This window comes from Narcine bancroftii, chromosome 5, assembly GCF_036971445.1.
Source record: "Narcine bancroftii isolate sNarBan1 chromosome 5, sNarBan1.hap1, whole genome shotgun sequence".
Taxonomy (NCBI): Eukaryota; Metazoa; Chordata; class Chondrichthyes; order Torpediniformes; family Narcinidae; genus Narcine; species Narcine bancroftii.
This window is the reverse complement of record NC_091473.1, coordinates 73,347,502-73,419,590: the sequence shown is the minus strand read 5'-3', so window position 1 is coordinate 73,419,590 and position 72,089 is coordinate 73,347,502. Positions and strand designations below refer to the sequence as shown.

Below are 72,089 nucleotides of genomic sequence, written 5' to 3'. Positions count from 1 at the left end.
CTTCCGACGCTCTGGACGCCCCCATGTGCAGATGCTGGGTAGTGCCATTACTCCGCTAGCCACTTCCATCTGCAATGACAATGACACTTCCGGCCCTGCTGAACCACCACGCTGCCACCATGTGAGCACCATGTCCGTCTTTCATCATCTAACTTTTGCCTGCACCAATGACATCACTTACACCAACACCGATGACATCACTTCTAAAGTCATTTACGGTCAAGTCGCCCGACCAAGCCAACGATCATGTGCATCTCCTGGGTACTGCCATCATAGGTCAGCCAACATCCCGACTACCCCAACTCATCGTCCGGACAACTTGGTCAACACGCGCGCATGCAAAACCATGCACTCACTGCACCTCACTCTCCGAAAGGCACCCATTGCTGCTACTTGCCACAATTGTCAGGGAGCAATGACTCGGATCCCAGGGCGGTCCTCGCATTCACCACACTAATGGAAGACATTCCCCATGGACTCAGGTGCTGGATGATGGACATTGCTGTCAACAGGAAGGTAATAAAATGCCTGTTTAATAGCAAAAGTACTGAGAACTTTGTGCACCCAAATGTGGCCCATACGTTGAAACTGAAAGTATACTTAACTAACTTTCCTACTGCCTTTGCAGCCCAGGACCAATCCATCACAGCACTAGGGTGCTGCTTGGTGAACTTGACAATGGGGAGGGGAAACATACCAAGGGTTCAGGCTCCTGGTCATGCCCAAGCTCTATGCCCCAGTTATCCAGGGACTAGACACATCACATCCACAGCCTTACCCTTACCTTCAGAGGCTCACTCCCCCAGCTCACCCTCCACAGCACAAAGTCCAGCAACCACCCTCAGTCCACCTGTGGGCTCTCCACCCTATGGGTTCCCTCTCCATCCCTCTTCATCTACCTGACGCCAGACTGTAAGCCTATAGCTGCCAAGAGCAGATGTTACTGTGTGGCCAACAGGATATTTATTAAGGCAGAGGTGAAACGGCTTCTGCCAGAAGGTATCATAGAGCCCAGCATCAGCCCCTGGAGAGCCCAGGTCCTTGTCGTAAAAGAGGGGCAGCAAACCAAGGATAGTCATCGATTATTACCAGACCATTAACTGGTTCACCCAGCTGGATGTCTACCCTCTGCCCTGCATCACCAACATGGTCAATAAGGTCATCCAGTACAGGGTTTTCTCCACAATTGATCTGGAGTCGGCTTAACATCAGCTTCCCATCCATGCCCAGGATAAATCTTATACCGCCATTGAGGCAGACAAGAACCTCTACCAGTTCCACCGGGTTCTGTTTGGGGTCACAAATGGAATCTCTGTGTTTCAGTGGGAGATGGACCACATGGTAGACTGGCACAATCTAAGTATGAACTTCCCCCACCTATACAATGACACCATCAGCACCCATGACCAGCAGGACCATGATGCCAACCTGGAGAGTTTTCTCAGGATGGCAGAGGCACTGAACCTCATTTATAACAGGGAGAAGTGCATGTTCAGCACCACCCGCCTTGGCATCCTGGGGTGGAACACGGTGTCATTGGTCCTGACCCCGAGTGCATGCTCCCCCTAATGGAACTACCCCTACCCCACTTGCTCAAGACCCACCGTAGATGCCTAGGATTCTTCTCTTACTACTCCCAATGAGTCCCCTGCTTCTCAGACAAGGTCCACCCATTGGCCCAAGTTACCACTTTTCCCCTCCATGCAAGGCGCAAGCAGCCTTCACCCGCATAAGACAGGACTTCACCAATGCCACGATGTATGCCGTGGACGAGACCACCCCTTTCCAGGTTGAGTGGAATGTCTCTGATGTTGCCCTCACTTCCAGCCTCAATCAAGGGGGAAGACACGTGGCCTTTATCGCCAGGACCCTCCACGGTTGAGAGCTCGGACACTCTGCCATCGTAAAGGAGGCCCAGGCGATTGTGGAAGCAGTCCACTACTGGCCCACCATCTGGCTGGCAGAAGGTTCACCCTTCTCACTGACCAACACGCGTTGACTTTCATGTTCAGCACCATCCACAGAGGCAAGATCTAAAATGACAAGATCTTGCACTGGACAGTCAAACAGCCCACTTTCAGCTAGACATCCAGTATAGGCTGGGGAAGCTCAATAACTCCCCCAATGCCCTGTCCCCGACCTTCACTAGTGTGCAGTCCAAACAGCTCCAGGTGCTTCACGATACCCTTTGCCACCCGGATGTCACATACTTGTACCATTTTATTAAGTCCCGGAAATTCCCCTTCTCCGTTCAAGAAGTCCAGACCATAACTGAGTCCTGCAGGGTCTTTCGCCCACCACAGGCCCACATTGTGAAATCCACTCATCCCTTCAAGTGACTCAGCATCAACTTCAAGGGACCACTGCCTTCCACAAAAAGAACGTCAATTTCCTCTTGGTCATAGACGAATACTTCTGTTTTCCCTTCACTGTCCCTTGCCCTGACACCTCCACTGCCTCCGTTATTAAGGCACTGGTACAGATCTTCACCATGTTCTGATATCCAGCATTTATCCACAGCAACTGGGGGTCCAGCTTCATGAGTGAGGAGCTGCACCAATACCTGACAGATGTGAGGCATCATGGCTAGTCGCACAACTAGCTACAACCTCAGATACAACAGGCAGAAGGAGCGTGAAAATGGGGTAATCTGGAAGGCAATCCTCCTGGCCTGAGATCAAAAGGCTGGTCCATCGACTATTGGCAAGAGGCCCCCTCCAAGGCACTCCATGCCCTACGGTCGCTCTTGTGCACACCTACCAATCCAGACCACTCACAAACGCCTTTTCTCCTTTCCTAAGAAATCGGCAACTGATATCTGCATGACCCACAAATCCGACCCCTTGGTCGAGCAGGTGCACCTCCTCCATTCAAACCCAAATAACACCTACATCAGGTAACCCAATGGACATGAGGACTCTGTCTCGACCACAGACATGGCACCAGCAAGGGTCCAGCCCTCTCATCCTGGGCATCCCAGGCCGCTCCAGGATCCCCCTGGAACCAACACTCTCTCTCCGCCTCTCCAGAGGTCCCCACTTCCCGCGGACCAGCTCCACACCTACACCCCCTCTCTGCCAGACACCATCCTGCCCACATCACCAGCCACCCCAGACCCAGCTGACTCTCAGGCATCCCTGCAACCACCAACTATTGACTAGGAGCCTGTCCTGCGACGGTCCCAGAGGCACAGATGTCCGCCAGACTGCTTGAACTTGTAAATGCAACCCGGTACTGAGGACACCCCCCCCCCTCCCCCCCCTTCCCCCCCCCCCCCCCGAGGACTCTTTTTAAGAAGGGGGTGAATGTGGTGATACAACCACTACACTGGCTGCACTCCTACCTGCCTACTGCAGGGGCAACCACTGAACCTGCAGATAGGCAACCTGGGAGGCTGGCCCCACCTGCAGTCTGTCAATCACCGGCCCATATAAAGACTCAAGCCGGCCCCTTTGGGGGACGGTCAGACATGTGGTGCCAGCAGAGATGTGAAGACTGGTGTGCACAAAGTTTAAACTAATTACAGCCTATTGTACAGTCTGTGGACTTTGCATCAGAATCATTTGCATAGCAGAGCTCATATTACCCTTATTTTAGTTATCTTTCTATCAAAAACAGTGTGCTAAAAGGATTCTTCTATTTCTTCAATTTGGTGCCATTGAGGAAGCTTATTATCTACTGGAAAAACTGTGCATTATTTGTTGGTGCTGATATCTATAGCAACATTTCAAGCTGATGAAGAGGCAGAAAAACAGGGCAAGTTCTTTTCATGAAAGGGTTAGAACAAAGATTGGATTTGCCCTGTCCTAACATTGACATGATGCCTTAAAAGGTTAATTTTTAGTGCTCATTTTTGATAAAAATTGCTGATTCCCACTACACTGAAAAAGATGCTTGCCTGCCCTGGGCCATTGTGTTTGTTCCCAAATGAACCCCTGCACTTCTGACAGTGAAGCCCCCAAACGTAGAGGTACCACCTGGCTCATGGATAGTTAAGGGTACTGAATGTCTTCAGATGCAAACACTAGGCAAACTTATGACATGTAAATTAAAATAATATGGTGGTCCCTCTCAGCCCCCTTGGGATCCCTCACAAAATGAGGGACAAATACAACAATCCAGCAGGCTGCACGAGGCCTGCAGTGCTGCCCTCCAATTGGCCACAATTAAAGGAGCCTAACTGACCTATCAAGGAAAGCGGATTGCAAATGCACCAATCAGCGCTGAGTGGGCTTTGACCACGCCCCTCACCTTGTGAAGAAAAGCTCAGTGTTAATTACACTCAACTGGGCTAACCTGCATACAGCTATAACCTTTCCTGCGCTATAGGCTCCGCAGAGCCATAGCTACAATAAATATGCTTAAGATTATTGTTTTAAATATACACTTAATATAAATAAAAAAAGTCTTACACACACTAAACAGCAATTACAATAAATAATTATGTCAGCCAAGGCAGGGGAATGCTCCTCTTGAAGGATGTAGGTTGTCAAAAAGCCAGCAGAATCCCTAATGACTTCATCTGTGAGAAGTGCATCCAGCTGCAACTCCTGAAAATCCTAGTTCAGGAATTGGAGCCGGCGTTGGATAAACTCCAGATCATTCAGGAGGCAGAGGGTGTGATTGACAGGAGATACAGGGACACTATCACATCTAGAAGACAGGAGGAGGGTAGATGGGTGTCAGACAGGAGGAGGGTAGATGGGTGTCAGACAGGAGAGGGAAAGGGAACAGGCAGGCAGTGCAGAGCACACCTGTGGCTGTCTCATTGAATACCAAGTACCAGTATACCATTTTGATACTGTTGTGGGAGGGATGACCTACAAGGCACAAGGAATGGTGATCAGGACTCTGGCACGATATCTGGTCCTGTGGTTAGGAAGGGAAGGGAGGAGAAGAGTCAAGCTGTAGTGATAGGAACTTTGTTATAATGCAATGGTTTGGGTCAAAACAAATCACATCATGAAATTGCAGAGTTGCGTTAAATCGGGGTTTCAATGACATTATAGTTACATTTGAAATTAAAGCAAATTAATTTTTAGTAAACTGACCATCCCCGCTGCTCGTGGCAGCCTCAGCTCCCCACTGCTCACAGCAGCCCAAGGCCTCATGGCAGCCTCTAGTCCCCACTGCTCACAGCAGCCCAAGGCCTCATGGCTTGCAGCAGCCCAAAGTCCCTGCGAGCCCCAAGCACGTGTACTCACTCCTGCTGACAGCCTGAAGCCCAAGACCAATGACTCATCGCATTATACCCAAATTCACATTCATTTGTGAAAAATAAGGAAAGGGAAGAAGGATTATAAAGGTAAATTAGCACAAAGTATAAAAACAGATAGCAAAATATTTTATAAATATATAAAATTGAAGAGGGTGACTATAGTCAACATAGGTCCTTTGGAAGATGAGAATAGGAGATTGATATTGAGTAATGAAGAAATGGCCGAGGCATTGAACAGATATTTTGTGTCAGTCTTCACAGCGGAAGACATGTCCAGCATGCCAAAGAGTGGTGTTAGTGATGTGGAGGTGAGGGCCTCAAGAAAATAATTGTTACAAAAGACATAGCGATGAGCAAACTAATGGGACTGAAGGAGAACAAATCCCCTGGTCCTGATGGGATGCATCCCAGGGTACTGAAGGAAATGGCAGGAGTTATAGTCAATGCATTGGTAGTAATTTACCAAAATTCTCTGGATTCTGGGCGGGTCCCGGCAGATTGGAAGACAGCAAATGTCACGCCATATTTTAAAAAGGGATGTAGTCAGAAGATGGATTACTATCGGCCAGTAAGGTTTACGTCTGGAGTCGGGAAAATGCTTGAAGTTGTCATTACGGATGAAATAGCAAGGCATTTAGAATGAAGGGGCTCCATCAGGCAGATGCAGCATAGGTTCAGAAAGGGCAGGTCTTGTTTGACAAACTTGCTGGAGTTCTTTGAGGATATAATAGGTGTGGTAAATAGAGGGGAACAGGTTGATGATGTATATTTGGATTTCCAGAAGGCATTTGATAAGGTGCCGCACAAGAGACATCAATAAGATACAGATGAATGGAGGCAGGGAAGAATATTGGCATGGATTGAGGACTGGTTAACTGACAGAAGCCAGAGAGTCGGGATAAATGGGTGTTTTTCTGACTGGCAGTCAGTGGTAATTGGGATGCAGCAGGGGTCGGTGCTGGGCCTGCAGCTGTTCACCATTTATATTGATGATTTGGAAGAGGGGACAGAGTTTAGTGTAACCAAGTTTGCAGATGATACTAAATTGAGTGGAAAAGCAAATTGCACAGAGGATGTGGTGAGGCTGCAGAAGGATATAGTTAAATTAGGTGAATGGAGAAAGGTCTGGCAGATGGAATCCACTTTGGTAGGAAAAATAAAAGAGCAGATTATTATTTAAATGGTGAAAAACTGCAGCATGCTGATGTACAGAAGGTCTTGGGAGTACCTGTGCACGAATTGCAAAAAGTTGGGTTGCAGGTACAACAGGTTATTAAGAGGGTAAATGGAATATTGGCCTTCATCACTAGAGGAAATGAATTCAAGAATAAGGAGGTCATGCTACAACTGTACAAGGCACTGGTGAGGCCGCACCTGGAGTATTGTGTGTAGTTTTGTCTCCATACTTGAGGAAGGATTTACTGGCCTTGGAGACAGTCCAGAGGAGGTTCACCAGGTTGATTCAGGAGATGTGGGGGTTGATCTATGGGGAGAGACTAAATCGTCTGGGATTATACTAACTCAATGAGAGGAAATCTTATAGAAACATATAAAATTATGAGAGGAATAGATAAGATAGAGGCAGGAAAATAGTTTTCACTGGTAGGTGAGACCAGAACTAGGGGACACAGCCTCAAGATTCAGAGGAGAAGATTTAAGACAGAGATGAGGACAAACTGATTTTTCCCAGAGAGCAGTGAATCTGTGGAATTCTCTACCCAGGGAAGCAGTTGAAGCTACTTCATTAAACATATTTAAGAATCAATTAAATATATTTTTACATAAGAAAGGAATTAAGGGATATGGGGAAAAGGCAGGTAGGTGAAGTTGAGTCAATGGTCAGATCAGCCATGATTTTACTGAAAGGAGTAGCAGCCTTGACGGGCCGGATGGCCTACTCCTGCTCCTATTTCTTATGTTCTTATGTAAATTGGGTCGTGTTAAATTGGGGTTCCACTGAATATTAAAAATTCCCTTAGCCACAGTTGACCTGCCAGAGGATGGGAAGGCAACTCATGTTGTCCCGTTCTTTAAAAGGCCTCCAAAAATAAACCAGGAAATTATAGTCCAGTGAGCCTGACATCAGTAGTGCATAAATTATTGGAAGGAATTCTAAAAAACATGATATATAGGTGTTTGGACAGTCATGGGCTGATTAAGGATAGTCAACATGGTTTTGTGCGTGGTAGGTGGTGTTTAACAAATCTTGTCGAGTTTTTTGAGGTGGTTACCAAGAAGGTAGATGAGGGAAGGGCTGTGGATGTTGTCTCCATGGACTTTAGTAAAGCCTTTGACAAGGTCCCACATGGGAAGTTAGTTCAGAAGGTTAAGGCACTAGGTATTCAAGGAGAGGTTGTAAACTGGTTTCAAAATTGGCTGTGTGGAAGAAAATAGAGAGTGGTAGTGGATGGTCGCTTCTCAGATTGGAGGTCGGTGACTAGTGGAGTGCCTCAGGGATTGATGCTGGCACCATTGTTATTTGATGTATATATCAGTGATCTGCATTGGTGATGTGGTGAATTGGATCAGGAAGTTTTCTGATAACACAAAGATAAGAGGCATTTGAACAGAAGGGAAGATTTTCAAATCTTTCAGGGGGGTATGGACCAAAAAATGGGAGAATGGGCCAAAAAATGGCAGATGGATTTTAATGCAAACAAGTGTGAGGTGATTCATTTTGGAAGGGCAAATGATGATAAATGATAAGACACTGAGGAATGCAGAGGAGCAGAGAGATCTAGGATAACAAATACATTATTCTCTGAATGTGGCATCGAATGTGGACAGCGTTGTAAAGAAAGCTTTTGGCATAATTGGCCTTCATAAATCAAAATACTGAGTACAGGAGTTAGGATGCTACATTAAAGTTATATAAGACAATGGTGAGACAAATTTTGGAGTATTGCATGTAACTACAGGAAAGATAGCAATAAGAAAGAAAGAGTGCAGAGAAAATTTACTAGGATGTGCCCAGACTTCAGGAACTATGCTACAGGGAAAGGTTAAACAGAGCATGGTGGGAGTGTGGAACGAGCTGCCAGCTGAAGTGGTAAATGTGGGCTCAATTTTAATATTCAAGAGGAATTTGGACAGGTACATAGATGGGAATGGTATGGATGGCTATGGGCATGGTGCAGTTCAGTGGAACCAGGAAAAAAATGGTTTGGCACAGAGTAGAGGGACCGAGGTGGCCTGTTTCTGTGCTGTAGTTGTTCTATGGTTCTAAATAAACCAGCTGTCTACCATTCACTTGAATAGGGACTGCTGGGCTCTTAGTAAAGGTTCAGGAAAAGAGCTCCCAAACTGAGCGCACAGAAGAAGCCACATAAAATGGAACCACTCTTGGGGCTGAAGATCTGCCCCAAATATTAAGAAAAAGGGCCACCTGACTCCTAACCTCAAGCATAGGCTCTGGAAGATATAGTAAAGTTGGGAGGGACCACTCAAATTCTTGTCTGAGGCACACGGAGGCCACACACACAAAACGAATGACGATTTGTACTCTTCCAAAAGAGAAGGACATGACTTGCCCTCTTGTCCCTCTCTCCTACTCCAGTCCAACTCATACCTTTCACTCACAACTCTTGCAGTTCACATGCAAGTATTTACTTCTCCTGTCAACTCATTTAACATGTTTGATAAAACAGACCTCCTACATCTTTGTTCCACTTAGTAGGTCTTCAGATAATCTGCCCAGAAAATAATGCAATCACTTCTAGTTAATCACTTCAAATCCTCAACAATCACTTGTTCATCCCCATTCACTTTTAGGAATGTATATTCACTGAATTAGCAGATAATTTTAGTGTCAAACAGTTCTTTTTTTTTTACTGCTGATTTTTCCCCTTCTTTTTGCGTATTAACTAAATGAACTAACTTCAAAGAAAAGCAGGAGTTGTAATCCAAAGCTCCCACCACATTCCTATGGATGGGTATCCAATTTAGCAGCCCATTGACTTGAAAGAATTCTAGTGCACCTCCTGGTAAATAGTGCCACGGGACCAAGTGTAATGTCAGAAACATTTACCAAGAATAAATCAATGAGAGTAAAAGGAAGAATTTATAACTTTCTGCAGCTCATTAATGGAAAGAACTTCTTTAAAATTAGGGCAATTCAAAGGAAATATCCTGATGTCTATGTTACCCAATAAACATAATACAGAATAATTAAGGAGTGATCCAACCCGAAAGGGAGATAAAACTTTGCCCAATTTACATAAAATACGTCTGCCTGGATTTTGCTGAGTGGAAGGGGTGCTGCTCTAAGAACTATCGTTTTTCCGCCTTGCTCACCAACTGGTTGAAAATACACTGGACTAGATTGGTGCGGGACTGTGATACATCAAGTCATCACACGATATCAGAAGTAAAACACCAAAGTCTGCAGAATCTGTGGTTGAAATAAAAACAAAATGCTGGAGAATCTCAACAGGTCAAATGGTGTCCTTTATATAGCAAAGAGAGCCAACATTTCAGGCTTGAGCCTTGCATAAAAATGTCAGCATAAAAAGGTAAGGTGGGTGGCATGGTCACAAAGGCAGGAGGTAATAGGTGGAGAAGGAAGGAAGGGGACAACAGCAAGCAAGGGTAGGAAGGATGCCTGGGTGAATAGAGGAGAGGGGAGGGGTGGCAAGCTGAGGGAAAGAAATCAAGGGGAAGGGAAGGGAGGGGGAAAGGAAAGCAGGTTAGTAGAAATTGGAAAAGTCAATGTTAATGCCATCTGGATGGAGAATGCCCAGATGGAAAATTGGGAGTTGTTCCTCCAATTTACAGGTGGTCTTGGTGGGATAGTACATGAGGCATGGACAGACGTGAGTATGGGTGTGTGGCACAGAATTGAAATGGTTGGCCACTGTGAGGCCCTGTCGCTGCTGTGGACAGAGCGAAGGTGCCCAGTGAAGTGATCTCCCAGTCTGTGCCCAATCTCTCCGACATAGAGAGGGCTAAAAAGGGAGCACCAGATTCAGTAAACAATTCTGCTGATACACCAGTGAAATGTTGCTTCACATGAAAGGCCTGTTTGGGGCCCCAGACTGTGGTGAGGAAGGAGGTTTGGGCAAAAGTGTGGCACCTCCTGCGGACCCAGAGGAAGATGTTAGGATGGGGGTGGGGTGGGGAATTGGTAGCGAGAGATGAGTACATGAAAGTGTCACAGAGGAAGCAGTCCCTACAGAAGGCAGAGAGGGAAGGAGAGGGGAAGATTGCCTGGTGATGGGATCCTGTTTTAAGTGCTGGAAATTTCAGAGAATAATTTGTTGGATGCAGAGGCTGGGAGGTGGCAGGTAAGGACAAGGCAGCCCCGATAAAGTCATTAATATAACGGAGGAAGAGTTGAGGGGTTTTTCTGTGTAGGCTTGTAGCATGGATTGCTCCGCACAGCTCACATACAGGCAGGTGTAGCTGGGACCCATGGTATCTGATTTGGTTTGGAGGAAGTGAGATGAGTTAAAGCAGATGTTATTTAGAGTGAGGACAAGCAGAGGAGGGTGGTGGTAGAGGGTGACTGGTCAGGTCTCTGGTCCAGAACAAAGTAAAGTGCTTTCAACCCTTCAGATATCACCAGCCTACAAAAGCAGATCAAACAATCCCCACACATTAACTTGCTGTATCAACATTTGACAGAGAGCCAAACCTCAGCCTTGTTGTCTGTCATTGCTGTGAAATATTTTCAGTGACTATTAAAAAGATTAAATAATCAATCAAATATAAAGTAAAGTAACATTCAGAAAGTGATAAAATCTCTCAAAAAAAAAACCATATTCTTACCTTTTTCTTCATCTCACCAATGAAACCAAGGAACTTTGCAGATTCTGAATCAGATGTAAAGACAAAGGTCCAGGAACAGCATCCCCAACATTAGGGCTAGGGAAAGACATGAAGGTCTTATTCTAATACTGGACTACATTAGGGAAGTCCTGGAGAATGTCCAATATGCTAAATGGATAGTAAGAAGACCGCAGAGCCCACCTCACTGACAAAAGGCAAAGGAGGAAAAACCCAACACCCAACCCCAACCAACCAATTTTCCCCTGCAACCGCTGCAATCGTGTCTGCCTGTCCTGCATCGGACTTGTCAGCCACAAACGAGCCTGCAGCTGTCATGGACTTTTTACCCCCTCCATAAATCTTCGTCCGCGAAGCCAAGCCAAAGAATCTGTCCACCACTTCTCCAACACCTGTCCAAGTTGAAGTAAATTCTTCATTCAGATGATCTTGAATTCTTTTCATGAGGAGAGCCCATAGCAGTTTCCTCATGGAATTTGGGAGAATTCTCGTACACATTCTGAGCTGCTTTTGATCTTTGGGGTTAATATGTTGAACAAAATCATTAGTCTAATTCTCATGTTTGAAATTAATCAAGGGACATTCTCTAAAGTAAATCCACATCTGAATCAAAACTTTTTGGAGAACATTAATTCAAAACGAACAGTTGGTGTTTTATTGATTTATTTTTAGTTTCATGTTGCTGTTCGATCTGTCAGCACATCCATATTTTAGAGTCAGAGCTTCAAATTTGGCTTCACTTCAAATGATTTTCATTGATCTCAATCCAATACAGAACTTGTAAAACTTTGATTTTTTTTTCTCATCCCAACTTCTCCAATCTGCTTCATTTCTTTGTTGATTGTTTTAGTGGATCCTACATCAATTGAAAAAACATTGCAAGTTCTTTGCATTTCTAAGACGCTCATCATCCTCACATTGTTGGATACTCTCTTCATCAGTTATGGAAGCATATTTCATTGCAACTAAAGTTCTAATATCTAAACATAATTTCCCTTGAGTGGATGGTACCCAAAGGTCAGGAATTTATATCTCACTGTGGCAAACTCTGATACTAATCTCAACTGTTTCTGTTTATTTAATGGGCTAATATCAAAAAATATCTACTGCAATATTGTGAAAATCCAATTACTGCATTAAAGCCCTTTATGGAATGGAACCTGCCACACTTAATTTATCTTGCATCCTTGTTACTTTCGTCTCACACTACATTGTTGACTTTAACATTTTCCGAGAAACTAGAGATGGGCCATGAATTCTCACTGTTGATATCACCAAAATACCCAAAATTAAGTTCTGCAAAAGCATGCTTACAGTGACTTATGCATGGCATATTTTTATTAGTTCCAGACTAAGTAAATCAGCATCTTGAGCCCCAGTCAAAATCCAACATAATGTATCACTCCTAGTCTATTCCCAATGAAGGGCTCAGGCTTGAAAAGTTGACAACCTTTTATTTGCTATAGATGCTGCTTGGCCTGCTGAGTTGTTTCCATCACTTTAATGTACTGCACTAAACTCCAGAATCTGCAAATATTCTTGTTTTACTCTAAGGTGTCACATCTTTGGACATCTGGTCACCAATCATTATGTTCAATATCGGCCTTCCTCCCTGTGACCCTCCCTCCTTCTCTCCATGTACGTTATTGCACGTTAAGATTAGCCTTCACATGCTGTATAAATTTAATAAAATGGTAAAATTATCGAGGAAACCGTTCTCTGTTCCCACTTGATAGATTTTACTGAACAGAATAGATACCAATTCCCTCCTTCCTTAAATATTTCCTAAAACACACATTAAATAATTCCTATTAACATTGGAATAAATGATCAAATGCATACTCCAGGCTGGAATCTGAGTCACAGAATCATGCAATCTAGAAATAGGTTCTTCCTAGGTTGTACTAATCCATTTTCCTGTATTGATTCTATATCCTCTCTGCTCTACTCATTTAAGTAAATGTCAAGATGTCTTTTATATGTTATTACCATAGCTCCACCACCTCCTCTGATAGCTCACCCCAGATACAAACAATTCTTTGCATGAAAAATTTACCCCTTTAAAACTCATACTGTTCAAATTATTTATTTTACATATATATTTATGTTATATAATATTGTTATGGATATATTCAAATCTGTTCTTTTTTGTGTGTTTATGTATGTGAACCTCAGTCTAGAGAAGTTTTGCTTCGTCTGGATGTTTATGTCTTCTTTGGCTTGGCTTCGCGGACGAAGATTTATGGAGGGGGTAAAAAGTCCACGTCAGCTTTGTGGCTGACCAGTCCGATGCGGGACAGGCAGACACGATTGCAGCGGTTGCAAGGGAAAATTGGTTGGTTGGGGTTGGGTGTTGGGTTTTTCCTCCTTTGCCTTTTGTCAGTGAGGTGGGCTCTGCGGTCTTCTTCAAAGGAGGCTGCTGCCCGCCAAACTGTGAGGCGCCAAGATGCACGGTTTGAGGCGTTATCAGCCCACTGGCGGTGGTCAATGTGGCAGGCACCAAGAGATTTCTTTAGGCAGTCCTTGTACCTTTTCTTTGGTGCACCTCTGTCACGGTGGCCAGTGGAGAGCTCGCCATATAATACGATCTTGAGAAGGTGATGGTCCTCCATTCTGGAGACGTGACCCATCCAGCGCAGCTGGATCTTCAGCAGCGTGGACTCAATGCTGTCGACCTCTGCCATCTCGAGTACCTCGACGTTAGGGGTGTGAGCGCTCCAATGGATGTTGAGGATGGAGCGGAGACAACGCTGGTGGAAGCGTTCTAGGAGCCGTAGGTGGTGCCGGTAGAGGACCCATGATTCGGAGCCGAACAGGAGTGTGGGTATGACAACGGCTCTGTATACGCTTATCTTTGTGAGGTTTTTCAGTTGGTTGTTTTTCCAGACTCTTTTGTGTAGTCTTCCAAAGGCGCTATTTGCCTTGGCGAGTCTGTTGTCTATCTCATTGTCGATCCTTGCATCTGATGAAATGGTGCAGCCGAGATAGGTAAACTGGTTGACCGTTTTGAGTTTTGTGTGCCCGATGGAGATGTGGGGGGGCTGGTAGTCATGGTGGGGAGCTGGCTGATGGAGGACCTCAGTTTTCTTCAGGCTGACTTCCAGGCCAAACATTTTGGCAGTTTCCGCAAAGCAGGACGTCAAGCGCTGAAGAGCTGGCTCTGAATGGGCAACTAAAGCGGCATCATCTGCAAAGAGTAGTTCACGGACAAGTTTCTCTTGTGTCTTGGTTTGAGCTTGCAGGCGCCTCAGATTGAAGAGACTGCCATCCGTGCGGTACCGGATGTAAACAGCGTCTTCATTGTTGGGGTCTTTCATGGCTTGGTTCAGCATCATGCTGAAGAAGATTGAAAAGAGGGTTGGTGCGAGAACACAGCCTTGCTTCACGCCATTGTTAATGGAGAAGGGTTCAGAGAGCTCATTGCTGTATCTGACCCGACCTTGTTGGTTTTCGTGCAGTTGGATAATCATGTTGAGGAACTTTGGGGGACATCCGATGCGCTCTAGTATTTGCCAAAGCCCTTTCCTGCTCACGGTGTCGAAGGCTTTGGTGAGGTCAACAAAGGTGATGTAGAGTCCTTTGTTTTGTTCTCTACACTTTTCTTGGAGCTGTCTGAGGGCAAAGACCATGTCAGTGGTTCCTCTGTTAGCGCGAAAGCCGCACTGTGATTCTGGGAGAATATTCTCAGCGACACTAGGTATTATTCTATTTAGTAGAATCCTAGCGAAGATTTTGCCTGCAATGGAGAGCAACGTGATTCCCCTGTAGTTTGAGCAGTCTGATTTCTCGCCTTTGTTTTTGTACAGGGTGATGATGGTGGCATCACGAAGATCCTGAGGCAGTTTACCTTGGTCCCAACAAAGCTTGAAAAACTCATGCAGTTTGGCATGCAGAGTTTTGCCGCCAGCCTTCCAAACTTCTGGGGGGATTCCATCCATACCTGCTGCTTTGCCACTTTTCAGTTGTTCGATTGCCTTATATGTCTCATCCAGGGTGGGAACCTCATCCAGCTCTAGCCTTAGGGGCTGTTGAGGGAGCTGGAGCAGGGCGGAATCTTGGACTGAGCGGTTGGTACTGAAAAGAGATTGGAAGTGTTCTGACCATCGGTTGAGGATGGAGATCTTGTCGCTGAGGAGGACTTTGCCGTCTGAGCTGCGCAGCGGGCTTTGGACTTGGGGTGAGGGGCCGTACACAGCCTTTAGAGCCTCGTAGAAACCCCTGAAGTCGCCAATGTCCGCGCTGAGCTGTGTTCGTTTGGCGAGGCTAGTCCACCACTCATTTTGGATCTCCCGGAGTTTGCGCTGAAGATGGCTGCATGCGCGACGGAAGGCTTGTTTCTTCATGATAAACTTGAACTTTTCCTTCATTCATTTTAATCCGAGCATGTAATTACTGTTAGGCATATCCAGCAGGTGGGATTTCCTTTGCTTGTAAGTATTCTTAGATATTGTGTTCAGTGTATTTCCTCAAGTGTCCACCAATTATCTCTGGAGACTACAGAGGATCCATCCTTTTCTTCCTCTTTTCCTGATGTCGTCCACAGACATGGATTCAGTTTTTATATGAACATTAATGACATCCTGCACTCAAACGCCTTTAATCGCACACCTTTTGTTAATATTTCCTCTTTGTTGAGACGCATTTCCCCCAGCCAAGCTATGAGAAGGTCAAAGCCTTAATATACCACAGACTTGATGAATTTTTCACCAATTCCAATTACCTTCATGACCACTGAACCAAAATTCTGCACCCTACTTGATACCAAGATGCACTTCTGACCCCACATTCACTCCATCATATGATTATTTCTTTGTGATCAAATATTGAAATGACATTTAATATATGAATGAAAAATAAGTTTGTGTATTGTCCAAATAACACTGGACAATGAATTATGGATTCTGGGCTGCTAGTCATGAAAATCACCTGAAAATGTTCCTATCACCTAACATTTTTTAAAAGATATAACCTATTTTAGTGATTTAGGTCATATTTTAAGTCTATTTAAAGCAGACAAAACCATGAAGGCAACATGCCATTGAAATTAATTTTCTGCATTCACACTTGGACTTCTTCCTTACTGAGCTTGGTGGAGTCAGTGGCGAACACGGTGAAAGGTTTCACCTGGACATTGTGACCATACAAAAGCAGTATCAGGGCAATGGGAATCCATCAATGATGGCTGACTATTGTTGGGACCTCACATGAGAGGCATTAGATGCTGAGTACAAATGAAAATCAGCGGCAAAACAATTTTAGGTCAGTTCTGACACAATGTGTCAGAATTATTATGCGATTATACGTGCTAAATTCAATAAAAATTAATTTAATGTTTCCCCAATGTGATAGAGCAAAGCTGAAATTATCTTTGTATTCTGCTTTAAGTTGTTTATCAGGAAGCAAACCTTTTGAAAAAATGTGTTGTCCCATGTAATTCTTTCACCATTGCATATGTTGGTAGGGTACAGATTAGATTCAGCAGGATGTTGCTAGTTATAGAGGAGAGATTACATATGCTGGATCTTTAGTCCCTAGTATGTAGGAGGCTGAGGGATGACCTTATAGAGGTTTTTGAAATCATGAGGGGAATGGATAAAGTGAATGCTCACAGTCTTTCTCCAACTTTCAAAAATAATTTGGACAGATACATGATGGGAGAGGTATAGTGTGCAGGTCAGCGGGACTAGGCAGAAAAATAGTTCAACATCAACTGAAAGGGCCAAAAGGGCCTGTTTCTGTGTTGTAATGTTCTATGGTTCTTTGGCTCAAAGGGTAGATGATTGTCAAACTAAAGGACATAAGTTTAAGATGAGAAATTACCAGCAAAAGGTATGTTTCAGGACTTTTGGCAAATTCAAAGAATTCACCCTCAGGTCAACTTCCATTTACTCCTTCGAATATATTCCCACCAAAATGCACTTACACAATCATGAATAAAGAAATCTACCAAATACAAATGTTATGATGCTCTGTGTACACAACTTGACATTTAATAATCGAAAAGCAGACTGGCAATAAACTAAAGCAGAAACAACTCAGCAAAGGTCAGTGGCTAAATAGCTATCAAAGCAATCACATTCAAAAATAATCAAAAAGTAGACTGAAAATTTGTATTAAGACCTTTGAATGCTCATCGAACATGGAGTTACAACTCAAACTGTATTTAACTTTCCCTCAGCACTTTTCCTAAGCACTTTTACACTGCTTTCCTGTGCTGTGGTGTTTGTTGGAGGGTAAACATTGTATTCATTAGATCAGTTTCTTACAGAGTGCTGCGGTCAATTTAGACTGAAGCCACTCTGTAAAAATGTGTAGGGGTCTTGGTGGAAAAATTACGGAGTGGAATTTAGCAAACAAGTTCCGTCATGACATTTTTACACTGCCAACAGAACAGAAAATTTGTGCAAATTTTCTGTTTCTTAGCGGCAGTTGTAATGATTATAAAAACAGTGTAGATATGCTAATGCCTGAATGGAACTGATAGTGGGACAAAAAGCAACATTAGTAGTCTTTCAGCTACATTTCCTTGACATTTAGTTGTCACATTGCAATTGTCCTGCAGTGATGTTTTCAGGTGCAAAATCATTTGATTAGACACTTATGTCTTTAATTAGTTTTCTGTTTGTCTTTATCAAAAACCATCCCTGGACATCAGCATGGTGGAGTGTGTAACCAACCTGCACAAGAGCATGCTTAATTTAAGAGGAGGAGAGTTCATTGTCATGAAGTACAATGTACGGATGCAATTTTCTGTCAAGCAAAGCACACCTACAATAATTTCAGTATAAATAACCCATAAGACACCACAAAGAGAAAAAGAAGATAATAAATACATAAATAAAAGAAAATAAATCATAAATATTCACAGTCGGCCAGTGGTGCAAAAATTGTCCTGTTTCAGTAGCGCAGACAGATTTTTTTTAGTTTTGTCGTAGTGTTATGTTTCAAATGACATGGGAGGTTGAAGAACATAGAACATTGCAGCATAGTACAGGACCTTTGCTCCTTGATGTTGTGCCAGTCTGCATAAACTGACTCCACAACAATCTAATCCTTCCCCACATCCCATCCATAACCCTCTATTTTTTTAACATCCAACTAAGTCTTTTGAATATCATGATTATACCAGCCACCACCACCACATCAAGCAATGCATTCCAGGCACCCACCACTCTCTGTGTAAATAACTTACCAATGACATCTCTCTTTAGCATTTTCACCTCTCACTTTCAACAGACGTCATCTGGTACTTGCTATTGACATCCCTGAAAAAAGGTGCTGGTTGTCCACCCTATTTAGGCCTGTCAATATCAAAATCAGAATTTATTGTCATGAACATGTTACAAAATTCATTGTTTTGTGACAGCATTAAAGTTGTAAATATTGCTATAAATTATATATTTAAAACAGAAGAGAAAAGTGAGATAGTGTCTATGGTTCATTGTCCATTTAGAAATATAATGGCAGAGGGGAAGAAGAAATTTTTGTCCTGTTGGGTGTTCATCTTTAGGCTCCTGTGCCTCCTTCCTGATGGTAGGGCCTGAATAGTGAGGGTCCTTGAGGAGAGAAGCTGCTTTCTTGAGAAACCACCTCTTATGGAGTGAAGACTGATGCCCATGTTGGCTCTGGCCAAGTTCACAACTTTCTGTATTCTTTTCCTGTTCTGTGGATTGGCACCTGCATACCAGACAGTGATGCAACCAGTCAGAATGCTCTCCACAATATACCTGAAGAAATTTGAACGAGTCTTTGGTGACATACCACATCTCCTCATCCTTCTCACAAAGTAAAGCCTCTGCTGAGCCTTCATGATTGCATTGACATGAAGGACCCAGGATACATCTTCAGAGATATTGACACCCAAGAATTTGAAGTTTGTAACCCTTTCCGCTGCTGATCCCTCGATGAAGACTGGTTTGTGTTCTCCTGGTACCCCTCCTGAAGTCCACAATCAGTTCTTTAGTTTTGATAAAGTTGAGTGAAAGGTTGTTGTTGTGGCACTACTGAACAGCTGATTAATGGATAATATTCTTTTGTAAAAACGTGCATGACTTGAATCAGGAAGATTCCTCAAAATTCTTTAAATCAATCACAGCATTCAACTTCAAAACCATTCATTTGTACAATTTACTAATTAGATATAGCAGCCTGTGAGGTGGGCTCTCACGGAGCCCACCTCACTGACAAAAGACAAAGGAGGAAAACCCCAACACCCAACCCCAACCAACCAATTTTCCCTTGCAACCACTGCAACCGTGTCTGCCTGTCCCGCATCGGACTTGTCAGCCACAAACGAGCCTGCAGCTGACGTGGACATTACCCCTCCATAAATCTTTGACCGCGAAGCCAAGCCAAAGAAATAGCAGCCTTATTGAGGGTTCCTTGTACCCTGTCAATGTCTTCAGAAAGTTAAAAAAAAATCCCTGATAATTGAATTAGAGAATGCCTAATGAGAGGAAAAGAAAAGCACATCTTCGAAGTACATTTTATACATAATTTTTGAATCTTCCACTTTTGAAGTGTGCTCACTAAAATAATGTGGGAAACACAGTAGCTCATTTACCAGAAGTAATCTCCACAAACACAACGTGGTAATCAGCATACAATAATTTGTCAGGCTTTATAACAAAACAAATGCTGTGTATTTGTATTTGGTTATTTCTGGGACCTATTCCTGCAATTTTACACCTATCTACTCTGAGGAAATATCTTTTCACAAGGACTGGACCGAATAGAGTCAAAAACTACCACATCCAACTCGACGACAACTGGAAGTGATCAACTGGATGCAAAACTTGTGTAGGACGTTGTTGTGTGGGAAGGAAAAAGTTCAGTGGGTTCAAAGGTATATGGATGAGGGGAGAAAGGAGGGTTATGGGCAAGATGCAGGGGCAGGTGGGACTAGAGGAGAGTACTTGGTTCAGTGCAGACTAGAAGGGCTGTAATTTGCCACCGAGACAGAGGTGCACCAAAGAAGAGGTACAAGGACTGCTTAAAGAAATCTCTTGGTGCCTGCCACATTGACCACCGCCAGTGGGCTGATATCGCCTCAAACCATGCATCTTGGCACCTCACAGTTCGGTGGGCAGCAACCTCCTTTGAAGAAGACCGCAGAGCCCACCTCTCTGACAAAAGACAAAGGAGGAAAAACCCAACACCCAACCCCAACCAACCAATTTTCCCTTGCATCCGCTGCAACCGTGTCTGCCTGTCTCGCATCGGACTTGTCAGCCACAAACGAGCCTGCAGCTGAGGTGGACATTACCCTTCCATAAATCTTCGTCCGCGAAGTCAAGCCAAAGAAAAAAAAGAAAAAATATGTTTAACGTATAGTCGGTGTGGACATAGGGTGAATGCAGAAATATTCTTTATTGAAACAAATGTAAAGGGATTGCAATGGCGACAACACATACAAATATTCTAAATCACACAACACAGTGCAGCAAGTTACATTCGAATTAATACTACTGATATTAGCAACTGCTTACACTCTTACAAGCACAGTACAATCCAGTCACGTCGGACTTAATACTACTGATACAAGCGACTGTAAATGCAGGCTTATTGCAACCAAGGACTACAATATACTACCCTTCATTCCTTGTCTAATGTGCGCATGACTCAGATGCTATCTACAACTACAGCAATATACAATGGCCCCAAACCCTCTGCAGTGAACACCTTACCAACAACTCCTCCAGCATTGTCCACAGCAGGGTTCATCTCAGGGCCAAAGAGCAAAAGATGAAGAGCTACTCCACGTGGTGGATTGTATTGTACAATAAGCTGGATATCACAAGTAGATCGGGTCATAAACAAAGTATTGGGCACATTGGCCTTCATAAATCAGAGAAATGTGTACAGGAGATGGGATGTTATGGTAAAGTTATATAAAACATTGGTGAGGTCAATTTTAGTGTATTATGTGCAGTTTTGGTCACAACTACAGGAAAGCTATCAATAAAATTGTAAGAATACAGAGAAAATTTACTCATAAGCTGCTGAGATGAGGAAGTGAGTTGCAGGGGAAGGTTAAAAAAGTTAGGACTTTATTTCCTGGAGCATAGAAGAATAAGGAAAGTTTGGATAAAGGATATAAATGGAAGCAGGCTTTTTCTACTGAGGTTAGGTGAGACAAGAACTAGAGACCATGGGTTGAGAGTGAAAGGTAAGATTTTGGGGGAGGGGGGAACTTTTACACATAGAGAGTGGTGAGCAGGGTTGGTGTCAGAACAAGCCTTAGGAAATTGTGTGGGGGGGGGGTTCCACAATCTGACGATCTAAAACTCGCTCAGCGGGGTGCAGGGGTGGTGGTGCTTATCTGCGTACCATGAACCTCCTCTGTGTGCTGCCACCACCCCTCCCTCTGACATAACAGACAAACCTGCTGCATGGAGACTAGTGACACTACAAGCTAGTGACACTAGACTAGTGACACCCACGCATGCTAGGGACACTAGTGCTGCAGGTGAAGATTACCATAACTTATTTGGGGTGGCGATGCCACGTGCGGGTGGGGGGGGCGTCACAATACATTGTTTGGGGGCAATGCCCACGGATGCCCCCCACCCGGTGGTGAGAATGTAGAAGGAATTGAATAATGGCTCTGCATGGACTAAGATGGGCTGAAACACCTGCTTCTACGCTGCAGGGTTTGATGTTTAATAGTTCTATGGATAAATCAACATTCCTGCTTTCTTTGAAAATACTATCATGAAATAATTAATGTTCACATCCAAAAGCATATTTTAATACATAAAATGATAGCTATTTTTCAATACTCCATTTAAATCACAGACTAGTTTTTTTTTTATTTTAAGTCTCTCGTATGACTCTTGATCACACAACCTAACTCAGAGGCAAGAACATTACTAGTGGATTCATTGTTGTTTATCTGATACAAGGGTTAAAATTTTGAGATTAAGATACAGTCTTTAATCTATGATGAATCAGAAGAAATCTGCTGGGGCAATAGTTTATAACCAAGAATTACCATCATCATGGCCGCTGGACATAGAACACTACAGCACAGTACAGGCTCTTCGGCCCTCGATGTCGAGCTGACCCATATATTCCTTAAAAATAAGTACTAAACCCACCCTACCCTGTAACCCTCTATTTTTCTTCAATTTGTGTGCCTGTCTTCAAGCCTCTTAAATGCCCCTAATGTTTCAGCCTCCAGGCATTCCAGGCACCCTCAACTCTCTACATAAAAGACTTACCCATGATGTCTCCTGTAAACTTCCCTCCCTTCACTTTTTGTATACTGTATGTCCTCTGGTGCTTGCTGATCCTGCCCTGGGAAACAGGTGCTGGCTGTCCACCCTATCTATGCATCTGATAATCTTGTAGACTTCTATCAAGTCTCCTCTCTTCTTTCTACCCTCCAAATAGAAAATTCCCATTTCTATGCCTCATAGAACTCAAACGATGCCTTATGAGACTTCCCTCATAAGACTTGTTTTCCAATCCTGGTAAATCTCCTCTGCACTCCCTCTATAGCTTCCACATCCTTCCAATGATGAGGTGACCAGAACTGAACACAATACTATAAGTGTGGTCTTACCAGAGATTTGTAAGAATTGTAATATGACCTTTCTACTCCTGAACTCAATCTCCTTATTAATGAAGCCTAACATCCCATAGGTCTTCTTAAATATCCTATCAACCTGTGTGGTGACCCTGAGGGATATATGGATTTGAACCCCAAGGACTCTCTATTCATCCATACTATTAAGTAACTGACCATTAACCCTGTACTCAACTTTCTGGTTTGTCCTTCCAAAATGCATCACCTCACACTTATCTGAATTGAACTCCATCTGCCACTTTTGCACCAAACTTTGCACCCTGTCTATATCCTCTTGTAACCTTCAGCTCCATCCACAACTCCTCCAACTTTCGTGTCATCCGCAAACTTGCTGACCCATCACAAGGAGCAGGGGTCCCAGAACAGATCTTTGTGGCACTCCACTAGTCACCAACCTCCAAGCAGAATACTTCCACTACCATTCTCTGCTTTCTTTCTGCAAGTCAATTTTTTATCCACACAGCCAAGGTTCCACCTATCCTATGCCTCATGACTCTCTGGATGAGTTTATCATGGGGGACCTTATCAAATACCTTTCTAAAATCCTTGTAGACCACATCTGCCTCCTACTCTCATCAATTTCTTTTGTTACTTCCTCAAAAAACTCAATTAGGCTTGTAAGGCATAACCTTCCCTTCACAAAACCATTTTGACTATCCTTGAGAAGACTATACTTCTCCAAATGCCCATAGATCTTCTCCTTAAGAATCCTCTCCAATAATTTGCACTCCACTGACATAGACTCGCTGGACTATAATTCCTAAGATTCTCTCTATTATCTTTTTTAAACAACGGGACTTCATTTTCCTTTCTCCAATCCTCCGGCACCTTCCCTGCAGCCAAAGAGGATTCAAAGATTATAGCTACTGCCCCAGCTAACTCTTCTTGCAATTCCCATAGCAACCTGAGATATATCACATCCGGCCCCAGTGATTTGTCAATCTTGATGCTTTTAAGAAGATCCAACATTTCCCCTTATTTAATTTCCACATTATCCAGCATACAAGCCTGTTCTATTTCAACCTCACCCTGATCAAGGTCCTTTTCTCTTGTAAATTCTGAAGCAAAGTATTCAATTAGGACCTCCCTAACCTCCTTCATCTCCAGATGCATGTTGTCTTCTTTATCCTTTAGCAGCCACACCTTAATTCTCATCATTCTTCTGTTCTTTACATATGCATAGAACACCTTGAGGTTCTCCTTAAGCCTACATGCCAAGGCCTTTTCACACCCTCTTCGAGCTTTCCTCTCCTTTCTTAAGCTCCTTCCCAGCTAAAATGTATTTCTCATGAGTCCTTCCTGTTTCCTGCTTCCTCTATCTAACATATGCTTCTTTCTTCCTCTTGACTAATTGCCTCACCTGTTTCATCAGCCACAGTTCCCTTTTCCTACCATCCTTTCCTTGTCCCAGTGGGACAAACCTATCCTGAACCCAGCACAGATAGTCCGTAAACCTCTTGCACATTACTTCTGTGATTTCACCTTTGAACATCTGTTTCCAATTTATCTCATTAGTTCCTGCCTCATCCCTTCATAATTAGACCTTTCCCAGTTAAGCACTTTTCCCAGTTTGACTGCTTATATCCTTCTCTATGGCTATGTTGAAGCTAAGGGAGTTATTCTTACCAAAATGCTCCCCCAATGAGAGGTCCGCACCTGACCAGGTTCAATCCCCAGAACCAGATCCAGTGTGACCTTTCCTCTCATTGGCTGGTCCACACACTGTGTCAGGAATCCTTCAGTCCCATCTATCCCTCTTGCAGTCATGAGGTGCCAGTTAATATTAGGGATGTTGAAGTCACCCATAAAAGAAGCGGGATAAAACAATCAATGATGGTATGGACCTAGTAAACTTCTATTGCAACAGTTTTATAGTGCATCTAGATTAACTTTGAATCTTTCCACAGTAAGTGGCTTGCTTGCTATCTCATGAATATTCTGTGAGTGTGAATGTTCCTGTGCATTAATCTGATGAAGGCAAAACACAAACTAAAATTAACCATGAAGGATGAGAGTGAGAATTAACACAACTATTTGAAAATTCTTAATTCAGTTATTTGGCATCATGGCCTCATACAGTATTTATTTTCCATCTCTGATTGCCCGAGAACTAAGGGGGTCATCGTGGCTATTTCTGAGGGAAGTGCTGTGACTCTGCAGTCATAAACAGGTCAGGCTAAATAAAGATGGTAGATGAAGTTCATGAATGAATCAAATGGGTTTGTGAAAATCTGACAGTTTTTGACATTTTATTAAAATTAAATTCCCCAACTTCTATAGTGAAATATGAGTTGAGTCACCAGTTCAATACAACAGACCCAATACTTAATGGCACTGCTATGTATCTCTATGGCTAGGGAAATGACAATGAAATAATTAGGCAATATTTTCAATGTAAAACAGAGAACAAATTTATTTTAACATAATAGGATGGCACATTTAGCAAGGTGATTAGTGTGAGACTATTAAGCGCCAGCAACTTGGGTTCAAATCTGACAGTATCTGCAAGGAGTTTATACATTCCCCCATAATCTGCAGAGATTTTCTTCAGGTGCTGTGGTATCTGCCCACCAACCCTCTTTACTATCTTCTTCAGCATGATGCTGAAACAAGCCATGAAAGACCTCAACAATGAAGACGGTGTTTACATCTGGTAACGCAAGGATGGCAGTCTCTTCAATCTGAGGCACCTGCAAGCTCACACCAAGACACAAGAGCAACTTGTCCGTGAACTACTCTTTGCAGATGATGCCGCTTTAGTTGCCCATTCAGAGCCAGCTCTCCAGCGCATGACGTCCTGTTTTGCGGAATCTGCCAAAATGTTTGGACTGGAAGTCAGCCTGAAGAAAACTGAGGTCCTCCATCAGCCAGCTCCCCACCATGATCACCAGCCCCCCCACATCTCCATCGAGCACACAAAACTCAAAACGGTCAACCAGTTTACCTACCTCGGCTGCACCATTTCATCTGATGCAAGGATCGACAACGAGATAGACAACAGACTCGCCAAGGCAAATAGCGCCTTTGGAAGACTACATAGAAGAGTCTGGAAAAACAACCACCTGAAGAAACGCACAAACATCAGCGTGTACAGAGCCATTGTCATACCCACGCTCCTGTTCAGCTCCGAATCATGGGTCCTCTACCGGCATCACCTACAGCTCCTAGAACGCTTCCATCAGCGCTGTCTCCGCTCCATCCTCAACATTTATTGGAATGACTTCATTACCAACATCGAAGTACTCGAGCTGGCAGAGTCCGCAAGCATCGAATCCATGCTGCTGAAGACCAAACTGTGCTGGGTGGGTCACGTCTCCAGAATGGAGGACCATCGCCTTTCCAAGATCGTGTTCTATGGCGAGCTCTCCACTGGCCACCGAGACAGAGGTGCACCAAAGAAGAGGTACAAGGACTGCTTAAAGAAATCTCTTGGTACCTGCCATATTAACCACTGCCAGTGGGCTGATCTCACCTCCAACCGTGTATCTTGGCACCTCACAGTTCGGCGGTCAGCAACCTCCATTGAAGAAGACCACAGAGCCCACCTCACTGACAAAAGACAAAGGAGGAAAAGCCCAACACCCAACCCCAACCCACCGATTTTCCATTGCAACCGCTGCAACCGTGCCTGCCTGTCCCGCATCGGACTTGTCAGTCACCAACGAGCCTGCAGCAGATGTGGACATACCCCTCCATAAATCTTCGTTCACGAAGCCAAACCAAAGAAGAATGAATTGGGTTATGTTAATTGGATGTAATTGGGGAGCACAGGCTTCAAAGGCTGAAATCAACGTCCAACATGTGGTAAATAATTAAAAAAAATATATAGATCTTTCAAGGTTCTCCACATTCAAAAGCATTTTACAGCCAAGAAAATGCATTCTGCCAGCATAGATGCATGCAAATATTCATGGCCACATTTTGACAACACCCACATACAAACTGAGGAAAAGATAGGGGAAGAATCAAGAGAAAGAGTGAAGAGTGTGAAATGTCAGGAGGTGAGCGAAAGAGGAAAGAGACAATTTGTTCTCCAGTTTCTCCCATCCTTAATTGAAGAAATGTTTAAGCTCATCAATAACTTTTAATCAAGTAATCAGTCCAACAACATGGTCATGCTGATGCAGTGTGGTAAGTGAGAAAGAGGCAGCAAAGTAATTCAGGAATTTACAGGTTGGACCTCTGGTTGCCTTGCTTAATCAATCTATCAGAACTAGACTTGGAATGGTGGAAAGGCTTTGGGCAGTTACAGAAAGTGGTGCTTTCAGAAATAATAAGCTTGGGAAGGCAATGAGCAGTATATGGCATTCAAGGAATAAACAGCAGTGAGAGCTGAAGGAGACTCACAAGCATTCAACTTGATTTCACTTCTCAATATACCTACTAACTGTAGGCTTCAATGAGTTGAAATGTTTGAGGTGTCACAAAGGTGGAGTGTAGCAGTATGGCAGGTTAAAAGACAGGTTAAGAATAACCTAGGAAGAGATAGCATCAGCCACAACAGTAGACAAAGATGGAAACATAGTTTTGTGGAATTTAAATTGTATTTTTGCTACACCTTTTAGGTCATCAATAATGACAGAGATTATTCAAATATCAGAGTATAATTAGCTTCCTGGAGTTATCAGTGGATATGGAGTTGACATGTGACATAGTTTAGTCTTGGGAGCTTCCAAAAAAAAATAATAATTTGACTTGAATAATTTAGTAATCAGCTGATAATGGAATTTAAGATTTAATCCATCATCTGTCTCATTTGGTTCAATTACTTGACTTTGTGTTGCAATTTGAAACCGAGTAATTCACTAGTCATTTTAAAAATAGTAAAGACACTCAGTAATCACATAATAATTAAGATGCACCCTAATATTGCAAATAATGAAATTTAAAAGAATTCCATTTATATTGTGCTTTTCATACCTCTTTCATAGTTTCCCAAGATGCATTTCAGCCAATGAAGGGCAGACTCTTCCAACTTTGAAAAAATGGTCTTCAGTTTGTGCACAGCATTTCTTTCAGACAGCAATGTGATCATATTATTCCTTCCAGAAATGTTAATTTAGTTTTAAAGATAACCTGGAACACCACAGAAAACCAGTTAAGTCCTGAGTTTAACAGAAAGATACTATTCTTCATCAATCACCTCTCTCAGTACTCCACCGCAGTGTCAGTATAGGTTTTTGTTCTCAAATCTCAAAAATGAGATTCAAATTTACTAATTCAAAGCAAGAAAAGCTACCGATTTATCAAGGTAAATTGTTTGGTTGTGGACATCTGCACATTGATTATGTATAATTATGAACAGTTATATATTATTAAAAGCCAATTCATTTAAGTATAGTGATATTTTACCAGTAAAAATCCACTAATCCATGCAGTTCAAGTTGTCAAGTTTATTGTCAGCTGATTGTACAAGTACAATCCAACAAAACAGCATTCTCTGGACTTTGGAGCAAAAAAAGCAGACACACCACCAGGTGTAATACACATACAGACAAAAAGTACATTTGTAGGACAAATATTTCATCTATACATTAAATAAATAAATATTTTTACACGAATAGGAGAGTCTCAGATGGTTAGTGTGAGCAGTTCCCTTGGTCATTCAACATTCTCGCTGGCTCTGACACTCCTGTATCTCTTCACCGATTACTGCAGCTGGAAAATGATGCGTACGGGGTGGAACAGCTCTGCAATGATTTTGCGCCCCCCTCTTCAGACAACAATTCTGGGGCATGGGTGGGAGGGAGGGAGACTCATATGACCCTCCCTTCCACTCTTATGGTCCTGTGGAAATCAAGTGGATCAGTCGTTTTTCAACTCACAAATGTAGAAACAGTGACTGCAGAAAAACAAATCAAATCATTGTTGATGCACATAAAATATTCTTATTGAAAATGATCATTAAATGATGTCTGATACGAATAATCATGTAATTGCAATTATATTCCAAGCTGTCCCTTGTGCTGATCATTTGCCTTGGTGAAAGTCTGCAGTTTAATTTTTTTTAGTAGAAATTAGAATATTTATTCAGATATCACAATTATGTTTCCAGTTTCCTTTACCCATAAAAATGATTCTATAGAAAACTTGCTCTATAATTATGGCATTGAATTTACTGCACAAAAAACATATTCAGTACATCTGAATTACAGACACAATGTAGTCCTCAACTAAATAGGAAGGTCTGAAGATTGTTTGAAATTGGCTGAATCTAAGATGTGTTGTAGGGATTCTGCACATCCACAGGTAAATAGTGGTCCACAAAAAAAAAAATTCTGAGAGATAGAGAAGATGCTGAGATAGAGTAGAATATTGTTGGGGAAAGGTGGAAGTCATCCTTGATGCAGTTTTGGCTTGCACACTGAGGAATTGCCATTAAATGTCCATAATGAACTTTGAGATGTCATATCACATTTTCAATTGCAATACACCAGTAAACATTTCACAGCTATCTCATTGCTTCAAATTTCTTCAAAGCCAATCAAAAATTTATTTCACCACTATTTTCTATATGTTTAATCGTGCCCCACATCTCACCATTTTCAGCCAGAATTTTGGACACACAGTGTAACAGTGCAAACTAGTTGATAACAAGTAAAATTATATTTCTACCCTCAGTGCCAAGGTTATCAATCCCTCCACCAAATGATATTAGGAGCACTTTAATTGACAAACTTCTCTAACTCAATCCTTTCTTAGTTGTGCATAGGCAGTGCTGTATTTTCCACATTTTTTTGCTTCATTAATTATAATAAATAATTTAAAACAGCCATCTAACTCACATTCATTCGGTCATCACACCATAGTGGCAAAAGAAACTTCATAAATATTACATTATAATCAAGGAAAATTATTATATTCTACCAGAAATTCTCCATACAAAATCTAAGGATTGTTGGTGGAACAGAGATGAAAAAAAAATCCAATTAAGTATAAGCATTTAAATATCCGGACATTAGTGATTGCAAGACCAAAACATTTAAGATAAAGGTTAGCTAATAAAAGGGCAAAAGTAATAAACTATAAAAGAAAAGTTGATTTTGAACTGTTGGGATTAAACCTAATCTAAATGAACTTGGAAATGTTACTGACAGCAGTCGAAAACTGAAGGGAAATATTTAACACAAAGATAACAGATTAAGCAGAAACATCCCACTGAAAAGCACAGTCAAAAAAAGTCTGCAATAATCCATCATTGATGAATAAAATCAAAGTTTGAATTCAAAGAAAATGTAAAAATAAAGGGGCGGGGTTGATGCTGAAAGAGAATGAGGTGGAAAGATGTAAAAGTGAACAATTAGGGAGACAAAGAAAAGGAACAATCATCAGGACATTAAAAAAAATATGATTTCAAGTTTATCGAAAGAAAATCAGGATAAGAACAGGGTCGATAATAATAATCTCAAAGGAAAATAAAGTGACATAGTTATTAAATAATTGCCTTAACATTTTCCATGGAGAATATAGGACAGGTAATTTTACCTGACTATGTAATTTACAGCAATCTAGAACTGAATTAACACCAGTTCCTCAAGAGTTCAAACTAGTAACTCATTCATTTACTTAAACCCCAGAATTCTTTATTCTGTGACAAAATGTGTTTTTTTGAGATTGCAAGATGATAGTAAGACCTGATACCAGGATAACTTCTCCCTCTACTCTGTGTTATGAGCTGAGACCAGTGTAACTGTGATAATATCAGGGGTGGGGGCATGTCACAATCTGAAGAGGCAAACTTTGACCAACCGGCAAGAATACGGCAGAAAAGTCTTGTTTTTTTACGTTAAAGTCTGCTGACTGCTATCAACTTCAATGGTAGCCCTCCCTGGCTTTTCACATTTCTCTTCTGATGGCAAACGGGAATTCAATGCTGATTTACCCCCATTCTACTCTGTACCTTTTCCTTAGTTTGATGTCAATGTCAGCTCCTTTTTTTAATTTTTTTTTATTTTTCACATTATGAACCATATTAACCAAAATACACACAAATGTTTCCCTCTTGAATATACACAGTGTCATTTTCTCCCCTTTCCCCCCTCCATTCCTTCCCTCCTTCCCACCCCCTTCCAACCCATTAAACGTTCAACATATACAATACAATAAACCCATTAAAACAAAGTCATCACACAATGAAAATAAACAAGAAAACTGTGTCATCCACTCTCACACACTGGGTCAGTTCATTTCGTCTTCTTCTCATTCTGTCATTTTAGGTGGTGGAGGTCCGTGATAGGCCCTCTCTGTTGTGTTCCATGTATGTTCCCAAATTTGTTCGAATACTGTGATGTTATTTCTTAAATTATATGTTATTTTTTCCAATGGAATACATTTATTCATTTCTATGTACCATTGCTGTACTCTCAGGCTCTCTTCAGATTTCCAGGTTGACATTATACACTTTTTTGCTACAGCTAAGGCTATCATAATAAATCTTTTTTGTGCTTCATCCAAATTGAGGCCTAGTTCGTTACTTCTTATATTACTTAGAAGAAAGATCTCTGGATTTTTTGGTATGTTGCTTTTTGTGATTTTATTTAATATCTGATTTAGATCTTCCCAAAATTTTTCCTCTTTCTCACAGGCCCAAACTGTTGTTCCCATTTCCTTCTTACAGCGAAAAGATCTATCTGATACTGTTGGGTCCCATTTAATTAACTTTTGGGGCGTGGTATATAGCCTGTGTAACCAATTATATTGTATCATGCGTAACCTCATGTTTATTGTATTTCTCATAGTTACGGAGCTTAGCTTTTCCCATTTTTCATCTCTTATCTTTATGTTTAGATCTTGTTCCCACTTTTGATTTGGTTTACAGCTTATTTCATCATTCTCTTTCTCTTGCAGCTTGATGTACATGTTTGTTATAACTTTTTAAATTATCATTGTGTCTGTAATCACATATTCAAAGCTGCTTCCTTCTGGTAACCTCATCCTGCTTCCCAATTTGTCCTTCAAGTAGGTTTTCAGTTGGTGGTATGCAAACATTGTACTGTGAGTTATACCATATGTGTACTTCATTTGTTCAAAAGATAATAAAGTATTTCCCAAAAAACAATTTTCTATTCTTTTGATCCCTTTTCTCACCCATTCTCTAAACGAAAGGTTACCTATTGTGAAAGGGATTAGTTGATTTTGCGTCAATAATAATTTTGGTAGTTGGTAATTTGTTTTTTTTCCCTTCTACGTGAATCTTCTTCCAAATGTTGAACAGATGGTGCAGTACTGGTGAACTTCTATGTTGCACCAGCTTTTCATCCCACTTAAAAAGTATATGTTCTGGTACCTTTTCCCCTATTTTATCTAGCTCTAATCTGGTCCAATCTGGTTTTTCCCTTGTTTGATAAAAATCTGATAGGGATCTTAATTGTGCTGCTCTATAATAATTCTTAAAGTTTGGTAGCTGTAGGCCCCCCTTGTTTGTACCATTCTGTTAATTTATCAAGCGCTATCCTCGGTTTCCTCCCTTTCCATAAGAATTTCCTTATTATTTTCTTCAGCTCATTGAAGAATTTCTCTGTTAAGGGAATTGGTAATGATTGAAATAGGTATTGTATCCTTGGGAAGATATTCCTTTCAATGCAATTTACCCTTCCTATCAGTGTTAGTGGTAAATCTTTCCAATGTTCTAAGTCATCTTGTAATTTCTTCATTAATGGCTGATAATTTAATTTATACAGATAGCCTAGATTATTATCTAGTCAAATACTTAGGTATTGGATTGCTAGTGTTTGCCATTTAAATGGTGATTCTTTCTTAAACTTTGTGAAATCTGCATTATTAATTTGCATCGCTTCACTTTTATTTGCATTGATCTTGTACCCTGATACTTCTCCATATTCCTTCAATTTCTTATGTAATTCTTTTATTGATAATTCTGGTTCTGTTAAGTATACTATGATGTCATCTGCAAATAGACTGATTTTATATTCCTTCTCTTTTATTTTTTTCCCTTTTATTTTATTTTCTGTTCTTATCAGTTCTGCCAAGGGTTCTAGAGCTAAAGTGAACAGTGAAGGAGATAGTGGACATCCCTGCCTAGTTGACCTGCTTAATTTAAATTGGATCAATATATATCCATTTACTGTCACCTTTGCCAACAGTCCCTTATATAATGCTTTAATCCAATTAATATATTTCTCTGGTAGGTTGAACCTCTGTAGTACTTTGAATAAATAATTCCATTCCACCCTGTCAAAGGTTTTCTCTGCAACTAAAGGAACCGCCACTCTTGGTGTCTTATTTCCTTGTACTGCATGGATTAAGTTAATGAACTTACAGATATTGTCCGTCTTTTCTTAATAAATCCAGTTTGATCTAGTTTTACTATTTTTGGTACACAGTCGGGCAATCTGTTTGCTAGTAGTTTTGCTTTTATCTTATAATCTGAGTTGTAGAAATATTGGTCTATATGATGCTGGTGTTAGTGGATCTTTCCCCATCTTTGGTATTACTGTAATTATTGCTGTTTTACATGAATCTGGCATGTTTTGTGTTTCTTCAATCTGGTTCATTACTTCCAGGAAAGGAGGAATTAATGAGTCTTTAAATTTTTTAATAGAATTCTATTGAGAATTTATTGTTCGGTAGCTTTTTTAATATATCAAGTATTTCCTCTCTTTCCAATGGTTTTATCAATTTGTTTTGCTCCTCTTCTTGCAATTTTGGTAGTTCAATTTTAGCTAGAAACTCATCTATTTTGTCTTCTTTCCCTTCGTTCTCAGTTTGCTATAATTGCTCATAGAATTCCTTGAAGTTTTCATTGATCTCTGTTGGGTTTTATGTAATTTGTTTGTGCTTTTTCATTGATGCCAATACAGTTCTTTTATTTTGTTCTGTTTTAAGTGACAAGCTAGTATTTTGTGTATTTTTTTCTCCTAGCTCATAATACTTCTGCTTTGTCTTCATTAAGTTCTTCTCCACCTTGTACGTTTGTAGTGTTTCAAATTTTTTTTTTGTCTACCAATTCTCTTCTTCTTGTTGTATCTTCCCTTGTTACTAGTTATTTTCCTGTACTTACTATTTCCCTTTCCAGCTGTTCTATTTCCCGATTGTAGTCCTTCTTCATCTTAGTTACATAACTTATTATCTGCCCTCTGATGAAAGCTTTCATTGCATCCCATAGTATAAATTTATCTTTCACTGATTCCGTATTTATTTCAAAGTACATTTTAATTTGGCACTCAATGAATTCTCTAAAATCCTGTCTTTTAAGTAGCATGGAGTTTAATCTCCATCTATACGTTCTTGGTGGGATGTCCTCCAGCTCTATTGCTAATAACAGGGGTGAATGATCCGATAACAATCTAGCTTTATATTCCATTTTCCTAACTCTTCCTTGGATATGGGCTGACTACAAGAACAGGAGATGGACAAGTATGTTTTATGTCTACTCGAATAATATGAGTATTCCTTCTCCTTTGGGTGTTGTCTCCTCCATATATCCAAAAGTTGCATCTCCTGCATTGATTTAACCATAAATTTGGTTACTATGTTCTTTCTGCTAGTCTTTTGTCCAGTTTTATCCATCTTTGAATCCAAATTAAGGTTAAAGTCCCCTCCTATCAATATATTCCCCTGCGTATCTACATTCTTCAAAAAGATATCTTGCATAAACTTTTGATCCTCTTCATTAGGTGCATATATATTGAGAAAATTCCAAAATTCTGAATATATCTGACATTTTATCATTACATACCTACCTGCTGGATCTATTATTTCCTCCTCAATTTTGATAGGGAAATTTTTATTGATTAATATAGCTACACCTCTGGCTTTTGAGTTATATGATGCTGCTGTTGCGTGCCCTACCCAGTCTCTCCTTGTGTTCCACTTCATTAGATTCGTTTCCTGCACCAATCCTATATCTATTTTTTCTTATTTCAGTAAATTTAATAGCCTCTTTCTTTTGATTTGGTTATGTATTCCATTAATATTTATAATCATATAGTTCAACATGGCCATTTCATTCTTTGTTTCCACTTCATTACCACTACCTTTCCCCTTTTCCCCATTTCCATTTCTCAGTTTTTTTTTGAACGCTCTGTATAACAACACTTCTAAAACATAAAATATTTCCACCATTCCCACATCTAAAATTCCCTTAACCCCTAATGTTCCCCCCCCCTCTCTGAGTTGCCCCTTGTCCCTTGCCAGGCAACCACAACTCCCCTCTGCATTTGGATTGCGAACCCGCTCGCAAGCGTCAACTGATTTCGCAGTGACTGTTATTTTCTCCCACTCAACCCCCTCCAGAAAATACTTTTATCTTTACATATAACAAAGCTCACCCTCTTTTTTTCCCCCTTACTTCCTTTCTTCCCTTTTCTTTCCCTCCTTTAGTTCTTACTTATACATTATTTTTTCTTCTTTATATGTAGTTTGTCTTTGTTCTTGTTACATCTCTTCATCTCTCTTTCTGTCTTGCAGGTGTTCTGCAAATTCTCTTGCTTTCTCCGGATCCGAGAACAGTCTGTTTTGCTGCTTCAGGATAACTATTTTAAGCACCGTTGGATATCTTAACATAAATTTATAGCCTTTCTTCCATAGGATCGATTCTGCTGCATTAAACTCCTTCTTCTTCTTCAGGAGCTCAAAACTTATGTCTGGATAGAAATTTTTTTTTGACCTTTGTATTCCAATGGTTTTTTTGTCCTCTCTCATTTTATTTATTGCCTTCTCCAATATATTTTCTCTTGTCATATATTTCAGGAATTTTACTAGAATTTTTTTGTTGTGACTGTGGTTTCGGGGCTAATGTTCTGTGTGCCCTTTCTATTTCCATTCCTTCTTGTATTTCTGGCATTCCCAGGACATTTGGGATCCATTCTTTTATAAATTCTTTCATATCGTTGCCTTCTTCATCTTCCTTAAGGCCCACCATCTTTATATTGTTTCTCCTACTATAATTTTCCATTATATCTATCTTCTGAGCTAACAACTCCTGTGTTTCTTTAACTTTTTTATCACTTTCTTCCAATTTTATTTTTAAATCGTTCACTTCCATATCTACCGCCATTACACGTTCTTCCACATTTTCTAATCTTTTCCCTACATCTGTTATGACCAGCTGTATTCTACTCACTTTTTCTTCTGTACTTTTCATTTTTTCTTTTTATTTCACTAAATTCTAGTGTTAGCCATTCTCTTTCATATATTCTTAATTTTTTTTTAAATCTATGTACTGTCCATTCATTTTACCTCCTATTCCTCGGTGCAGAGCTTGGTGTTCTCCTTCTTCTTCTTGTGTCTGCTCTTGGGTTTGTGTCTTCTATTTCTCTTCCTTGTATCTGTGTCTCTTCTGACTTTCTTGTTGAGCTGCTTGTCTCAGTTTGTTGGGTATTTTTTTTACTCCATGGTGTCTTGATGTTGGTCCTCTTCTTCTGGGTTTGTTATCTGTTGTGTCTCTAGTTTCCTTTTTTCATTCTCACTCCTCCCATTCCCATTGTTTTCTCTATTTTCCTGCTGGGAGCCCTGCTGTCAGGTCTCCCTCAGCTGTTCGTGCTGTGGAGTGAAACTCCACAGCTGGTCCCCTTTCCCGTGGGTGTTGTCTTTGTCATGCGCAGTTGCGCACCTCTGTTTGGCTCCATGAGCTATCTTTGCAGTCCTGCGGTCAGTGGGTCGCAACCCTGCGGGCCTCCACTAACCTCGGGGAGAGGGCTCCTCTTTCCACGGCTGGTCCCTGCTTTTTCGTGCTGGTAAGGCCTTCACCTTTCTCTTCCGCATCTTTCTTTCTTCTTTTCTTCCCATTGTTTTTGGCTTTTCTTTCTTCGGTGCCATTTTCTCCACATCTTAATTTTTTATTTGTTGTGATTTGTGTGTCTGGGGCTTTGCGTTTTCTTCACTTTTTTCCTTCTTTTCTGGAGAGGGCTGGTATTCTCCTAACGGCCACTACTCCATCACGTGACTCCTCCTCCATGTCAGCTCCTTGAATACTATTTCTCTATCTTCTTCTTCTTCTTTGGCTTGGCTTCGCGGACGAAGATTTATGGAGGGGGTAAAAAGTCCACGTCAGCTGCAGGCTCGTTTGTGGCTGACAAGTCCGATGCGGGACAGGCAGACACGGTTGCTCTATATTTCTCTATATCACCATATGAATTACATTCATGGTAGGAAAACACAATTTCAATTGAGTTATAGCATTAAAATGGGATTATTCTTCAAGTGGGAGAAACACAATTGTCATTTCTGGTGGGAAAAATTAATTCCAACAATTGTCAACACCACATTTCTTCCTCTGAATTGATATATATTATATTTTATATATATCTATAGTTTTTTTGTTTGTTGTGATATAACCTTCCCGCCCAAATGTATTGGAATATTGCTGATAAAATGCCATTCTCTAAACAAACTGGTCCTTGAGGAACAATGGATTTGACTGAAATAATTTTGTTTGCTTGGACTAGCTATGACTATTTTAAAGGTCTTCAGCTCAACAGCTACTTGACCATTTACATTTTCAAGGTTTTAGTGAATACGCCAAAGCTTTTTGGCATATAGGTTGACATCATCACATGTATTTTAAAGTTACATCAAGAATTATATGAATAGTCGAAAACCACAGGGGAAATTACTGAAGGAAAGGAATGGTTGATCTCAGCAGCCCTCTCACTGAATTTCTTTTGACATTTTGTGCATTTATGAGCTCTTGATTCACTCATGAATTTTAGGTGCCATGTGGATTGCTGCAACTTGTCCATCTCTTGTTTAGGAATATCTACAAGACTAATATGCTGGCTGTAGTATTGAAAAATAATAAAGCTAACCAGATAAGGAAGGTTGCAAGTAATAAGTTAACATATTTACAGGAGATAAAATATTTGGTACAGGCAGATTGCATCCTTGTGTATTAAATAGGTTAGGCAAGAACTAGTGAATTGGTGAATACAGTATCCATAAAAAGTCATTAGAAAAGAGTGGAGTAGAAGGGTAAAAGTACTTGCAGCCTCATTATATCATCGAAAATGCAGTTCATATATTTTAGAGGGAAGGAACATGTCCATGAGAAATATGGATCTGTGGCTGAATGACTTAGTCTTTCTGTTCATTGAGTATTGTGTACAATGCAATTTGTAATCCAATAAGATGTTCTAATGTAATATAAACTTACTTCAATGAAAATTATTCTTCCCATCAATATCTTATTCTCCACTAGATTTTATACAGCAAATTTTAAGGGGAACTCAAGCACTTAAAATAATTTTATTCATTCATCTCACGGTCTGAGAAACAAACTTCTTGCTCAGCTATACTTAGGACCCAAGTGAGAAAATTGTGTGGGGATTTGTTCATTTGAGTTGTTGGAAACAATAAACTTGCGTCAGTCCCCAAACAAAATGGAGCAGATACAACCTTCTAATTATCAACAGTCAGTGACTGCTTCACAGGTATACTTCATTCATCAGGCTATGTACACAATTCATTTTCTCAATCTACAAACTAGGCAGCAAATTCCCTGAACCTATTGCAACAAACAAAGTTGATGAAGAAAATTCTCCTGAATCCCATCTCCTATTAAACTCAATTTGGTTTCTTAGATGCATTATTTCTCACTAATTCTTCATGCAGACACAATGCAAAATACTAAGCACCAGGCTCAGTGCATGGGGAATTGCCTGATCAGAATTAAATACAACAAAAAAAGTACCAAATGAAAAATGAAACCTTTTTGGTGCTAAACAAAATTTTAAAAAATATTTTATTTATAAGAAGAGAAACAACCATGATTACAGGCAATAAAATAAAACAATATATCAACATTTAAACATGGTTTATAGAAAAACTAAAAATCTACTAGAAAAAAAACCCCAACCCCCCTCCAAACCTAAAACTACACCCTCCCTCTTTTTCTTTGGCTTGGCTTCGCGGACAAAGATTTATGGAGGGGTATGTCCACGTCTGCTGGAAACTCGTTGGTAACTGACAAGTCCGATGCGGGACAGGCAGGCGCGGTTGCAAGGGAAAATTGGTTGGTTAGGGTTGGGTGTTGGGTTTTTTCTCCTTTGTCTTTTGTCAGTGAGGTGGGCTCTGTGGTCTTCTTCAAAGGAGGTTGCTGCCCGCCGAACTGTGAGGCGCCAAGATGCATGGTTGGAGGCGAGATCAAGCCCACTGGCGGTGGTCAATGTGGCAGGCACCAAGAGATTTCTTTAAGCAGTCCTTGTACCTCTTCTTTGGTGCACCTCTGTCTCGGTGGCCATATAACACGATCTTGGGAAAGCGATGGTCCTCCATTCTGGAGACGTAACCCACCCAGCACAGTTGGGTCTTCAGCAGCATGGATTCGATGCTTGCGGACTCTGCCAGCTCGAGTACTTCAATGTTGGTGATGAAATCATTGCAATGAATGTTGAGGATGGAGCGGAGACAGCACTGATGGAAGCATTCTAGGAGCCGTAGGTGATGCCGGTAGAGGACACATGATTCGGAGCCAAACAGGAGCGTGGGTATGACAACGGCTCTGTACACGCTGATCTTTGTGTGTTTCTTCAGGTGGTTGTTTGTCCAGACTCTTTTGTGTAGTCTTCCAGAGGCGCTATTTGCCTTGGCTAGTCTGTTGCCTATCTCTTTGTTGATCCTTGCATCAGATGAAATGGTGCAGCCGAGGTAGGTAAACTGGTTGACCGTTTTGAGCTCTGTGTGCCTGATGGAGATGAGCTTTCCGAACCCTTCTCCATTGACAACGGCGTGAAGCATGGCTGCGTCCGTGCACCAAACCTCTTTACTATCTTCTTCAGCATGATGCTGAAATAAGCCATGAAAGACCTCAACAATGAAGACGCTGTTTACATCCAGTACCGCACGGATGGCAGTCTCTTCAATCTGAGGCACCTGCAAGCTCACACCAAGACACAAGAGCAACTTGTCCGTGATCTACTCTTTGCAGATGATGCCGCTTTAGTTGCCCATTCAGAGCCAGCTCTCCAGCGCATGACGTCCTGTTTTGCGGAAACTACCAAAATGTTTGGCCTGGAAGTCAGCCTGAAGAAAACTGAGATCCTCCATCAGCCAGCTCTCCACCATGACTACCAGTCACCCTCCCTCTAATCTACATTAAAAACCCCTAGCTACCCACAAAGAAAGAAAAAAAGAGAGAAGCAAGAGGAGAATACTAAACACAGTTCACTTCATTTAAAATAAGGAGACTTGGTGGCACTCAAATCCCTATCAAATTAAAATAATCCAAATATGGGCTCCAAATCTTTTGAACTTCATAATACGTATCTCTTAAATTATGTTATCTTCTCTAATGGAATACACAACCTTAATTCCAAATGCCATCTTTGTAAATTAAGATCCATTTGATCTTTCCATGAAATAGCTATACATTTCCTCGCCACTTCTAAAGCTAATCTCAAAAAAAGCCATTTGAAATTTAGAAAACTAACCCAATTCATTGATATCTCCAATGCTAAACAAAACTCTTGAAAATACTGCAAATACTAATTAAAGTCACACTGCCACTGAGCAATCAAATTAAATTATTCTAATAACAGGAACCTGTAGATGATTTTCAGTGTGAATCACCCATAGTCAATTAATGCTTAGGGATAACATGCTATAAATTGAAGAGATATTTAATCTCTTTACTTGTCCATTACAAAATGTCCTCATCAATCTGCACCACCATCACCTTAAATCCTGCTTATCCTGCATGAACCTGAAGAAATGTGTGACTCATTCTTCAGCAGTTCCTTGGGATGGAGGTTTATTTCTTTCTATTCCAGTTCTGTGGATTACCAGTCCTCAAATATCTCAGGTCAATGTGGGAGCATCAGTGTCTTCAATAAATGGGACAGGATAAGTAGTTGATGCCACCCCATATATTCTCCTTTTCACATGAAACAGTCATAAGCTGGGGATTCTCAGGAGTTATTGGGATATTGCATTCCCAGTGGTTTGAGAACATCCTTGAACATTTTTCTTCTGCACGGTGGGAATCTTTTCTCATGATGGTCTGGAATAAAGTGTCTGCGTTGGAAGTCCGGTGTTATGGACTGTCCAACATAACTAATTGGGTGTACTTCAGACCTCAAGTTGAAGCATCACAGGCCCTTTCACATTGTTCCTGAACTTGGTCACAGAACTCCAACAGTTTTGCCATGGTGGTCCAACAACCTATAGAGAACCCTGATGGCTGCACAGTTGATTCAATGATTGTGTTGCTGAATCCCAGTGAGTTGTATTTAATTAATTGAATTCATTAAATATTCAGTTAATTAAAAATATTTAAACCAGTCTCATTAATAGTGAAACTCTCAATTGTCATAAAGATTTTCCTAGTCCACTAATATCCCCCAGGGAAGGAAGCATGCCAGCCTTAACTAGATTGTTCTGACCTGTAGGTGAGTTCAGAGCAATGTGATTGATGGTTAACTGCCCTCAGAAATGAATTAGCAAGATGCTTAGTTCAAGGGAAATTAGGGATGTGATTATGATTTGTGATCAACCTTTGCCCATTTGACTGTGTTGATACTGACATTTCTTTACTCCACCTTCCTATCCAGCCTTGTGGTTGACCTTTCAGTCCCTAATCTATATTTCACTTTTAGCTTTGGATCACTAGGAGTTCAGCTTTTCTCCTGATTATTCAATTTAGATGCTAGTGAAGTGAATTCAAAGGGCTTGTAGTGGTGTTAGTTAATCATCAGTGATGCTAATATTAGAAACGTTCTGACTGGGAAATAAATGTAGAATGCTGAAGAGATGGAAAATGAAAGTGTTGGCGTCCAGCTGTTTTCACACTGTTGCAATTCAGAGGAGCACACATTTAAAATGAATAAATTAATAAATTGATCTCAATTGTTAATCAAACTTTTCAAATGTCATGTTTGAGCAAAAATATATTTAATGACAAAAAGCTTCACATTCATAGGTCAAATCAATTTATTGTCATCTGATTGTACAAGTTCAATATGATGAACCAGCATTCTCCTGTCCTCAGTAAAAAAACATGGACACACAACCAGATATAATACAGATAAACAATACATATGCAGGATAAGTATTATATCTATAAATATATTTGTACTAATGAAAGTCTCTGATGGTTAGTGTGAGTAGTTCCTTTGTCTTCAGCCTTCTCACTGTCCATGAGGAGAACCTGTTCCTCAGCCTGGTTGGTGCTGGCTCTGAACTCTTTGATCTCTTCCCCAATGGGAGCCGCTGAAAGAAGCTGTGTGCAAGATGGAAGGGGTCCTCCATGATTTTACACACCCTCTTCAGACATGGATCCCAGTAAATCTTGTCGCTAGGTGGGAGGGAGACTCCAGTGATCCTCTCTGCCACTTTTCAGGTTCTGTGGATTGACTTCCAACCATTTCTCTGCCAGGAGAGAAAGCAAGAGTATATTCATTGCAAAACCCTGAAAAGTACAGCTCAGAAATAGGCCCTTCAGACTTGTGATGCCAATTTAAACAAATTGCACCTGACTGCACATACTCTGTATCCTTCCATCCTTTGCTTGTTCATGAGCCTGGTTAAAAGCCGCTTAAATCTCACTAAATCTGATTGTCTGACCAGGGATGCCCAGCAAATTCTGCACAAAGCAAGACCCACTCAATAATGTGAACATTTAAGCTAAACTGCAATGACAATCCTGTTGCTTTCACATCTTTTCATCATTCCTTATCTCTGGCTGTCTAACCTCACTTTAGTAACTGGAGCTTTCTTATTCTTGAGCCCTTCTCATATTGCTTCACTGAATGAGCTTTCTGGTAAATAATTGGATGATGGTGGAAAACTGCATTGGTGTGGTAATGTTCATTTAACCCATGCCTGTTCAACTCAAAGTAGGATGCGCACTAAGTACCTCACTATCATTATTTCATCCATCAGCAATAGTTGTGCTGTACACCCACCGTAGCCTCAATGTCATGACTGACAAGTATTAGTTGAATCGCATTGACACTGTCTATATTTTGGCCTTCACTTTTGAGGAAGGAGATGATTTAGACTGCAACCAGAAAGTAGAAGTCATTTCACAGCATGCTAGAGATGAATGCTGATCAGTGACAATGACCTTATGAATGTCATATATGTTTCTGCACATATTATCCATTTTTTATGATAATCTCAATAAAGGATTCAGAGCAGAAATGTTGACTGATCATGCCAAACATGTCCTCCAGTTCAAAGCAAATGAAATGAATGGGAGTACACAAGCACATCAAAGCAGCACTAAATTAATTTAAATAACTTAATAGGTGCAATGAGTGTATAAATATTTAAATCCCATCTCTCAATAGCTATTGCCTGCCTCAAATCCCGCTCTAAACAATACAGCTTCATTGCTCATGTATCGAGTTGAAGTTGATTTCCTGGTGAACGGTGATGACAGGAGTATAAGGCAAAATTATCATGTAAATAAAAGGCTAGCCATCAACTGGAACATTATCTCAGCTATCTTTCAGTTACTCTAGAAGATCTCTGGGCCACATGCTCTCCAAAAGAGTCAGAATGAGGAAAAAGGAGATAAAAATCAATAAGAAACTGTCCAGAATTTTGCAAGCACAGAACAGGTTGCTCAGCTATTCACAATTCAAATGTCCACGCACGCACGCACGCACGCACACACGCACGCACGCACGCACCTCTGATGCGGGGAAGGATTCTTAGCTATGGGACAGGAAAAAGATGGAAGCAAAAGGGAACCATGGTTGACTAAACAGGTGAGTCAGCTAGTTAAGAGGAAGAATGCATACAGTAGATTTAGGAAGCAATAAGTAGGAGGGTTAATGACAAGTATATACTAGCCAGGAAGGATCTTAAGAAAGGACTTAAAAGAGCTTGAAGGGGGCGTGAGAAGGCCTTGACATGGGATTAAGGAGAGCCCCAAGCCATTCTATGCATATGTAAAGGACAGAAGGTTGATTAGAATGAAGGTCATACCGCTTAAATGGAGCCAACATGTTTCTGAAGGCAGAGGATATTGCAGAGGTCCAAATTAACACTTTGCTTCAATATTCACAAGAGAAAAGGAATTGGAGTTTAGGGTGAGGTCAGAACAGAACAGACTTACGTGTGTGACGATTTTGAGATTAAGGAAGAAGAAGCGTTAAATCTTAAAAATATTAGATTGATAAGTCCCTGGGGCCAGTCACAATAACCCCAGGTTGCCATGGGAAGTTGAGGGAAGAGATAGCTGGGGCATTGGCTGTCATCTTTCAGTCCTTCTTGGCCACAGGGGAGATTCTGAAGCATTGGATAATGGCAAATGTGGTCTCCTTGATTAAAAAAGGTAATAAAAATTCTGGGAATTATAGATCTGTAAGTCTTACATCAGTGGTGTGCATACTATTGGAGAAGATTCTTAAGGATAGGATCTATGATCATTTGAAGTACAGACTCTTCAAGAATAGTCAGCATGGCTTTGTAAAAGGAAGGTCGTGCCTCATGAGCCTAATTGAGTTTTGTAAGGAGATAAAAGAAATTGACGAAGGTTTCTATATGGATTTTAGTAAGGCATTTGACAAGGTCCCCATGAGAGACTCATTCAGAAAATAGAGGCATTGGATCCATGGAACCTTGGCTGGGTGGATAAAAAATTGGCTTAAAAGAAGAAAGCAGAGAGCAGTAGAAGAAGGAAAATATTCTGCCTGGAGGTCAGTGGCTAGTGGAATTCTGCAGCAATCTGTTATGGGGCCTGTAATGGAGGATTAAAACCATGTACCCAGATGCTTTTTGCTTATGTGGAACTGACGACACTGGGTCCACACGCAGGTCACCTTACTTTCAGAACTAGCAGATGTAATTAAACTCAGCCATGTTGACTTAGCTGAAGATACACTTTGAAATGGAATTCCACTGTGAGGCCCAGGGAAAGCAGTTGTCAAATGCAACACTCTGAAATTGACGAATTGGTCACAACCTGTCTTGCTCGAGAAGTTTTAATAAGTCTTTGTATCTACGAGATAAACCAGGAAATTATAACATCCTGGTTCCATAATAATTAATCTTCTAAATTGTAGAATGTAATGTTCAGTTTTGATTTTGACTGACAAATATTAGAAGGAGTAGGCGCATGATTAATTGTTTTTGGGGTATATAAGCCTGTGGTCCTGCTGCTGAAGTTTAGACTCTCCGAGGGGTGGGAACACCCCTTGTCAAGAAGGAAGAACAGCCAGAGTCCGAGCAACGTCCCGGTCGGGGGAGGTGGAGAAGCTGCTACCAGCGCCCTGACAACCTACTACAAGTGTGCAGTCGTTGCCTCGCTTCGGCAGTTGGGACCAGTCCAAGCGTTGATAAGTATAGTTGGGAAGGGCTTGCATATTGTAGTGTGAAATCAGCTTTTGAATTAGTAATAAACATTTGTATAAACTGAACTGCTCTCGGTGTGTGTGTCTATTTTCTTTCGGTAGCTCAAACACTGTGACCAATCTAAAATGAACAAAATGAGAGGTATAAGTTTACCCAAGACAGGGCCTCTGTTCTTTGTGACGTTTATAAATGACCAAAATGAAGAACCAGAAGGATGGGACAGTAAATTTGCAGATGATATGAAAGTTGGAAGAGTTATTAATAATGCTGAAGGTTGTTGTAAGTTACAAAAGGATATAGACAGGATACAGAGTTGGGAGGAAAAGTGGCAGATGGAGTTCAATATGGATTAGTGTGGGGTGATGCATTTTGGAAGGACAAACCAGAAAGCTGAGAACAAGGTTAATGGCTGGTTACTTAAGGGTGTGGTTGAACAGAGGGCACCTTGAGGTTTAAATCCATACGTCCCTCAAGGTTGCCATACAGGTTGGTAGGATAGTTAAGGGCTATGGGATGCTGGGGTTCATTAATAGGGGGATTGCGTTCAAGAGTAGAGAGGTCATGTTGCAACTCTATAAATCTCTGATGAGACGACACTTAGAGTATTTATTCAGTTCTGGTCTCCTCAGTATAGGAAGAATGTGGAAACAGTGCTAAGGAGCTTTACCAGTATGTTGACTGGAATGGCAAATTAATTTTATGAAGCAAAGTTAGCTGAGCTGGGGCTTTTCTATTTCGAGCAAAGAAAAATGACAGGAGACTTAAATGAGATTTAAAAGATTGAGAGGCATAGATAAGGAGGCCAGCCAGCACCTTTTGCCCAGGGCAGAAATAGAAAACACCAGGGGACATCTCTAAAAAGTGAAGGGAGGAAAGTTTTGGACAGACATCAGAGCCATGTTTGTTTTTAACCCAGGGTTGTGGGTGGCTGGAATGCTTGCCAGGGATAGTGGTGGAGGCTGAAACATTAGGGCCATTTGAAAGATTTACACAGGCACATGGATGAAAGAAAAATAGTAGGTTATGAGTTAGGAAGAGTTTAGTACTTTTTTTTGGTAGGAATATATTGGTCGACAACATCAACGGATGAAGAGCCTGTACTGAACTGTAATGTTCTATGTCCTATGTAAAATCTTCCAATGCAATACAAAACCACCTTCTACTGAATAATAGCTCCAGAAATTTCAAAGCCTCTTCCAAGCCTATTTGTATAAAAAGTTTTAGTAAATGGATTCCCCCCTGAACAGAATTCACTCAAAGCCTGTGTTCTAATAGACACTTGAAATGTCGGGATATAAATGTAATAAGCCATGTAAAGTAGGGCCTATACTTGGAAAGTTCAGTTTAGCCAATGTTTGATCTCTCACACAAAAAAGGTGCTTTCCAGAAACTAGACTCTAGAAACTGGAAGATATGAAGAGTTTAAAATCCTTAATCCCAGGCTGACTCCAGGGATAAAGAACAAACAATATTGTAAGCCCAAGTGCAAGAACTAATGTGTTAAATCTCTCGTGGTAATATATTCACAAAGTGTAATAATTTCATAAAATATAAATATAAACAAAAATACAATAAAATGGCATAATATTTATAAAAGATGATGGGGTTGGATAGGCAAAGGATATGAAATATATCTGGGAAAACATTCCAAAATAATAAACCACAAAATGTCATCCCATGCACATTAAAACTTTATTAAAAAATGTCATACAAAAATATTAAACATATCAACACATCACATGTGAGACCAAAGGAGCCAACACACTCGACCAATGCTACACCACCATGAAGAATGCCAACCAAGCCATACTACCACCACAATTCAGCAAAACTGATCACCTGGCTGTACTTCTACTTGCAGCATATAAGCAGAGACAGAGAACCACAGCACCAGTAGTGAAGACAGCGAAAGTATGGTCAAGGCAAGCAGAGGAGCATCTGCAGCACTACTTTGAAACGGTGGGCTGGGCTATATTCAAGAACTCATCCTTAGACTTAAATATGCAACATGAATCACAGATTTCAACAAGACTTGCATGGACCCATATACCCATGTACATATACCAGGTGTTCCACAACCAGAAGCTTTAATTGAAATAGAGGATTCCCAACCTGCTGAGGGTGAGATCAAGGGTGTTTAAGGCTAGGTATCCAGATCTCAACAAGAAGTCCAAATACAATCTGTGGAAGGCTATCTTTGAAGCAAAGTGGCAATTCCAGAAGAAGCTAGAGACAGAGATACATGCCAACTATAGCAGGGAATGCAGGCCATTACAGCCTACAAAGCGATGGCAAACACCATAGATGGCTGTGATGCTTCATAACCAATGAGCTGAATGTGTTCTATGCCCAACAGTCCCTATTAAAACCCAACAGTGCCTACTAGAATCCCTGCAAAGGCTGAGGACCTGATGTCAGAACATCATTCAAGAGGGTGAAATCTCAAGGCATCAGGCCATGACAGTGTACTTGGCAGGTTACTGAAAATCTGTGCTAACCAACTAACAGAGTGTTCAGACATTTTCCATCTCTCATTGCTGCAATTAGTTGTTCCCACCTGCTTCAAAAGCTATCAATCCTCCTGGTGCCCAAGAGCAGTGTGAGCTGCCTCAATGACAATCGCCCAGTAGCACTAACTTCTACTGTGGTGAAATGCTTTGAGAGGCTGGTCATGGCCAGAATTAACATGTACCTAAGCAAAGATCTGGTCCTACTTCTATTTGCCTATTGTCACAATTGCTCCACAGCAGGTGTAATATCGCTGGTCTCCACTCAGCTCTGGATCACCTCAAAAAAGGCAACTCATATATAGTGCTCTTCATAGACTAGAGCTCAGCCTTAAACATCATTATTCCCTTAGTGCTAGTCAAGATGCTCCAAACTCTGGACCTCTGCACCCCCCTATGCAACTGGATCCTTGACTTACCCATCGGAAGACCATAGTCAGTACAATTTAGAAACAATGTGGCCTCCTGACTATCAACACAGGTGCACCTCAAGGATGCATGCTTAAACCACTGCTCTACTCATTTTACACCCACGACCATGTGGCCAGGCACAATTCCAATGCCATATACAAATTTGCCGATGACACCACAGTTGTCAGTAGAATCCCAAACAGCAATAAGGAAGCGTACAGGAGGCAGATAGATCAGCTTATTGAGTGGTATAATGACAACAACCTTGCATTCAAAGATAGCAGATTTCAGATTTATTGTCAGGAGTCCATACATGACATCACATATAACCCTGAGATTCTTTTTCCTTCAGGCATGGCAGAATTGCCACTAATTGGTAGTGCAAAAGAAACTACACAGCATACAGATATGAACCAATAAAAAACTTTAACAGATAACAAGTATAAACAAACTGACTGTACAAAACAGAATAAAAAGAAAATTGATCAGCTGCATAAATAAGAGTACTTAAATCAGTCTCTGATTGAGTTTGTCATTGAGGAGTCTGATGGCGGAGGGGTAGCAGCTGTTTCCTGAACCTGGTGGTTTGAGTCTTGTGGCATCTATACCTCTTTCCTGACGGTGAGAACAGAGCATGTGCTGGGTGGTGTGGGTCTTTGATGATCGCTGCTGCTTTCCGATGGCAGCATTCCCTGTAGATGCTCTTGATGCTGGGGAAGGTTTTTGCTGTGATGTCCTGGGCTATGTCCACTGCATTTTGCAGGGCTTTACACTCAAGGGTATTGGAGTCCCCATACTAGACCATGATGTAACCAGTCAGCACAATTTCTACCAAAACATCTATAGAAATTAGCAAGGGTTTCTACCAAAACATCTGTAGAAATTAGCAAGGGTTTCTACCAAAACATCTATAGAAATTAGCAAGGGTTTCTACCAAAACATCTGTAGAAATTAGCAAGGGTCATCTGCAAACTGCTAAGGAAGTAGAAGCGCTGACGTGGTTTCTTCAGGATGCCTCTAGTGTGTTCGGTCCACAGCATGAAATAAATAGTGCAATCATTTTCTTAGCCGTCATGTCATGGAGTGTTCTTCACTCTAACTCACATGTGTTGAGCTCCTAGTGTACAGAAAACTAAAATTCTGAGAGTCCTTAAATAGCTGCAATGAAGCTTGAATCATCACATTTCCTGCTTGATGGGATTTTCTTGTGCAGCCTCATCACTTGGTGACTCTGTTTACTCTGTGGAGAGTTTAAGGCTCAGGCACTGTAGCAGAATTGATCGAGCACACTTTGACATGCCTCTTGTATCCAAGTATGAATTCTCCCAATAGTGCTGTCAGATGTCACAAGTTTAAAGTAAAGAAGACAGCAGGTCCTTCTGTAGTTCTCACAACATATTTTTAAGGAGAAGTGGAACTTGAGAGTGGCATCCAGCGAAGGGAACTGCAAAGCACTGGCGTGTTTGTTAAAACAGCTAAAACCTTGTCATGATTTGTCTTTGTGAGGATCTGGTGGTTTTCCATTTGTTTTGTCTGAGGTTGTTCAACAGGTTCATCTCTAACCATCTTGATAATTGTGTTGATTGTAAATATCTAGCACAATTAATTCAAGCACCCTGTGCACTGGAAGTCAGGAACGAACATGACAGGAAAACAAAATAATGTAATTATTCTAAGTAGAGCCTGAATGTTTGACTTTATCATTGGGTGGTTTTGCGCTGGGTAGGTCATGTCTCCAGAATGGAGGACCATCGCCTTCCCAAGATCGTGTTCTATGGTGAGCTCTCCACTGGCCACCGTGACAGAGGCGCACCAAAGAAGAGGTACAAGGACTGCCTAAAGAAATCTTTTGGTGCCTGCCACATTGACCACCGCCAGTGGGTTGATCTCGCCTCAAACCGTGCATCTTGGCGCCTCACAGTTCGGCGGGCAGCAACCTCCTTGGAAGAAGACCGCAGAGCCCACCTCACTGACAAAAGACAAAGGAGGAAAAACCCAACACCCAACCCACCAATTTTCCCTTGCAACCGCTGCAACCGTGCTTGCCTGTCCCGCATCGGACTTGTCAGCCACAAACGAGCCTGCAGCTGATGTGGACTTTTACCCCCTCCATAAATCTTCATCCACGAAGCCAAGCCAAAGAAGAAGATTCTATACTGAGCTGCTAGAGACGGTGTACACGTTGTGGTGGAATCGCTGTATATATTGTCGAGTTAATGAATATGCCTTGGAATCTAGTACAAGACTGACAACTCTAGGCTTGCATGCTGGGCTTGCATACATTATTGCTCCTGTCACATGGACAGGGAGTAATGACATCAGCTCAGATTAAAAACCTGTATTGGATGCAGGTCAATATCCTGCATTTTCCACAGACATCTGCCATTTTGGGAGCCGAGTCTCCACACAAAGAACTGGTAATCCTGCTCTGAAGGCCCCAAAGTCTGCATTTTATTTGTTTGGGTGGCCTTCCTCTCCGGCAAGGTTCCTGAACCACAACTAGTCTGTCCAGATCCAGAATGGCAGATTTGAGGCAGTCAAATGCAAAAGCTTCCTCTTTACCTCCAATATCCAAAATGTACGTTGAAGCATTGTGCCTTAGTACCTCGAAGGGACCCTCATACCCTAACCCTCTGCTGCTCAGTGTGTTCCTTTCTGTACGAAAACACCCTTGCATTCCTGCAAGTTGTGGGGCATATAGGATCTGGCCTGACCATTTTGTGATGTTGGTATAGCCACTAAAGAACCAAAGTTCACAGAGCTTGCTTAGGACCGCTGTGGCCATCTCTTCCCATCCTCCTGAGTCTGATACAAGTTCTCCTGAACCATCAGGGGTGCGCCGTAGACCAGCTCTGCTGATGAGGTATTTATATTGTCCTTAGGTACAGTTTGTATGCCCAAGAGTACCCACAGCAATTTTTCAACTCAGTTAGGTCCCTGCAGTTGTCCCACAAGGGCTGGTTTGAAATGCCTGTTAGATTGCGGGTGGTATGCAGTTGTATGGTGCAACTTGGTTCCAAGCAGGGTGGTCATTGCTGACCACAGGCTTGACATGAATTGGGCACCCCGGTCAGATGTGATGTATGCTGTCAGGCAAAATGTGCTATCCAGGAGGAAATGAGGGCCTGATGCTGGTGGAACTACTTCTGGCCATTGGGTGGTCCAATCCACTATAGAGAGAAGAAAACAGGAACCACATGAAACTAGAAGGAGACCTTCAATGTCCATGTGTACATGGTCAAACCTCCAATGGTTCAGCTCAAAGGATTGTAGTGTGACTTTCATGTGTTGCTGGACTTTGGATGTCTAGCAATGAGTACATGTCTTCACCCAATTGCTGACCTGTTTTCAAAAGCTATGCTTTACAAATTTGTTGGCTACTGTCTGGACAATCATTCTGATCAATGGATATGCCAACCTATGTACCGCATCAAATACCTGCCGCCTCCAGACCACCAGAATGACTGGGAGAGGATGACCTGTAGATACATCACAGAGGAGTTTGAGCTCCCCCTTGGGTATGGATTGTATGGCCGGGCGAGACAGCACATCTGTCACTATGTTAGCCTTTCCTGAGATATGTTTGATGGCCATCGTGAACTCAAATATATGATAAATGTCTCAGAATATAAGTGGCCTGGATTTATTTGAAAGGAACCAAAAACAAATGTCTGCACAGAACAGAACTTTTCTCTGATTGCTCATTATAGCAAAGTTACAGAATGTAGCAGCAGCTACGAGGAAAGAGACTCTCCTCCACCATGTTAGGAGTTTCAAAGGCAGTTTTATTCAAAATCCACGCATGCCCCTTTAAGGACAGCATGAGTTCTTCCCCCGTGGGGGCAGTGACATCATCACGCTGTCTGGGGTGCACGCTCTGATCAAACAGTGAGGCAAGGAGGTCCCCTGGCAGTGTCCTGTACTCGCAGCTGCCCCGCCAACCCCAGCTACAAACGGGGCTGGTTCGCTACGACCATGGATCTGATACCTTAGTGAAAGCAAATGTAAGCAGCTTATGGTCCGTAAAAACTGAGAAAGTACCTAAAATGTCCCAACAATTCTTGATCAAAATCACTGTACTCAAGCTCTGGTGGTCTTAGGTGCTTGCTAAAAAAAGCCAATGGTTTCCATTGCCCATCAATGTATCATTGAGCACCCCTCCTAATGTTGTACTGGACACATCAACTGACAGGGCTGTTGGGACATTGGGTCTTGGATGGACCAGCAATGTTGCATTAGCATTAACATCTTTGATGTTCTCGAATGGTGCCGATGATCCTTCGTCGCAAGTGACTCCGCTTGCCTTGTATGACACCAGGGTGAAGAGGGGGCGCATGATGCAAGCCGCTGATGGTAGAAACCACCAATAAAAGTTCACCATTCCAACAAATTCCTGGAGGCCTTAAACTGTGCTGGGTTGAGCGAATGCCCGGATCACCTTAACCTTTTCCGGTAGTGGCTTTGCTCCATGTTTGTCAATTCTATGGCCCAAAATGTCAATGGTCGCTAACCTGAATTGACACTTGGCTGGGTTAATGGTCAGCCCAAACTCATTCAAATGAGTGAAAGGCTTCACAGGTGCGACAGATGTTCCTGATGACTGCGGCTCACGATAAGTATGTCATCTAAGTATATGAAGGTAAAGTCAAGATTACGTCCCACTCTGTCCATGAAACCTTGGAAAGTTTGCATGGCATTCTTGAGCCCAAAAGGCACCCTTCTGAATTCAAAAAGGCCAAAGGGTGTAATAATAGATGTTTCTGGAATGTCATCCGGGTGGATTGGGATCTGATAATTCCCTTGGACCAGGTCCACCTTGGAAAGATGCAGGCTCCCTTAAGGTCAGGCACAAAGCCCTGTAAGTGCGGTACCAGGTAACAATCCAGTATGATAACCACATTCAATCTTTGGTAACCACCACAGGGTCTCCAATCTGCCTTTGATACCATGTGGAGCACTGGTGCTCAGGGGCTATCAGACCGTTGTACAATAACCACATCTTCCATCCTTTCAAACTAGTCTTTGGCCAAAGTTTATCTGGAGGGAGCCTGCAAGCTCAGCCTTACAGCAGTGGCCCTTCAGTTGGTATGTGATGCTGCACTCTATGTTTCAGCATCAAAGTGAATTGCAGCATAATTATTGCAGGAATTTCCACCAGCAACCTGGCAAATTCATTCTTTGAAAGTAACAGAGTCTAAATGCAGGGCTGGCAGCTTGGCCTCACCTAGGGAAAAGGTCTGGAAAGTGTTGGTATGAATGAGCCTTCATCCCTCTAGATCAACCGGCAGGCCATGTGCTCTGGGGAAATTAGCTCCCAGTAGAGGTTGTGCAACAACCACCAATGTGTATATCCACATTAATCCATATCACCATATCCATATATCCATATCACCAAACTGTAGCAGGGTTCTACACATGCTAAATGTCTGGCTAGCACTGCAGTTTGTAGCTTTTAATGATGGCCCACATTTTCTGTTACATGTGTCATACCCCAAAGGGGAAAAAGCACACTGATCTCAGCCCCAGTAACCACCAAGAAACACCAGCCACAATGTACATCCCAGACATACAAAAGGTTGTCTTGATGGCCAGCTGCTACAGCCATTAGTAATAGCTGTCTCTGGCATTTCCCTAAAATGAATAGGGAGGTCAGCAGTAGCAATCTTCTGCACCCCATTGTTGATGGTGGAAACACCAATGGGTGGTATCTTCATCCCATTGTCTCCTGGCCAACTGGCAGTCTGACAACAGATTTGATCAATCCTGCTGCCAGTCTAATATTGGAGTTGCACAATCCTGCTGCTGTGAGCAGGATCTGATGACCTGTCCTATGGATGTCACACTTACTTACTTAGCCTACCATAGAATGCCAATACAGGCTCAACTCTCCATGGGTCACTGAAATCCTCATCAGCCAGCAGAATGTACACATCTTCTGGCAACTGCTCCAAGAAAGCCAGCTCAAACACAAGCCTGCTTGAACAGAGCTTATGGCCTTCTACTAGTGCCAGCATTTCATTCATGAGCACAGAAATTATCTCATCTTCCAAGCCAGGTAAACAGACCACTTGCTCACATCATGAGAGTCAAAGGTATAGAAAAACAAACACTTGAGCACCATATACTTGCCCTCCTTCAGAAAAATCAGAAACTCAGCATACCATTTCTTGATCCAGGACATTTACTACATAGTAGTACCACATGGAATCAGATGTTATCTGCTCTAACTGGGATTGGGCTTCTGTTTGGTTAAACCATACATATGGTTGGAAAATCCAAAACATTAGCAGTTGTAGAGCCACAGTATGCATCAAAGAAAAATTTGATGTTGGGTGTCCAAATATAATTTGAACTATCAGGGGTCACCAACACAGCTAAGTATTCAACACTGAACTACTCTACTTAGAGACATCAGTGTACATATTATCAAGTTACTATGCAGTCTAGTACAAGACTGATAATTTCAAGATTGCACACTGGGCTTATATACACCATTGCTTCTGTTACATGGGCAGGAAGAGATGTAACCAGCCCAGATTAAAAACCTGTGTTGGATACCAATTAATTTTCTGCATTTTCCACAGTACATCCACCATTTTGGGAGCTGGTTCTCTTGCTGGTAAGTGGATTGCCGCATATTCAATATTTACTTATTTATTTTTAAAATATTTTTGTTGATTTTAGTAACAAATTAATGCAAACAAAAAAAATGCAATTCAATAAGATAATATGAAGTTATATAAACTAAATTATTCTGTACATCACTAATGTATATAATTTCAAATCATATCAATAATTCATATTCTAATGAGTACATTTGAAAAAAACTCTAATAATGCAAAAAAAAAAGTAAAGAAAAAATCAACCTCTTACCTAACCGCATTGGCGGATGCCAGATATAATTGGTATTAAAAGAAAAACTAAAGTTAAAAAAAAAAATGAAGAATATGGAAAAGATTCAAGTCAGATGATTTAATTACATTGGAGTAAAATTACAAAGTAAGATTGTGAGACATAAATGTCCCCCATAACTTCTGCAACCTTGTATCTGAATTATTAATAAATATTAATTAATAAATATTCTATCGATTCTTACCCAAACAAATTCATTATTCTGATGGCTATTTGAACTTTAAAATGTCCAAATTTTACTGTCTTTTTTTTTGTTCCCAACATAGTGAGATAAAATCCTGAGGGACGCTCTGCTAAATTGTAAAGGATTCTAGGTAGTAGCACAGTCAGTTTGAGAACACTCTTTTCACAGCCAGTAACTCTATTCTGTTCAAATAAACGGTATGACGGCATGAATGCTTTCTCTTCCTCTGCCAATGAACCCAAGTGAAATATGCTCAGGAAGTCTCCAGCCAATTTCCATTCACTAGTAGGTTTGCAAATTTCTAAAGGTCACTGAAGATTGGAACAAAGTCCCTCTCGTGCTCTCTGACAGATGTCACTGATCAGAACGTTGCTTTCCAAAGCAAGGAAACTCAGGGGATAATTGCAAACAGCTCAAAATTTAACTAATTTTAGTTTGAAAAAATGAAATGAATTGGAAATCTATCATGCTGATTAATTTTTAATTTATAAAATGAAGTTCAATCACTTTGTCACCCATTTTTCTCTTCTCACACATGTATTAATGCACCAAAACACAAACATGCATGAAAATGCACATTATCGCTTGAGCAAGTTAAAACCTTGTGTGGTATGGGCTAAAGCTTTCGATTAAAACTTTATTGCCAAAATTTATAAATATAATCAGTGGATAAAACTAATGACACTGTGAATAATGACTTATTAATTTAGAATTTTGGAAATATCAAACATAGAAAATAGAACATTAGAGCACCAAACAGGACCTTCATCTCATGATGTTGTGCCATCCTATAGATACCTTTAAAAAAATAAACCTTCTCTACATCATAATGCTCTATTTTTCTTTCATGCATGTCTGGTTCCCTAATAGGAAATCAAGTATTGCAACCTCTCTCTCTAATGGTAGTGTGGAAGAACAGAGAAACCCTAAGAGTCTCTTAAATGCCCCTTTTGTCTCAGCTTCCACCACCATGGCTGGCAATGCATTCTAGACACCTACAACTCTGGTTTTTTAAAAAAAAACTACCCTTGAAGTCTGCCCTAAACCTTCTCCCTTCACTTTGTACAGATGTCTTCTGGTGTTTACTACTCCCGCACTCAGAAAAGGGTGCTGGCTGCCTGTCTTATCTATGCCTCTCATAATTTTGTAGACCTCACTATGGCATGGTTGGCATAGTGGTTAGCGCAACGCCTTTACGGGGCCAGTGATTGGGACCATATTGGGGTTCAAATCCCATGCTGTCTATAAGGAGTTTGTACATTCTCCTCGTGTCTGCGTGGGTTTTCTCCAGGGGATCATTTCCTCCCACCATTCAAAATGTACGGGGTGTGTAAGTTAATGGGGTGTAAATTGTGTGGCATGGACTCCTGGGCTGAAAAGGCCTGTTATTGTGCTGTTAATCTAAATTTTTAAAAAATTCACCTCTCATCCTTTTTCGCTCCAAAGAAAAAATGTTGTCCTATCTTTCCCTCATATGACATATTTTTCAATCCAGGCAACATCCTGCTAAATCTCCTTTGCATCCTCTTCATAGCTTCCTGTAATAAGATAACCAGAACTGAATAAGTTTTTCTTAGCATTATCTCACTCACGATTGCTGAACTTAGTCTCCCAACTAATGAACTGCAGCATACCATAAACCTTCTTAACTATCCTATCAACCTGTGTGGTAACTTTCAGAAATCTATGGATTTGGATCCCAGGGTTTCTCTGTTCTTCCACACTACCAATAGAGAGAAAGGTTGCAATACTTGATTTCCTATTAGGGAACCAGACAGATCAGTAAAATAAGTATGTGTAGGTGAACATTTTGGATCTAGTGACAATAATGTCATTAATTAATTATGGATAAGTATAGGTCCAGTCTTCAAATTGAGTTTCTAAATTGGAGAAAGGTCAATTTTGTGGAAATGAAAAAGGATCTAGAAAGAGTGGCTTGGAATAAGTTGTTTTCTGGCAAGGATGTGTTCAGTAAGTGGAAGGACTACAAAGGTGAAATTTTGAGAATGCAGATTTTGCATATTCCTACCTGGATTAAAGGCAAAGATAACAGGCATAGGGAACCTTGATTTTCAAGGGATATTGATGATCTAGTTAAGAATCATGTCAGAGGTGCACCAAAGAAGAGGTACAAGGACTGCCTAAAGAAATCTCTTGGTGCCTGCCACATTGACCACCGCCAGTGGGCTGATATCGCCTCAAACAGTGCATCTTGGTGCCTCACAGTTCGGCGGGCAGCAACCTCCTTTGAAGAAGACCGCAGAGCGCACCTCACTGACAAAAGACAAAGGAGGAAAAACCCAACACCCAACCCCAACCAACCAATTTTCCCCTGCAACCGCTGCAACCGTGTCTGCCTGTCCCGCATCGGACTTGTCAGCCACAAATGAGCCTGCAGCTGACGTGGACATTTACCCCTCCATAAATCTTTGTCCGTGAAGCCAAGCCAAAGAAAAGATGGAGGTGTATAGCAAGTATAGGCAACAAGGAGTAAATGAGGTACTAGAAAAGTATAGAAAATGTAATAAAATACCACAACAGGATACGGACAGGCCGCAGATTGTGGAGAAAAGTGGCACACATAGTTCAATCTGGATAAGTATGAACAGATATTGTTTGGAAGATTGAACCTGAAGATGGAGTACAAGGTTAATGGCAGAATTCTTTGCAGTGTTGAACAGAGAGATTTTGGGCTCCATGTGCTATTTTATCTGGTTGTATTTGTACAGTTGGATGATAATAAACTTGAACATGCATAGATCCCTCAAAGTTGCTGCACAAGTTCATAGAGTGGTTAAGAAGGTCTTTATTACTTGGGGGACTGAGTTCAAAAGCTATGATATAATGTTGTGAATCCATAAAACTTTGGTTATACAACACTAAGGCCATGCTTGAGCATTCAGTTCTGGTTGCCTTATTAAGGGTAGATGTGGACACTTCAGAAAGGGTGCATAGGAGATTTACCAGGAGTAGAGAACATGTCTTATGAGGAAAGGTTGAGTGAGGTCAGGCTTTCCTCTTTGTAGTGACCAAGAATGAGAGGTACCTTAATAAAGATGTGTAAGATTATGAGGGACATAGATAGAGTGGACAGCTGACACCTGTTCCCCAGGATGGCAGTGGCCAATATGAGTGGACATCTGTCTAAGATAAGTGAAGGAAAATTTAGGGAAGATGTTAGAAGTGGTTGTTTTCCACAGAAAGTGGTGAAAACTTGAAATGCTCTGCCTGGTATGGAAATTGATACAACAGGTACATTGAAAAGACTATTAGATTTGCACATGGATGTAAGCCAAATGGGAACTTATGGAATGTGACTGAGAAAAGTTAAATTGATCATTGAATAGATTTATATGTTGACACAACAATGTGGGCTGAAGGGCCTGTTCTCTGCTGTGATAAGTTATAAATTCCATGTTTGATGGCTTCGTATGATGCAATATCCTGTTGTTTGGCTGATTTGCCTTTGTTTTCCATTTCTTGGTCAAAAAGCTGAGATTACTGGATGCAACACAAGCCATGAGACCATATGCGATTCTTGGCATTACGTTGAAAACCTGCACCTCAGATTAGCTCTTCCAATGCTTCAGCACAAGTCTGTAGTGACAATGTGGAACCCTTGTAGACAAAAAGTAGAATAAATTCATTCCGACCACCAATTGCATCATACCTCACTGTCACACATCATTCAAATGATGGGTTAGTCACAGTGTTTTCAAGTGGTATAGTGACTCACCAATGCTGAGTTTGTATTTAGTCAGAATCCTATTATATCTTTGATCCAAATAAACACCATGGACTGAGTTCCAGAGCAGATTTGTGAATGACTCCCTTGACATCAAGGCTATGCTTGAGTAAATTTGGCATCAGTTAGCTCTACTGAAACTAAAATTAGTGGGAATTGATGGGAAAAGTTTTACTAACTGAAAGTACAGGTAGATGTATGTAAACCAAATCATAACTGCAGCAGTTGATCAGAGAAGAATATGAGGTCAATCTGTTTCACCAAGTAAACATGAGCTATTAGATAGCAAGCAACATTTGTGTCCCAGGATTGCAAGGTAATAATATTTTCCAACAAGAGAGAGAGTCTTGGCATCTAACATCATTACTATAATTAAAGCTGCACTGTTGACATCCTGGGGGTCTCCATCAACCACATAGCTGGGCCAGCCACATAATATTGTAGCTATAAGAGCAGATGGGTAACTGGGCAAGTGCTCGTTAAAGCCTTTCCATGGAGATGAATGAAGGGATGGAATATTCTCCACTGGATGAATGCAATTGCTGAATACTCAAAAGGCAGGAAACCATCTGCAAAAAAAAAAGTTGGCTTGGCTGATAACTTGTGTAACCAACTTAAATATTGAGGCTGCCTACTCCCAATATAGTTTGTATCCTCTGCAAATCACTTCTATAAAAACACTGCCCATCCTCATCTCCAAAGGAAGCAGGTGCAAGCGAATATCAGCAGATGCAAAATCCGCATTTTACAGCATCCTTACTTGGAAATGTATTACCATTCCTTCTTTGTCAATAGGTCAACATCCTAAAAATGCTATTGGAGAATTTCTCCCACATGGAATATATTTATTCAAAATATTGCCTCGCCATCACATTCTGGAGGGTAAATGAAAATCAAAAATCTTTAGATTCTGGGAATTGGAAAAAAAATTACAATTTGCTGGAAGCACTCAATAGATCAGGTTGCATTTGTGGGAAGAGAAACAGAATTAATGCTACAGGTTGAAGTCTGACAACTACCTGACAGTACATCCATAGTCAGCAAAGCTACCTGTTTCAAAACAGTGTGAAACAAAAAAAACTGCATTTTGTGGAAATCTGAAATAAACTTAATGATAGGAGCACCAGGCAATGAATTTCCCAGTTCTAATGAAAGGTCTTTAACTTAAAACCTCTTTTTCTCTTTCCACACCGATGTTGTCTGACCTGGTGAGTATTTCCAGCATTTTACATTTTAATTTTTATCTTTTCCTTGAGGCCAATTAATTATGGATAGGAACTGTTAGCTTTGTCCATATTTTGGGAGGGAACATAAAAATGTTGATTTATTGAAATGAATCAAGTTCTGAAAACCAGTATAAGAAATAACATACAATTAATCAGCCCAAATTAATTAATAGGTACTCAATATGAATTTTGTGAATGACATCAAATTGGCTTTTTAATTGAAATTGCTACTTTGAAAGGACTTTTTAGAGTCATTTATTAGCCCCTGTACTGGTTCAAATTCAATTGAATTTGAACCATGGTTATTCAAGGGAGGTAGAACATTGAAACACATCTTTTTTTTAACAAAAACAAAGCAAATGGTAAACTGACATGTCAGGATACTTAGATGATGATTAAACAATTGGTTTTAATATTTGTCCACCACAATGAGCAATGGGAAAATAACCTTATTGAGTCAAGACTCCTACAGATCAAGTTCAAATAACAGCTTTTTTTTTTAATGCAGATTCTTGTCACAGTACTCTTCTTTTTCACTTCATTGAAATAATGAATCTCCTGTCAAGAGTTTAAGGCTACTTTATGTAGCTTTACGGACCATAAGCTGCTTACATTTGCTTTCACTAAGGTATCAGATCCATGGTCGTAGCGAACCAGCCCCGCTTGTACCGCTGCACCGGTGGGGCAGCTGCGAGTACAGGACGCTGTCGGGGAACCTCCTTGCCTCATTGTTTGATCAGAGCGCGCACCCCAGGCAGCGTGATGATGTCACTTCCCCCATGGGGGAAGAGCTCATGCTGTCCTTAAAGGGGCATGCGTGGGTTTTGAATAAAACTGCCATTGAAACTCCTAACATGGTGGAGGAGAGTCTCTTTCCTCGTAGCTGCTGCTACATTCTGTAACTTTGCTATAATGAGCAATCAGAGAAAAGTTCTGTTCTGAGCAGACATTTGTTTTTGGTTCCTTTCAAATAAATCCAGGCCACTTATATTATTATATCAATGGTAGATATACATCACTCATGATGCTTTTGATAAAAAATATTCTCAGTAACCTAATACAGGTTGTCCCTCTCGTGGACAGATGTTATAAACAGACCCAGTCAGAAAGTCACACAGATCATGGATGTCCCAGATAGTGCCCTGGTACATGCAAAGGGAAATAATTCTAGTCTGATGGAGACATCACAACATAGCTCTAAATTCTGAGTTTAAGAGGAGTGAGAAGGCAGATGTTTCCCTCCCTGCTCATGGCCCAATGATTTTTGCTAGTTCTTCAATATGTTCTTCAATATAGTCTCCACTGATCTCATGCTGTTTGAGAGAATTCCAAATCTGCACGGTCTAATGAATAATGTATGGTACAATTTCTTTGCTGATGAAAGAGCAAAGTCCATGCAGAAATCATCAATGAGGAGGAAGATGAAAGGGTGCGGAGGGAATGTTCAATGAGGAGAGCATAATCACATGCCCCATAATCCAAAATGCTGAGGATATTGATGGTGCTGGACTGGCAAGTTTTACAGACTATTGGGTATTACTCCTATTAATATTCCAACATTTATTTATTTTCTTAAGAAGTTGCAGAACAATATAATAAATTTTCCAGTCAATCAGGTGAGCTCCAAGGGAGCATGGAAAAAAAAAGCCCAATAAGTTCAAAAGATGCATGGGAACCAGGGCACCAGTGAGCTAACAACTGAGGTAAGCATAGGCCTTGGTAAACAAGGCAATGTAAATTTAAGACAATTTAAGAACCAAGTTAGCAGGTTGTTTAACAATCAAGACCTCGTGCAACATTTATCCACAGCTGACTGAACACAGTATTTTTTTGAGGAACACAGTTTATATTTTCAATAAAATCAACTGAATTCATTCCAATGATCTACCTTGGCTAATAATTCAACATACTTTTGCACAAGCTTCTCCTCAATGTGAAATAAGGCACCAGCAAACAAAATCGATTCAACATTTTTCAGATGGCGTTTTTGGTCATTTATTTTTGTGATCTATTTGGACAGGTTATGTTGGGATGTTGTTAAGAACATAAGAACTAGGAGCAGGCCCATGAAGCCTGCTCCATTAATCTATAATATTATGGCTGATCCAGCCATGGATTCAGCTCCACTTCATGATTCAAGATTTCTTTATCGTCATGTATAGATACAGAAAATATAATATTACATAAAATTTCCTTCTATCTGCCATGTCAACAAAGAGTCATCATTAGTATTTCCCAGCCCCTTGCAATAAGAGAGAAAGAGTCACAAGAGAATCCCTTCAGAGCCATTAAATGTCCATGGATACACCTCCAGCTCTCTCGCTACCACACTGTTGAGCCATTGGCAACCTGAGCTCCAGATCCAACACTCTCAGGGAGCCTTCATAACCCAAGGCCCTTCTGGAGCCCTTCTTGCCCTCAGCACCCTCATGAATCCTGATTCCATGAGTGTCTTGCCTATAAGTCACTGACTGCCTGCAGCCATGATCACTGTCCTGTCGTCTACTAGGGTTCTCCTTTTCAACTGGTGGAGGGGGGTTGGTGTTCTTCCTGTTTCTGGCAACCCTACATAGCAGCTGCTGAGCATAGCCATTGCCATCTTTGGCACAGACCCTGCAGTTTCAGGATTTTAATTAAAATTTAAAGCCTGTACAGAACTGCTGGCATTAGAAGAAGGCATTTAGACCATGAAGAGCACCACTGTGCCACTGCTCCCCCATTATCCTGGTACACACCAACAGCATCACTGTCATTACAGCAGCTCTTTCCCATCATCCTTCCTAATTATTCTCCTATTATTCAAAAATCTATTAATGTCTTAAGTGCACACCATGAGGCAGCCTCCACTGTTTCCCTGTACAGAAAAATTCATGGATCCACCACTCACCAGGAGAAGCAGTTCCTTTCATAATTTTGTATATTTCTATAAGACTCCATTAAGTATAGTCCCAGATTACTCACTCTCTCCACATCATTTATGTACATTGTGAACAGATCGGGCCCAACACTGATCCCTACAGTGCACCACTAACGATTGATTGTGTGGTGAAATGACCATCAGCCTACTGCAGGGGGCAATCTCTGTACCTGCAGGAAGACCACCTAAGGCGGCCTGAATATAAACCTGAGCCGGCCCCTCCTGAGTCAGTCACACAGGGAGCCACCAAGGCATGAACTGGTGTTGTATAGTCTTTTCTGAGTTTGTGCTTGTTTGCTGCTACCTAAGCACACCACAGATTGCCTATCAGAGAAACTTACATATACCCAACTCCCTGCCTTCTATTGGTTAACCAATCCTCTAACCAAGCTAAAATATGTCTACCAAGTCTGTGCATCCTTATATTGTAGAGAGCACTGGAAATAAGTTTTGGGAGGAACGTGGGAGTATGGAATGACTGCCAGCTGAGGTGGTGAATAAGGGCTCAATTTTGGCATTTAAGAAGAATTTGGACAGGTACATGGATGGGAGAGGTATGGAGGGCTATGAACTGGGTGCAGGTCAGCAGGACTAGGCAAAAAAAATGGTTCACACAGACTAGAAGGCTGAAGGGGCCTGTTTCTGTGCTGTAGTGTTCTATCCACCTGTGCTGTAGTGTTCGATCCACCTGTATCCTTGTGTCCACTATGCTTCTTATATCCTCAAGAATTCCAGTAAATTAGTTAAATGTGACTTGTCCTTCCAGAATCCAAGCTGTTTGGAGGCACAACATCTATCTTGCTGACTTGCTGTTTCTTCTTCAATGATAGCTTCAAGCATTTTCTTGACTATAGGCATTAAGCTAACTGGCCTATAGTTACCTGCCTTTTGACTACCTCCTTTTTTAAACAGTGACATTACATCTTGTTGTCTTCCCATCCACCAGTCCAAAGAATTTTAGTAAAATATCAAAAATTGATTTGCTATAACTTTTGCCATTTCTGGCACTAGTCTGGAATTAATTTCATCGGGATCAGGGAGTCATCTACCTTTGGACCTTCTAGTTTGCTCAGCATTATCTCCTTTGTCACACCAGTTATCACAACTTCTTCATCTCCCATTGCCTCCTTAATATCAATCTTTAGCATATTAACTATGGAGTCGAACATAAATATTTGTTCAATTTTGCAACCATTTCTATATTACTCATTGTTAATTTCTCCTCTTCATTTTCTGAGGGACCAATGTTTATCTTAGCCATTCTTTTCAACTCCATATATTGATGAAAACTTTCACCATCTGTTTATATATTTTATGCTAGTGTAATTACACGTCTCCAGAATGGAGGACCATCGCTTTCCCAAGATCGTGTTCTATGGCGAGCTCTCTACTGGCCACTGAGACAAAGGTGCACCAAAGAAGAGGTACAAGGACTGCTTAAAGAAATCTCTTGGTGCCTGCCACATTGACCACCGCCAGTGGGCTGATGTCGCCTCAAACCGTGCATCTTGGCGCCTCACAGTTCGGCAAGCAGCAACCTCCATTGAAGAAGACCGCAGAGCCCACCTCACTGACAAAAGACAAAGGAGGAAAAACCCAACACTCAACCCCAACCAACCAATTTTCCCTTGCAACCGCTGCAACCGTGCCTGCCTGTCCCGCATCGGACTTGTCAGTCACCAACGAGCCTGCAGCAGACGTGGACATACCCCTCCATAAATCTTCATCCGCGAAGCCAAGCCAAAGAAAGAAAGAATTACATAATCTATCCTTCCTTTCATTATTGCTTCCTCGGTAATTTTTTTAATTGCTTGTTAAAGTTCCTTTATTTCTTTATTTATCCATGTCTGGCTCTCCCTACCTTTCCTGTTCTTGCCTTTAACTTGAATATACTATTGCTGAGCACAGTGAAATTTTTTATTTTAAATCTCTTTCAACTGTCCCACCATAGAGCTTATGCTCCCAATCATCACATTGAGGGAGAATGCAACTCCTCCCTCATCACATTGTAGTCTCCTTTGTTTGAGAAATTCAACCATACTGTGATCACTCTTCTGATGGATCCCTATTTGTTAGATCATTAATTTTACCCATCTCATTACATAGGACCAGGTCGAAACTAGCATGCTCCCTTGTATGCTTCATAACATAGTATTAAAAAAAAACAATTGCAAATGCATTCTACCAATACCCTCAAGGCTTCTTCAATTATTTGATTTGACTCATCAATATGTAGGTTAATGACCTGCACTGGCAACTGCTGTTCCATTCTTACATGCATTAGTTATTTATTGATTTATTGATAGTGTCATCAAAAGCTCCAGCATAAGAAGATCTACAAGATGGAAGAAAATTCAAAATAAATCTGCATTTTATAAAAAAAGAGGAAGCAGTGTAAAGATTCAGCAAGTCAATTGGCCTTTGTGGAGGGAGGGAGATTTAATATTTTGGATCAAAGATTAAGGCACTTCATGGAAGCTTATTTGAGAAGGGTTGAGAACCTGGGGTACATGGATTTCAGGTAAGTGGCAAAGAAATCAAAGGAGACTTTAAGAAAACACTTTCCTGGGGGGCGTGGCAAGATGGCGTAGAGTCTAGACGTGTAATCTTGACTTCTCTGGCTGGATTTTTAAGTACCTGTTTTTAACTCTTTGTTTTCAAGTTTAAACTTTTTAAATTTTAGTTTAAAGTATTAAGGAACTGTTATGGCCATTAATGGTAAAAGGATTAAACCTCAAGTCCAATTAAAGAAGTTTTGTGGCGTAAAGGCTATAAGTCTACTTTTCACTATCCGGCAGTGTTGAAGGTGTTCTATGGAGAATTTCAATCTCGGTTTTTTGAGAATGATCGTGAAGCAATGATTTTTGCTGATTCGTTGCCAGAAGCAAGAGGACAAAGACATAGTTCACTAGTTTCTCCTAAAGAAAAATCTGGTTGTTCTGGAAATGAAAGAAATGGCAGAAATGGGAGAAATGGGAATGGAAAGAGTCCAACTTCTCTGGAAATGGGGTCTCTGAGTTTGGAATCTCTTGGATGAATAGAAGAACTTACTTATTCTTACCTTATTTTATATGTCATTATGATATTTTGATGTTATTCTTTGTTTGGCTGGGGAGAGAGAGATTGGTTCTAAGTTCTATTAGTCATCAGCCACTGGTGGGTGATCCACCCCCAAATTTTGTTTAGGGGTTTGGTAGTTTTTTTTTGGGGGGGGGTTCTTTCTTTTTTTATTATTACTTTTTTTATTTTTTTTATTATTTTCACTTTATTTAGTCTTTAATTTGTGGTTTTTCTTTCTCCTATTGGAGGGCCTATTTACATTGCTTTGAGTTTTTATATAACGATATTAACAGTTCTTAGTAATATCAGTAGATATGTCAAAGTTGAGGTTTGCTACTTTTAATGTTCGAGATTTAAACAGTCCGATTAAGCGTAAGCGCATTTTGGCGTATATTAAGAAAATGAATATTGATGTTGCTTTTTTACAAGAAACACATTTGGATGTCAAAGAAAGTATGACATTGAAGAGGGACTGGGTAGGGCATGTATATTCTTCTTCATTTAATTCCAGGGCTAAAGGTGTAGCAATTTTGAAACATAAGAATTTATCTTTTGAGTTACAATCAATGGAGGAAAAGGCAGGATGTATTCTTAAATTAAATTGTAAGATTTTTTAGTGAATTTTGGACTTTACTTAATATTTATGCCCCAAATGTAGATGATGAAAAATTTATTTCTGATGCATTTTTATATCTGGATCCAGCTAATGATAATGTTTTAGTTGGTGGTGATTTTAATTGTGTTTTGGAACCTTCATTAGCTAAATTTCCGAAGAAAGTTAAGAAATTTAAAATGGCAGTTCAGGTTCATGCGTTGATGAAAGATCTTAATTTAGTGGATAATTGGAGATGTCTTAATCTGTCAGAGAAGGATTTCTCCTTTTATTCAACTAGACATGAATCATTTTCTCAGATTGACTTTTTTTTAGTATCGGCACATTTACAGGGGAAAATACAACAAGCGGAATATAAAAGTAGGGTGATTTCAGATCATTCTTTGTTATACTTTACATATGCATCCTCTGAGAAAACTCAGGTGGCCTATCGTTGGAGGTTTAATATAATGTTATTAAAAAATACAGAATTTATTGATTTTTTGAAAAACAAATTAATTATTTTTTGAAAGAAAATTCTAAAGTTTGTATTATGGGATGCTATGAAAGTTTATTTGAGAGGACAAATAATTAGTTATACTTCTAAAATAAAAAAGAATTGATTAAATCAGAGTCTTGAGTTAGAGAAACGGATTAGTGAGTTAGAAAAGGAATTTCAGAGAGATGTTACAGAAGATCAGAAAATAGAATTGTCCAGGTTGAAATTGGAAAATAATACTTTGTAATCTTATCAATTTGAGTGCATGATTATTAGGACTAAACAACGATATTATGAAAGGGGAGAGAAAGCACATAAGGTATCAGTATGGCAATTAAAGAAAGAACAGATTTCGAGGACTATAAATGCTGTTGGATGGAATTTGCTTATTATGTATAAACCTCATGAGATAAATGATGAATTTTGTTCATTTTATAAAAAGTTATATACATCTGATGGAAAACAAGAAAACTGATCGATTGATTTTTTTTTTATCACAGTTGAATTTACTGACATTAGAGGATGTAGATATACAGGAGTTGGAAGCACCATTTACTGACTCAGAAATTAAAATGGCTATGATGGAAATGCTGAACGGTAAATTGTCTGGTGATGATGGATTTTCAGTCGAATTTTATAGAATCTTTTATGATGATTTATCTACAGTGTTTGGAGATGTACTATGTCAGGTTGAAGAACGTTATGAATTGCCTGAGTCTTGTTCTAGTGCTTTAATTACAGTAATTCCAAAGAAAGATAGAGATCCTTTGAAAGTATCCTCATATAGACCGATTTCGTTGTTGAATGTAGATTATAAAATTATAGCTAAAATTTTAGCAAATAGATTGGCTAAATTTTTACCTAAGCTGATTCATATGGATCAGACACAGGTTTCATAAAGAATAGATATGCCTTGGATAATATTTTACATGTGATTAGTTTGATTAATAGATTTTGACAATCTTCAGACCATCCGCTGGTGATATCTTTAGATGCCGAAAAAGCGTTTGATAGCATTGAGTGGAATTTTCTGTTCAAAGTTTTGGAGAAATTCAAGTTTGGTCCTTTTTTTATCGATTGGATTAAGGCTTTATATAGTAAAGCCGTAGCTGGAGTACTGATGAATGGTTTGATTTTGGAACTGTTTAAACTGACCCAATCTACTCGCCAAGGTTGTCCTTTATCACCATCTTTGTTTGCATTAGTGATCGAACATTTGGCACAGTTGATAAGACAAAATACACAGATACAAGGTATGAAAGTTTTAGATGAGGAATATAAAATTAATTTATTTGCCGATGATGTATTGGTGTATCTAACAAATCCAGCTCGATCACTTTTACATTCGAAGGAGTGTTTGATGCAATATGGATATCTTTCTGGATATAAAGTTAATTGGGAAAAGAGCGAAATATTACCGGTGAGTGAAGGAGATTATTCAGCTTATAAGAATATTCTTAATTTGAAATGGATGGATCGAATTAAGTTTTTGGGTATAATTATGGATGTTAATTATCAATCTTTATATAAATTAAATTATGTTCCGTTAATAAAAAAATTAAAACTGATTTGATTAAATGGAAAGATTTATCTATTAATTTATTGGGTAGAATAAATGCAATTAAGATGAATATTTTTCCACATATGCAATATTTATTTCAATCTATTCAATATTTACTTGATAATTTTTTTTGAGATTTGAATGAAATGGTTAGGGAGTTTTTATGGAGAGGTAAATTTTCAAGAGTAGCCTTGAATAAATTAACTTGGAAATATGACTTAGGGGACTATGTTTACCACATTTTTTGAAAATATTATGAAGCAGCCCAACTTAAATTTATTAGTTCATTGATGGATTTGGACGGCCCCCTAGCTGGGCCAAAATTGAGATGGCAAATATCTCTAAATTTGAAATACATCAATTTTTGTTTAGATGGAATATAAATTTGTTACAGCAACATAATGTGCCTATATTAAAACATTTAATGAAGTTATGGACAAAGAAAAAGAAAATGATAGGTTCTAGGGGTGAATTATCGGCCTTGACTCCGTTGTATAATAATCAACTTATTTCTTTCTCAATACATTATCGAAGTTTATTATATTGGAGATTTAAAGGTGTGGAACATTTTGGAGATTGTTTTAAAAGAAGGTAATTTTTTATCTTTTGATCAGATGAGGGACAGTTATGGTATTGATAAGAATTCTTTGTTTCTTTATTGTCAAATTCGATCGTTGTTAAAACATGTGTTTGGTAGAGATATGATCTTACCTGAAATGACTAAATTTGAGACTTTTCTTATGAAGGCACCAGAGAAGAGTTATATTTTATTTATGTATCAAATATTACAGGATGGTATGGATAAAAAGGGTTGGGATAAATCCAAAGGTAAATGGGAAGTGGATATCGGTTTTATTTTTTCTGAGGATGATTGGTTAGATATTTGTTATGATACTGTAATTAGACTGATAAATGCACGCTATGCAATGATTAACTATAATTTTTTTACATCAATTATACTTAACACCTGAAAAATTGAAAAAGTATGGTTTTCATGAATCAGATTTGTATTTTAGATGTGGCAACTCTGTTGGAACTTTTTTCATGCGGTTTGGTCATGTATATATATATATATTCAGCAGCTGGTTCTGCTGAAGATCCAGCTGCGCTGGATGGGTCACGTCTCCAGAATGGAGGACCATCGCCTTCCCAAGATCGTGTTATATGGCGAGCTCTCCACTGGCCACCGTGACAGAGGTGCACCAAAGAAAAGGTACAAGGACTGCCTAAAGAAATCTCTTGGTGCCTGCCACATTGACCACCGCCAGTGGGCTGATAACGCCTCAAACCGTGCATCTTGGCGCCTCACAGTTTGGCGGGCAGCAACCTCCTTTGAAGAAGACCGCAGAGCCCACCTCACTGACAAAAGGCAAAGGAGGAAAAACCCAACACCCAACCCCAACCAACCAATTTTCCCCTGCAACCGCTGCAATCGTGTCTGCCTGTCCCGCATCGGACTTGTCAGCCACAAACGAGCCTGCAGCTGACGTGGACTTTTTACCCCCTCCATAAATCTTCGTCCGCGAAGCCAAGCCAAAGATAGATATATATATATATATATATATATATATATATACAATCTTTTTGGAAGAAAGTTCAATTATTTCTAGAATACTTGTATAAGATTAAAATACCTTTAGATCCAACAGTATTTTTATTGGGTAGTTTGCAACCTCTGAAAGGTTTGGGTTAGATAAGTTTCAACTTGCTTTTGTATATTTAGCTTCATCCATAGCAAAAAAAATGTATTGCTAGTAAATGGAAAGATATGAATATGATTGATATTAATAGATGGCATAATGAGAAGAAATATTGTTTAATATTGGAAAAAAATACATATGTTTCACGTGATAACTATAGTTTCTTTATTAATAAGTGGTTGTTATATTCAGGATATTTACATTTTGATTTACATTGATTAGATCTTAATTTCTATGCTTAATTTTTTTTTTCTTCTCTTTATGGCTCTCCTTAGTAGAGTTGGCTGAAGGGGGGGGGGGTCTTTTATTTCTTTTATATTATAAACTGTATTATAAAATACAGTTTATAATATAACATAATATTATTTTATATTATAAAATTTATATGTATAAAATATAATGTTCATGTTTATGGTTTATTGTTATATATGTTACTTATTATCTGTACTCTGAATGAATAAATAAAGTTTAAAAAAAAAAGAAAGCACTTTCCCCTTCAGTGAGTAGCTATAATGTTGAGTACATTGGCTCAAAGAATCACGGAAACCATTTTAGTCATGGCTTAAAGAATGACGTTGGATAAATACTTGAAGAAAAAAATATACAAGCTAAACTGCTCTGAAAAAAAAAACCATTTACCTTGATGGATGAAGTGGCATGCCCTGAACCATAAAGATTTAATGATTTTTTCACTTCAACTTTCTGAGAGATGTGGAAACTATCACAAGGAATCATTTGAATGCACTCTTTTCTCCCCACTCCCTTCAGGCAGATGATACACAAGTTTAATGAGTTTGAAAACATGCACCTCCAGTTTCACTGACAGTTTATTTCCTTCTGTTGTCAGACTCTTGACAGACCTCATGTTAGAACAAGATGATGCCCTGCACTCTTTAAATGTACTTTCCTCCTGTATACAATATACTTTTGTCTTCTGTGACACTATATCTTAGAATTTTGCTTTACTATAACATAATGTTTATTCTCTTTGTGCAATAGAGGTTGATGTATCTGGACACTTTTGTTTACTATATCCCGGTACATGTGACAATGAACAATTCAATTCAAAATTAAACTTGACATGGACAACATCAAAAATCAGGACTGAACTTGTGAAGCAGCATCAATATTAAAATCTTTAATATTAGACAATAGATGCATTAATGGGCATTCGGCCCTTCGAGCCAGCACTGCCATTCATTGAGATCATGGCTGATCATTCAGAATCAGTACCTCATTCCTGCCTTCACCCCTCATCCCTGACTCCACTATCTTTCAGAACTCTATCTAACTCTTTCTTGAAAGCATCAAGAGAATTGTCCTCCTCTGCTTTCTGAGGTAGATCATTCCACAGATCCACAACTCTCTGGGTGAAAAAGTTTTTCTTCAACTGCATTCTAAATGGCCTACCCCTTATTCTTAAACTGTGGCCTCTGGTTCTGGACTCCCCAATGTTGGGAACATGTTTCCTGCCTCTAGTGTGTCCAATCCCTTAATAATCTGATATGTTTCAATTAGATCCCCTTTCATCCTTCTAAATTCCAGTGTATACAAACCCATTCACTCCAATATTTCAACATATGACAGTCCAGCCATGCCAGAAATTAACCTCGTGAACCTACATTGCACTCCCTCAATAGCAAGAATGTCCTTCATCAAACTTTGAGTCCAAAACTACACACGATACTCCAGATATGGTCTAATCAGGGCCCTGTACAACTGCAGAAGGACCTCTCTGCTCTTATACTCAACTCCCCTTGTTACAAAGGCCAACATGCCATTCGCTTTCTTCACTGCCTGGTGTACCTGAATGCATACTTTCAGTGACTATGAAGAAGGACACCTCGATCTGGTTGTACTTCCCCTTTTCCAAACTTGACACCATTCAGATACCAATCTGCCTTCCTGTTCTTGTCACCAAACTAG

At 40.5% G+C, this 72,089-nt stretch overlaps 1 long non-coding RNA gene across 1 annotated transcript; it reads right to left on the bottom strand.

The window, feature by feature from the left end:
• Window positions 1-11,691: 11,691 nt before the first annotated feature.
• LOC138762722 (uncharacterized) lies at window positions 11,692-60,563 on the bottom strand. Its single transcript, XR_011357093.1, has 5 exons — window positions 60,447-60,563; window positions 56,286-56,401; window positions 27,513-27,668; window positions 18,195-18,303; window positions 11,692-11,858 (listed from the first exon to the last, which is right to left on the bottom strand). It is a non-coding gene; the product is annotated as an uncharacterized lncRNA (long non-coding RNA).
• Between the last annotated feature and the right edge of the window lie 11,526 nt (window positions 60,564-72,089).